Here is a 72,089-nt window from a genome sequence, read left to right on the forward strand (position 1 = left end):
CATACAGGCCTATGGGTCTAGGTATTAAAAGATGAAAGGCAATTAAGCTACATCTTCCCCGTCTCAGAAAAGTAGAGAAATAGCATCATAGCACTCCTCACTCCGTAAGTAACAAAGTACAACTTAGTTAAATGTGCCAGAAAACAAGCAAATCACAAACGAAGACTCTAAAGCCACTGTGACGATTTCCAATCCCAATCTTGCATAATCTAAACAATGAACATTTAAACTCCATTCTGCCAAATCTCACCGTGAAGAAGAAATGATGATATATTAAAAGAAAGGAAGAATATTAAGTGAACCACATGATTAAACCACAGTATCGAAGAACAAAACAATCATGCTTTGCTATAATTGAGTCTAGATTGAATGCATCACGTCTATTTGTGAGTTTGTCTGCTGATAAGTCTTTACTTGTTTTAAGTAGAAGCTGTGGAAGTGTATGAACAGGAAAAGAAAATCTGAAAATCCAATAGGTTTTGTGTATTAATAACAGAAATAATAATTTTTATATAATAAAAAAAATCTAATGAGTGTGATATATTTAAGAACTTTTAGAATTTATCAGTATATCTGGATGCAAAAGCAGAGATGAATATAATAGGCAAAAATCGTAAGTCAAAAATCTTAAGAAAACCAGGAATGCAAAACACAGCGATACAAACGCTCAATAAAGTGACAAAGTGGCAATATCTCAAAAAGAGGTAGAGACAAGGTGTGTCTCAATTCGGGGGCTGCATCCTTCGAAGGACTCATTTGAAGGCCCATTACGTCACCGCGGAGCGGCTAGGCTGTCCCATTTCGAAGACTCCTTCGAATGCGGCCGACGAATGCAGCGTTCTTTTCCTCGGAAACGAAGGATCCACCGGGTGCATCCTTCACAGCCTACAGTATCCCAAGATTCATTGCCCGCCGGCTTATTTCAGCACGAAAAGGGCGGAGTCAGCAGAGGAGTTGGTTGTATTATGTAGTTTATAGATATTATAAATATTATTTATATAATATATCATTTTTATTATTTTTAATTTTATATATATATATATATATATATATATTATTTAGTTTATATATGTAGTATCATGTTTATGTTGTTATATGTTAATAGTTTATAGATATATAAATACTTATATATTTATTTACATAAACTAAATAATATATGTGTGTGTTTATATATATATAGTATTTATATATACAAAATACATAATACTCTATAATATATAATAATTAATAAAACAATACTTTATTCTAATATATTATCTTTTTTTCAACTTCATTTCAAACGCCCTTTCATTAGTTTTTGTTCAGTTCCACCCGTTCACATTTAAAATATTTAAGTAACTACACAGTTAATTAACCTGGACTTAATGAATTTGGTATTTTGTGGTCTGAAGCAAAACAAGAATCAAAATCTCTGGCTCATTTCTCAGCTCTGACTTTGGTTGTGGCGGGTAGAATCTCAAACAGGAAACAGGAAATACTCCGTAGGGTAGACTGTCCCATTTCAGTACTGCCATCACAGCCTACCCATCCTTCGAAGGACACGCCTTCGTAGACCGCGTCCTTCGAAGGATGCAGCCTCTGAATTGAGACACAGCTACAGAGTCCAGGTATATATTAGTGCAACTAATCAGGAAAAGATTCAGTTCAGGTGTGAGTGTGGGCGGAGTCAGCCTCAATAGTCCGGGGAGGCTGATCTCGACCTGCCCCAAAAACTCGCATTTTGAGCCCTCTTTAAACCCAACATTTTTAAAGTAAGTATAAAGTTAAAAAAAAACTTTTTAAAAACATTTTTGGGCTGTTTGGATGAGCCAAATTTATTCAGAATTATGTTAAGTAACATTGCAACACTGAAGAAGCATAGATTACCTATTATTTAAGAAAAAAACTTTTTATTAAGAACAGATCTCCGAAATATTAAATGTGTACAACGATCCACCAAACCTAAACATCAGTAAAGTAGGTTACAGAAACAATGTCTAAATGACTTTCCTTGAATCTAATATCATTTAATATGGATTAAGACAATAAAATACTTTCTAGACAAACAAACTTTACTATATTGAGTTTATAGACTAAAAAACAACAATACATCTGTGCACAATCATTAAACTAAAACAGAGCAACAACAATAACATAATTTACAATTCCTGACCTCTACTCTAATATAATTAACAAGGTTTAATATATAATACTTTTTAAGCAAATTAACATTTTACTATTTAGCATATATCCTATGTCAAAAAATGCACAAAAATTAAAAACAGCAATAAGCAATATGCACTGCAAGTCAAGTGCGTAATGCAGACAAGTGGAGGTGCTCACGAGTTCTACCAGGAAGTCGTCAGAGGCAAGCATGCAATAATGACTTCGTTTGCGAAGTCAAGCCAAGATGTAGTTAGTGTTTGGAGTAGGCCCCGTCATTAGCTCAGCTATGCAGGATCTGGACCCTTGCAGATCATGCCTTACGAAGGAGGCAGGGGCGGAGCCAAACCCCAGGCTGAGCTTGTAGTTCCAGAGCTGTGTGATTATAACAAGCTACTTGTGCAACTATTTTTTTTTTATAATTTTATTTCTAATTTTTTCCCATTTTCTCCCCAATTTACACGGCCAATTACCCAACCCACTCATTAGGACTCCCCCTATCACTAGTGATGCCCCAACACACCAGGAGGGTAAAGACTAACACATGCTTCCTCTGATATATGTGAAGCCAGCCACCGCTTCTTCTTCGAGCTGCTGCTGATGCAGCATTGCTGAGCAGCCAGCGTGATTGGAGGAAAGTGCAGCGGCTCGGTTCCAGTACATCAGCTCACAGACGCCCTGTGCTGCAGACATCACCGTAGAAGTGATGTGGGGAGAGAGCGCCATCTACCCACCTGGAGGGAGCAGGGCCAATTGTGCTCCCTCTGAGCATCGGCAGCTTGATGGCAAAGCTGCATGAGCAGGGGTTCGAACCTGCGACCTCCTGCTCATAGTGGCAGCGCTTTAGACCACTGGACCACTCGGCGCCCAACTTTTTTTTTTAAACACAGTTTGATTGGTTATTTTGCTATATTGTGATTATCACACCATAGCTTTACATAAAATAAAAAAACAGCATTAAAAAAACAGACACAGACCATTTTCCAGAGCCTGACCCGACCCAAGAAAAGCGGTGGATAATCTTGACCAAACAAGATCGGGTCAGGCATCGGGTTGGGCTTCGGTAGAGAATCTAAACTCTAGTCTTCATTACAGGCACTTTCACAGTCCAATATACACCAATGGCCCAACCTTTCCTGAAATCTGCAGGAACTGTGTGAGCTGCATAAGATTTATTATCACAAGACACCATTAGGAACCTCTACTTCTGTATATATAGCTCAATGAATCACACAATCTTCCCTTATTAGTCTAATTTTTAAATAATTCATTGTTCCTGGTACATTTTATCATGCTTCTAATTGGCATTGCAATTTGACACTTCCTTATAGTTAAAATAAAATAAATACAAAAGGGTTGACTTATTTTTTTTTCGCAACTGTATATATGCTAGGGTAGCTTCAATCCCATTTTTTGGTTATTGACCTGATAAGTTTAAGGTAGATTGGGTTTCTTTTGTAGCAAAATAACATTTTGAGTAGAGAATGAATCTTTGTTGTTTTGTTGTTCTCTTAGGTCCCCCATAATTTGACTCAGTTTGGTAGTAGCTAACCCAGCAGTTTAAGCATATATGTGTGTGATGGGTAGTTTTAATTAAATAGCTAATAAAGCTGTTTTCTCTGTTCTTATTAGCACAAACATTGAAAATGCCACATGATATTGATTGTACAGCATTCTAGACAAAATTGTGTGTGTGTGGGGGGGGGGGGGTTGACATTTGGGGGCTCGTCCGGGATTTTTAAGCTCTGGTAATTTATCATCTTTGAGCTGTTGAAGGTAAAGATCCTTTTTAGCATCTTTCTTAGTTCTAACCTGAACTTTAGTTATGTATAGAGATGTTAAGGGTTCATAGTTTTTTGATTAAGTTAGGAAAGATGAACTAATAAGCAGCAGTCAATGTTTAATGTTCTTGGATTAAGGTCATTTGTTATTTAAATGTGTCAGCATGCTTTAACATTAAATGATTTAATTAACTTTTGATATTGTTTGAAATAGTTGTCAGGTGAACATGGTGGGATGCCAGACTCCCTCTGATGTGGTGGATGTGGGGAAATTAAGTGAGCCCAAATAAGCCATGGATTAGTGACACTTTGACTCAGTTAAAGGTCTCATTGTACCAAAATACATTTTTGTCTTGTTCTTTGTGAAATACAGTAGGTCTCTCTACTGTTGTATATAATGCTGCACATGAAATTGTTCCTCAACCTCTATTGTCCGCAGTAGTTAGGAAAAAGAAAACTTTCAGAAAAACGAGTGGATCAGGAAAAGCACTGTGTCTACGCCAACCCGTGAATTAGTATTCATGGCTCGGGACCTCTCACAGGCAGCGCTGAAGCCACTCAGCCAGGCACGTCTTGTTAGACTGTAGCTAACAGCGCTAGGAACAACATTGCAGTTTACTCCTGTGTTATTTGTGCAAATAACACATCAGTGTCATATTCTTTGCCCAGTAATTCAGAGCTAAGGAACAAATGGAATTAGAATTAAAATTTTCTATGGAACACCACTAGTGAAGTACAATTGAGATAGGTAGGTGTATGTTTAAAACAGTTCTGAGCAAGATCACACAATTTACATCAAGAGTCTGTATATTTTGAAGATTGGAAGATTTACAGATCTCTCTGGTAAGGATGTGTAATAGCATTGAGCATATGGTTTAAAATACTTTTAAAACGTGTTTTGTTGTGCAGTCTCCTGTTTGAGCAATTATTTAAGCAATTTATAAGTAAGCCAGCAATCGAGGAATACGCAGCATGACTTAGGGCATGCACCTAAAAGGATGTGTCAGATTGCAATGTCAATCACCTGCATTGCCAAGATTTGAATGATGATCTGATGATTGACTGGTTGTAAAGGTTTTAATCAGTCAGTGGCGCACTTGTGTTTTCTGTTACCAGGATAGCAATATGCCAGAAATGTACCTGAACTCACCTCACTTTCAGACTACCTTTAGACTGTTAATGGGGTGTAAGATAGCAATGAGCATTGCGATGCTCCTTGGTGTAAGATAGGGCCCCAGGATTGTCACTTTAAATGAACTCGCCCAAGTTCTGGTAGTATCTGTGAGTAGATAAGGGACTTATTTTTGTAGAGTTTTTTAATTTGCAGCATGTGTATTCATCAGGTAATTTCTATAGTGTTTCTATACTTTTTGGGAACACCTACATGTCTATATGGCTATAATGGACCTTTTTATTAGGTCTTCTTTCGAAAATACCAGTTGGCAAGTTCTGATGATCTTTTTTTGGTCAGTTCGTATGATTTTCTGTGAAGCCACCCGTGGTTGGATTCTCCCAGGGTGTTACTAATCTACACAGCAGTTTTAGTGTACGTAAATGTGATGGGTAGTTTCAATTAAATAGCTAATATAGCTCTTATATTGGTTCCTTATTATTTTCCCCTGGCTTCTTTTAAAGTGTTGTTGATCATACAGAATACTCTATCAAAGCTGGAAAAGTAAAATTTGGGGGCTCGTCCGGGATATTTGGTCTTTTACCATTTTCATCATGTTTCTCAAAAATAATGCTGACTTTGTTTCCTGTGTATAAGTTGTACTTTTGTTTGATTAGGTTTTGCCAGTACACATCACGATAGATCTCAGTTAATCTGAATCCAAGAGAAAATCTTGGGATGTGGTAGAAATGAAATTCTCAGCATGAAAGTGTATCAGAAAAAATGTGCAGGCAACACAGTCACATCAACATGGACCAGAATCTCAAAAGAATGCTCCCTTGTGGAATCAATGCCACAAAAAAATTGAGGCTGTTCTGTGAGGCCTACATATGTATCCTACATGGAATGCAGCCTAGGCAATTGGAATGCAGCTAACTTTTTTGGTGGGCGTATTTCCAGAGCCAAAATCTAAAATTCTGCATCATTATTATCAGTCACTTTATAAGCCATTTTCTTCACTAGAATAGTGTAAATAGTGCAAATCCTCAGTACATTCATTTTAAACAATTGTTTTAAGCTAAAATCTTATTATTTTTCTATTTTTTGTCCCATTTTTCTCCTCAATTTAAGCTATGCCAATCATCCCATGCAGTCAGCTGGAATTCCCCTATCACTAGCAATGCCCCAGCATAAGGAGTGTAAAGACTAGTTTAGCCGGCTTGTGTGTGTGTGTGTGTCTCTGCCCAGTTTCCCTGGCCATGACCCTTGAGGCTCAATGCCCTCTGCGTTGTGAATGGAGAAATGGAAAGGCTGGACACGCATCAAAATAACTTGGATAATTAGAGAGGGATTTTATGCAAACAAAATTATAAATTATTATTAGTCTTTTCTTATCCGCGACACTTGCATATGCCTATGTGGATACATGTGAAGTCAGCCACCTTTTCCAACTGCGGCTGATTTAGCATTGCTGAGTAACCAGCGCACTCTGAGGAAAGTGCTGCGACTCAGCTCTGATACAGCTGCTAACAGATGCCTGTGCTGATCAACATCACCTTAGGAGTGAGGTGAGAAAAGCTCACCAAGTACCCACCCTGTCATTCTCTCTCTGATCTATACCATACCTCTCTGGAGTACTAAAAGCATCTAATGTCCATCTGAGTCACCCAGGATCCAGCCCTCAGTCGCTTCTCCCATTTTTTTATTTATTTTTTTTCTGAGCACAAAAGTACTTCCATCATGCAAAGGGCTTCTGTAGCCGTGATTGTCAGATTTTATGCTTCCCCCCATGATGATCTACGAACTCATGCGAGGACATGGACCATGATTGGTCGGTGAACAGTGTTGGGCATGTTACTTTGAAAAAGTAATTTGTTTTAGTTACTAGTTACGTCTCCAAAAAAGTAACTGAATTACTCCACTATAAAAGTAACTAGTTACCAGTAAAAGTAACTATTGCGTTACGTTTGTGCTAAAGCACCACCAACTCTGCCCTTTATCAACCAAAGTGCCCTTTTGAAACTTTTTTTATTTTTTTATATTATTATTATTAAGATTTTACTGAGGCCAGTTTGAAATGATCTTCTGAAAACCTGAGCGATTAAAAACGAGTGAAAACAGAATGCCCTGAAATCAGCTCACACACACCCGACATCTCTCTTCCTCTGTCACGTGACCCCGCGCGGTCACGCGCAAGGCACACTAGATGCTGCAGCAGCAGTTCAGTTCAGCGAGTCTTCAGCACAGCACGCACGCCAACAGATAGGCTTCTTCTCCCCCGTATTCCACCAGCCAGGTACCATACACATCAAGTAAAATCGTACCGTTTGCCCTCTAAACCCAACGTGAAATAATTTTGTTGTGCAGTAAAGTGTCTCATACAGCACCAAACTACTAAGCATCTTTAGCCCAGTTTGGTCACCAGATAAACTAGCTGCTCTAGCCCAAATCAATGATAGATAACGTGAGGACGACCACATACAGCCCCGGTTCTGGACTGATTTGCTTGGGTGGGCAGTAAAATTAAGTGGGCATGTTGCTATTTGTGTTGCACCAAGGAGGATTCTACTTTAAAGACAGTGGAAGGTAAACAGAAGTTAACTGAAGGACTTAACAATGACTGTATATAGTTAATATTGTATATGTATTTTTTATCAGTTGGTGGTTTTTCCATTGAAAACTCACGTTTAGAGAATGTTACAAATAAAAGTCAAATTTCATTCAACATATGCGTGTAATTTTTTTTTAAATGAAGTGTTCCACGTGCGCTAAAAAGTGCCCTTTTTCCCCCCTGAGCACTTGCCCCCCAAAATGTCTGTGCACGCCACTGCAGTAACGGGGTGTCAGAAACGGCTTTATAGTGACAGTCAGAGTAATTAGTTATATTACTCATTACTGAGCAAAGGAACAGCATTAATAATGCCGTTTATTTCAACGTCGTTACTCCCATCACTGTCGGTGACTAACGTGTAGTGTTGCCAGTCCCCCGAGAATGACATGAAACGAAGATAACAGCTTAATCTGACATAGTGACCATCGCGAGGGACAAAAATGTCGTGTAGTCTGAGCTTGGCATTGGACCTCTGCACCACTCAAAGCCCTGATCACCATCGTTTTGAACATTTGTAACATTTGTTTTCTCCAGAACTAAGCATTCCTATTGAAAGGAACCGCAGGAATTGTATAAAAAAAGAAATCAGTAGATTTTCCCTGCAGATATTGCACCTGCTGGGCTTGACTCCATTGGGACGAGGGGGCTGGTGAGGGCCTTGGAGCATTAACACCCAGGGGACTGTATTAATCTGGCTTTTATGAGAAGAACTGTGCAAACTAATGCCTAACAATGACTCCCTTTAAACCACTGTATGAGATGTCACTCGAATGAGCCTGACCGTTTCTGCCCTGACACCTACAGTACATTCAGCTGATCCAGAGAGTAATAACTGTGGAAAGGGGCAGATTAACAGTGATGTTAAAGATTTGAGGCGGACCAGAGAAAGAAAAGGATGTCTGATATAAAGTGAAGATTTCTCTACTTGCTCTGTGAAATTAATAGAATCCAATCGAGACTCATAACTTTCAGTTCATAAGATTTTAATTACAATTTAAATATTTAAACACATTAACTTGTTAAAATAATTCAATAATTACATATTTACAGTAACATATCACAATAAAAAAATCGTAGCTGCTCACATTGCCTCTGTCTGAAGCTGTACTTAAAGAAATGATAAAGAAAGGCAGAGTGTCTCATGGGGATTGTTCTTTAAAAGCTAATCACAGACATCCTGACAGCTTGCGTTTGCCCTCAACTTGGCAGTAATAAATGTCACTCTATGGTTGTGAAATGTCAAGTGCATTTGGCCTCTAATTGCACTAAGGCATTTTCCTCTGTAAACAATATATTCTGTGCTCTCCACAGATGGGTGACTTATGGAGGAAAATGGCAGGTCACAGGGTTTGTGTCTGTCTTTTCCACCAGTCTACAGGCCTGCCGGGTCAGCAGAGGTCCAACTAACATTTAACCCTTATGTGTGACCTCACCGTGCCGAGCTGATCTCTGACACCAGTGGAGCATGTGTTCAGCCATGTGATTTTGTCCACATGTGGAAAAATGAGTGTGTTTATGTGTGTATACATGTGTGTGTATTTCTGCTGTGGGCTAAATCCATAAAATAATGTCAATTTAATAGAATTGGAGTTCACTAAATTTTTCCCAAAGACAAATCTAATATAGTAATCAGTCAAAAGCTTAATTTTTCTACATTAAAAATAAAAACATAGGGAATCATGTAGTACAGCATTTATGTGGTTCTTGTCTGGCTGAGGCTTATAACTCTGATGGTCTTCCTTTCCTGGGGCGATCCTGATGAGAGCCAGTTTCATCATACTGTTTTTCAACTTTCAAAGTTATTAAACTATATTTTCGGATTCTAGTTTTCAATCCAATACTTTAACATTTTACTTGAGTAAAAAGCTTGAGTTGTGTCACGGAGGGTGCAGGCAGGAAGATGTGGAGGCACACGTAAACGCAGGTAAATGATAATTTATGAAATAAGTAACAAATAAACAAAGAAATGATAGAACACAGGGGCACAGGTCACGTGGGGAACACACAGGCACGAGGACAGACAGGAAACAGGGCCAGGATACTTCAACTTCTACAGAAGTGTTTTTAAACCCTAGCTTCTATACTTCTACTATGTACCAAGTAATGCATGTGAATACATTTGACACCTTTGTTGATTTGTGGAATTTTGTAAGAGTGTTGAATTCTGGTTTTATCTACAGTTACAGCAGATACAGCAGCATCTCTTGTATCCATACTGCTCTGTGATGTTTGTGCATGTGATGTGGAGGTAAATCTTAGCCAATTTTTTTTTCTCTTCTTTGGTTGTATAAATGATGACTGTACCCTCCTGTAATTGGTCTGAAAATTAGTGTTTTCATGCTGCAAACAAACCAGACCATGGTTTAGTAGATCCAGACCAAGACCAACCTTTATTGGTTGGACCAGAAAGTGACAAATAATTATGTACATTAGCGATGAAAGACAAACTTTTTTTTTGATAGGGCCCAAAGAGGCCAAAGGGGAATAATGGGATAGAGGAGTAAAGGAGGGAAAGAAGGAAATGAGTTTAAAAGTAGTTAGTTTGTTAGAGGTGTTAGGAGAGTAGGTGCTCTTTGAAAAGCTCTGTCTTCAGGAGTTTATTAAAGATGGTGAGGGACACTCCTGCTCTGGTAGTAGGGTTTTAGACAGTAAGGCAGCTAAAAGCCTTCTGTGACGGCAGTTGAGGCAGATAGCCCTCACTACCTTTAATCTCTTTTTATTTTTTAAGTTTCAAAAGTTTTTCTTTCTGTTTTGGCGCGCTGTAAACTTTAAATAAAAACACTGGGGATTGGCAGTTACCTCATATGTATTCGTCTCTATCTTGGTGGCAAAGCCAGCCTTCAGTCCTTGCACACATCGACACGTAAACCCTCAGCAGAAGCAACATTCACACAAACGTTTGAGCGTTTGAGCAGACATTTGCTCAAGAACGTTTGTGTACAGAACACAGCGTCTCAATTTTCCATGCTGATTGTAATCTGTATTGATTGATCAGCCTCATTAGCTTATAACTGGCACCAGCCTGGCTGCAGTGGGCATGGCTGGAGCTGGTGGACTAATGGCTCTCCTGGCAGGTTAAAATGACCAGAGAGAACAGCTTGAGGGAAAAACACAAGGGAACTGAGGGTGGGGAATAAGGAGAATGAGACAAGTTCACTGGTGTGTGTGCGTGTGTGTGTGTGTGTGTGTGTGTGTGTGTGTGTTTGTTATCCTCTGTCCGGGTTTCTTAACCCTTTGAATCCTAGGCAGTTTTGGTGTGTTTTTTCTTTGTTGTTGTCTGTTCCTCTTATAACAGGTCTTATAACACAGTAATTACATCAGACAGACACATGCCATGATCTCTTTTACTCCAGAAGCCATACGGCTGCTCAAAAATGTAATCATTTCAAATGTAAAAGGAAGCAGAATTGTTATATTTTATCTGAAATTGATCATGTTTTGGTCAAAATTGTTTTACATTATACATAAAAAAAGCACCTGTTTTTTTTATGTATAGACTTTAAATGTATTCACACCTAAGATATATTTTCAAAAATGGTTAGACTAGAGTGTATATGATGATAGTATATTGATGATAGTTCATTACATGGTTTATTACTTTGACCAAATACATGGAGAGCATCAGGCGGATTTATTTCTCTTGATAATCACACCTCTAGGATACATGTAGATACTAAAAACCTGACACTCAGAGCAGCCCATGCCTTTCAGTATTTTAATCAGGACACACAAAGAAAACTATATACAAAAATGTAAACATTTTAGTGTAAATAAATAAAAATGTTTAGTACAAAATAACTACTTAGTAAAAATTTGCAAGTAAAATAAAAGCTATATAAAGTAGTGCGCACACCATACCTAGCTTTAGTTTGAGTAAAGCAGGTAGTTTCACACTTTTTCTCTGGACACTTTTGAGTCATTTACTGATATGATTTGGTTTGAAACATCATATAAATGTGTTTGAAGCACTAAAGGTAAATAATATTGTTTGGGAAGAGAGATATCACTTTTTTAAGGTGTTTTTCTCAATGGGTTTCTTGTAGATGCTTTACCACACTGGGGTGTCGTTGCTATTTTTAGAAAGAGTAAGTTCCGCCCTTGCTAATCATATATGGATTATAATTATGTGTGAAGGGATTCCTAAATAATTAAGCTGAGAACACAAGGTGCGATTTTTTATATGGAAAAATCCATCCGTAGGGTTCTGAGGGTTAAACCTTTAAAAGGCCAGGATTTTTGTCAATTGTCTGCCTGACATTACACCCCTAAATCTTGAAGATTTCTATTAAAGCATTACATAAAAGGCTTTCATGTTTGATGGAATGAAGGAATGTTACTGAAAAGCATAATTGTAATTGTAATAAAATATATATATATATATATATATATATATATATATATATATATATATATATATATATATATATATATATATATATTGGGTTGATTCCTGTTACTGATCTGGAATTATTAGGTGAAGTAGCTTCTCCAAGTGTCCTGTAGGAGATAATAGAAGCCCTCAAATCTTCAGAATGTAAATAAGTTCATTTACTGCAGAAAAGTAGAGTTTTGTATTACCTACACATGTAGCCTGTATATGGGTCAAGGCATTTAAAAGGGGTTAAAACAGTTTTTTGCTTCTCTTGCTGTGCAAGGTTTATTTCATTAGAAATCAGTTATGTATTTTGTTTTTTGTTTGAAAAAATAAATAAAAAATCTTGTTTATCTCAGCCCCTGTCTCAGTGCGGCCGTATTTACTGTTTTTGGTCTCAGGTCAGTGAGTGAATAATGATTTCCACAGGCTAATGCAACAGTGCTGCGATTATACAAAACAGAGAAGAGTACAAAAATAAAACATATTCTGACTGACTTGGCTCTCACCCCATTATGCATCTGAATATGCAGCTTCAGTGCAGAATATCATTCCTGTGGGTGTCTTTATGAACAGATTTGCTGCAAGTTCTTCAATCTTTTTTTTTTTTTACCAAGGACAAAATTGTCTGCTGTGTCTTGAGGGCAGTGCTGTTCTTCAGTTTTTTAGGAGGAAGTGAGATGTAGTACCATTTTTCAACAGTTTCCATGACATTCTGCAAAATTTACAAGTGATAAATGAAAAAAAAGTATGATAAAAACTATTGCCCTGCAGTTCTTTTTGATCAAAATGACTTTTGCAGTAAAATCACTTTATCTACATTTAAAGCATTTATCTGACACTGTTATCCAGAACAATTTACCTTGGGATTATGTTAAATGTAGTGTTAGAGGTCCTGCCCAAGGACTCTCACTGGTGTAGCATGTAGGAATTACACAAACTAGACAAATGCTGCATTAAAGAAGTGAAAATTACTGGAGGTGTCGTTTTATTGTTTTTGGAATTTTTGGATTGATTGGAATACATTTAGTACTAATTATTGAAACATAAAATTATTTAAAAAAAAAGGGTTAAGGTGAACAATTGCAAGTTTTTCTCCTCTTTATATTTTCTCTGAAATGTGGCAAAATGGGAGCCTTAAAACACAACTCTCCAATGACCTGAAAACGAAGATTGTACAACATAATGGTTTAGAGGAAGAATAGTTCTAGTTAAGGCCTGAAGTGGCAGGTCTAGAAAAATCTCAGATAATCAGAGGAGAAGGATGGTGAGAACAGTCATAATCAACCCACAGATCAGCTCCAAAGACCTACATCATCATCCTGCTGCAGATGGAGTCACTGTGCATCAGTCACTATTCAGCGCACTTTACACAAGGAGGGTCTTTATGGGAGATTAATTAATGCAGAAGAAGTCTTTTCTGAGCACACGCCACAAACAGAGTTACTTAAGGTATGCTAAAGCTAAAGCACATTTAGACAGGTTAAATGTTCTGGAATGATCATCTCAGTCCCCTGACCTGAATATTATTGAAAATCTGTGTGTGAATGCTTACGACTCATTATGTCATTGTTCATAAAAAAAAAAAAACTTTTCATCACTCTAGTGTAAACATATTTTCATTAGTCCTTTTTCAATACAGTTTATTAATGCGTATTTTCAAAATTTGCTAAAAAAGGGTGCATAGAAACCCACTATAATCTTATGTTCTTGTTACCCATTGCTTTAAAGGAGAACTCTGGTGTAAAATGGACTTTTGGTGTAGTAAAACATGAGAAAAAATACTTAACTTTGTTGAATAACACACATTCACTCTCCTACAGCTTTCTGAGATCCAGTAATTTCGTACTTTTTGTTTGTACTCTGTACAATGGCCTTATCGGGGCATATTTTGTCCCAATAAATCGCTTTTTACACTGTTATCCAGCTCAAAATAGCTCCTTGCTGAAATCCGGAGAGCCCTGACATTTAAAACGAGGCATTCATAACTTTAAAAAGTGCACAAGAAGCTTATTAAAACCACTGTTTACATCCCGTGCCGCTATTTTTCAGCTATGCAGAATCTACGTACAGTATATGCAGTATGTCTGTCATTATCAGTACAGTGATGGTGGCGCCCGGAGCTACTAATAAGCAATATAGGATGTAAACAGTGGTTTTTAATAAGCTTCTTGTGCACTTTTTAAGTTAATAATGCCTCGTTTTAAATGTCAGGGCTCTCCGGATTCTAGCAAGGAAATGTGGAGCTACTTTGAACCTGGATAACAGTGGAAAAAGCGATGGGTAAAAAGCAAAGAATTATTGGATCTCAGAAAGCTGTCGGAAGAGTGGTGGTGGGCTATTCCACAAAGGTAAGTACTTTTTTATCATGTTTTACTGCACCAAAAGTCCATTTTACACCACAGTTCTCTTTTAAGATTGCATGTTGTACTTTCTTAGATGCTTTTCTTCTGACCACAGCTGTACTGAATGCTTATCTGAATTCCTATTGCCTTGCTTCCAGCTCAGACCAGTTTGCTCCTCATCATTGACTTATCTCATCAATAAAGCATTTCCATCCACAGAACTGCCACTCATTCAACGATTTTTCTTTATTGCACCATTCTGAGTAAACGCTGGAGACTGCGAAAAACCCAGATCATCAATCCTGTCATGCTCAAATCACAGAGATCACATTTCCCCCCATTCTGAAGGCTGATGTGAACATTATCTGAATCTGCTGACCTGCATATGCAGGATTCTATGAATTGCACTTTTAGTTGCAGTACAAAATACACTATATTATACTCAAAGGAACAGTTGGTCCAATAAGCGAGTGTTGGACTGCAACGCTATTTGGAAGGAATATAAATGTTACCAGGAATAATAAATGTATATTTATTAGAGTCACATTAGAGTAGTATAGAGATACACATACACAAGTAGTCATCTCAGAATGGAGTTTTAGAGGTTCCTAATGATGTTCTGTGTTAATCCATTCCATGCAGCTCCTACAGATTTAGTGGTATGGGTGTTAAGAGTGTTGACGGTGTGTCCAATAGCACCCAACACACTTTTAATTTGGCTAAGGTCTAGGTTAGTTTTTTTAAGCCATTCATAGGTTAGAGAACTTGTTTGTGTGCTTTGGATCATTGTCCTGCTGCAGAACCCAAGTGACCCGGAGCTTCAGATCACAAACGGATGGCTGGATATTCTCCTTCAGGATTGTCTGGTAAACAGCAGAATTCCTGCTTCCATCTATTACTGCAAGTTGTTCAGGCCCTGAAGCAGCAAAGCAGCTCCAGACCATCACACTACCACCACCATGTTTTACATTGAGTATGATGCTTTTTTTTCTGAAATTATGTGTTACTTTTACACTAGATGTAACACCTTTCAAAAGTTCCACTTAATATACTGGGGGTCATCAAGATGTTATTTTGGCAAATGTAAAATAGGCCATTGTGTTTTTATTGTTCTGCATTGTTTTTAGCCTTGTAACTCTTTCATGGAGACCATTTTCAACCAGTATTTTTTATTATTATTGAATAATTAACACTGACCTTAACTGAGGGAAGTGAGACCTGCAGTTCTTTAAATGTTGTTCTGGGTTCTGTTGTTTCACCAGTGTTCCATGTTTTCTCCACTTGTGAATAATGATAGTTTTCACTTGCTGGTGTCTTAAAGCCTTAAAAATTATTTTCAAACTAATAGATGATCATGGACTTTATTTTCTTATCTGCTTTTGAAGTCCTTCATATTGGGAGATAATATGTTGTTTTTGAGATCTTAGATTAGCTGCTTTATGTTGCCAGACAGATTCTATTTAAGTGATTTCCTGATTCTATAGGTCTGACAGTAATCAGGCCTGGTTGTGGTTAGTGAAATTGAATTCAGCTTTTCAAAAAGTGTGATTAACCACTGTTATAAAATAAGAAAGATGTAGGTATGACAAAAATGCGAAAACAAAAGAAATCTGTAAGGGGGCAAATACTTTTTCCTGATAAAATATTGCTACATGAGAACTCATAGGTGTCCTAAATCAGAAGGGGCTTTAATGTGGGTCTGAAAGCTTAGTTCTAAGCAGCTGTCAATCAAACTGTCTAATGCGGACGCTGCATCATCAGAGCGAGGTGAAGCGATAATTCAATTCTGTCTAACAGAGTTGAACGTGAGGCAGCTTGTCTTTGCACGTGTGAATTCAGCAGGGATGACGTTGCTGTGCGGCGCGTGGATGTTTTCTTCAAGGAAACATGATTCTCATGCAAATTCTTTGTCGACGCAAACACGCCGGGCAGAACAGGTCTGTGCTCTTTTATTAATTTTTTTTTATTTATTTTTATTTTTTTTCAGCTTTCTGGCTGGATATTCACAGAAACATGCTAATGTCTCCTATAGTCAAAGGAAAAGGGTATATCAGCAAGCTGATTTATTCACTGCTCATCACCTTCCCCTCGCTGTTTTGCCAGGCTGCCATGCTCCACTGTTTCTTTTCCTTCTACTCTCCAAAGATGCCTCACATCTGTTTGGCGCGAGAGTGGCGCTGATGAACTCGTTTCCCCTCCACTGCTGTTACCTGTGGATCAAACGATACAGCCCTGGAACCCCAGCAAGCCTCTGCGAGAGACTTTTTTGTTTTGCTGATGTTTTTTTGGCTGTTCGCGCTCATTTGTTTTCCGCCGTTCTTCTCTCTAAGTAGCTCAGTCAAAGAGGATGAACAGCTCTCACATCTAATGCTGTTTTCATTTTCACCGCCACATAATAGCCTATTTATACTTTTCGGTGCGAAGGCTGTAGGGATAAACAGAGCTGTGTGTAGGCGTGTCGCCTCCATCTGAGCAGGTAAGCAGTTAGTAAACGACTGTGCCCTGAGTAACATGTTTCAGCAGGGGTTGCGCTGAATCTGGTGGTATAGAACATTTAGTAACTGATGTTACTGATGGTGGTGGGGCTCTGATATAGGATTTCAGGTTTTATCACAATATTTCGTATTTTAAACACAGCTCTTAATAAAATAAAAGGTAACACTTTACTTGGATGGTCCAATTGATGGCCTCGTTAATGCTCAACTGACATTATACTAACATTCAACTACATCTCTATTAAATGTAAATGAACTAAAAGGTGAAAGTAAATGATTCTCTATTGAATAGAACCCTACATTCAACTCTAATCCAAACGCTTATCTTTATATTTTAGGATTGGGTTTAGGGTTAGATTTTAAGCTTAGGTTAAGGTTAAGGTAAGGGTTAGGTGTAGGGTTAGATTTTATGGTTGATTAAGGGTTAAGGTTAGGGTTAGGTGTACGGTTAGGTTCTATTTTGAATCATTTACCTTCAACACAGGGTTAAGTTAAATTTAATGGACATTCAATTCAGTGTTAGTGGAATGTCAGTTGAGCATCAACAAGGCCATAAAATGGACCATCCAAGTAAAGTGTTACCAAATAAAGTAATAAGAGACTGCTTAAAATGATGAGTTTCTTTTTGATTTTACCAAATTGAAAACCTCTGGAATATAATCAAGAGGAAGATGGATGATCACAAGCCATCAAACCAAACTGAACTGCTTGAATTTTTGCACCAGGAGTAAAGGCATAAAGTTATCCAAAAGCAGTGTGAAAGACTGGTGGAGGAGAACATGCCAAGATGCTTAAAAACTGTGATTAAACTCCAGGGTTATTCCACCAAATGTTGGTTTCTGAACTCTTAAGACTTTATGAATATGAACTTGTTTTCTTTGCATTATTTGAGGTCTGAAAGTTCTGCATCTTTTTTGATATTAATATTGATATTGATATTATTATCTCATTTTCTGCAAATAAATGCTCTAAATGACAATATTTTTATTTGTAATTTGGGAGAAATGATGTACAAAGTATATAGAATAAAAGAACAATGTTCATTTCATTTAAATATTTACCTATAAATAGCAAAAGTGAAGTGAACTGGTCTCTTAATTTTCAGTATGTATGTCAATTTTCAGTAATGAGTAATCTAATAGTAATCAGATTAAAGTTACCTATCCAAGTCACTGTGTGGTATATTTTGTCACCTGGACGCGTTGAAAGGATGGACCAGAAAGACGTTTACAGTCGTCGCTATATTGCTGAAACTGTCGGCCGCAAAACTCCCAAAACTTAACTTTAGAGCGAAGAAATGCTAAAAAAAAAACCCCACTCCGTAGGAACATGTGAACTTCTCTCTCCCCTTCTGTCTCTTTCACACACAAACAGGTAGGACACGGCTGACTCTTAGGCCCGCCCATTCTCAACACTGATTGGCTAATAACATGGCAGCCATGCATCACACTCATCCCATTGGTCGCACTGAACAGGAAATTAACAGATAAATGGAGCAAAAACTGTTTTTTATAAAAGAGTTTTATTGCATTTTACATTAAAAACAACGAAAATAAATCATTAAAAAAGGAAATTTTTAAGAGTTCTACACTTTACATTTAAATATCCACTATAAAAACCTGCATTTGGATTAAATTTTTTGCCAAAAGTTTTTCTAAAAAAAAAAATCATTTTGCAATCAAAATTTTAATACTCAGAAGTAAAAAGTGTATGTTGCAAACACAAAAAGAAAAGAATATATACAAAACATACATTTAAATATAATAGTAGCCAAAGTAGCCAAATATATTAAAAAAAATATATGCACGCACTTTTTCCTTTTAATTATTAACATTTTGATCGCAGTTTTTAATTTTTGCATAAAAAACTTTTGGCACAAAGTTTAGTCCATAAATGAAGGTTTTTATAGTGATTTTTTTTTTGCAAATGTAAAGTGTAGGATGCTTAAAATGCCTTTTTACTTTTTGTGGTTTTTATGTTAAATGCAATTAAACTCCCAGAATCTTTTACTGTTTTACTTTCCTTTACTGTTGAGAAGGGGCGGGCCTAAGAGTAAAACGTGTTCTGCTTGTGTGTGTGAGAGTCAGAAGGGGAGAGAGAGGGTTCGCGGTAGAGGTGGGCGGATCCATCCAAATATCGATAATATCGATACCAACGCTGGTATTGGTATTGAGCAATACTTGTGTAAAAATATCGATATTCAAGCTTTTTTCTCTGCCGCACGCACTGACTGCTGCGCACGAGGATTCACCACAGTCTACTCTCTGGTCTCTTGTTGTTGCACATGCATCACTTGGCTCAGCAAAGCCAGCCAAACCGCAACGCAGGTAGGCTCAGCCTGGCCCCGCCCACTCAGCGCTCTCCTCGAGTCGACACGCCTCTACCTCAGGAGATTAGTGTTGAGTGATATTTTTTTACACTCTGTTTATTTAAGAAAAACTTGCATTTGAATTGCACTGAAAGGAAGACAATTCCTTACTTTATTTCTTTTTCCAAATGACAATTCTATTAAAAAAAGAAACAAAGAAAGAAAGAACTAGAAAAGATGTCTAGTGAGGGGAGAATTTTTATTTTATTTTTTAATATTTTTTTACTTTATATTTAAACTTTGTTTTGTTACTGTTCCGTTGTTTCTAAACAAAAAATGTTGATTGTGATACTAAAGTATTTTGTTATCACTTACAATGTTTGGTGAAATTATATCCTAGGTTTTTGGATCTATAAAGCTTAAATATTAAAAAGTATCGGTATCAGTATCGATATCGGCAATACTGGCCCTGCGTTTACTTGGTATCGGATCGATACCAAAATTCCCGGTATCGCCCACCTCTAGTTCGCGGGTGTTCCTACAGAGCTTTTTTCTTAACATTTCTCCACTCTAAAGCTAAATTTGGGGAGTTAGTCTACTTTATGTTGCCATATTAAAGAAGTGTTATGTGTGGTAAGTTTAGTTTTGTTTGTCTGTGTGTGTGTATAATATATATATATATATATATATATAACAAGTAGAGTAATACATTCTTAAGTGAATTGTCGTACAGGAACAGATGTGTCAAAAGACATAATTGACAAAAGTAGCAATAAATAAATCAACCATTGTGAGTAAGTGTGTTTTCTTTTGATGTCTTATCAGTTGCTATATTTTACATGGTTAGAAACCAGTAAAATAAGCTTTGCTTTCTTTTACAGTCCTTTTACTCATTTATTAAGCCGAAAGTTCTGTTATTTACAGTGTTTTACACTGGACTTACAGCAGGTTGTTAGCAGTGTTATTTGTTTACCTACATGGTAAGAACTCACTAAAACCAGATGAATAAGCTCTGCTTTCTTCAGTGTAAAGAGACTATATTGGTAGTTATCATGTTTTACTTTTATTTCAGATTGTTTGTGAACATCTTTTGAACTTTCCACAGAGACATCAGAATTATGTCTTTTTAAAACGTCTTTCATTATGCATCAACATTCATTATGGATGTCCAACTAATTTACTTAGACCTTAAACGGCCCTGCAGTTAAAACAACCCCTTTTGCATTAGTGAAAATCTATAGTGGCAGCAAAAAAAGTAGCACATTGGCAGCTGACCTCACCCAGTGCTGCTACCGAGGCATCACTGTACCATCTTCACCATCTTCAGCCTCATCCAGTATTCAGTATTCATCTACCTATTGAAGCATTATCATCAAAACTGTGCTGACTGCAAACCTTACCCAGCATCGCTACCCTGGAAGGTACAGTTATCTGCCCAGACTTTAGGCTTCAGGCTATGAAAGAACCTTCTAATGTGTTCCTCCATCAACACGCTCCATATCTCACAAAGTGTACTCCTCTAGTCTGTGTCTTAATAAACATTCCCACAAGGCAGTGGGGCAGTGGTTGGCTATAAACAGCCTCTGGGGACCACTGCAGCTCTGACATCCCATGCCACAGTTAGCCTGAAGCTCAGAGCATCATCTGTACACCCATCTAACTACCTACCTACCCATCTGTAAACCCATCTACCTACCTACCCATCTGTACACCCATCTAACTACCTACCTACCCATCTGTACACCCATCTATCTACCTACCTTCCGGTCTGTACACCCATCTAACTACCTACCTACCCATCTGTACACCCATCTAACTACCTACCTACCCATCTGTACACCCATGTAACTACCTACCTACCGTCTGTACACCCATCTAACTACCTACCTACCTATCTGTAAACCCATCTACCTACCTAACCATCTGTACACCTATCTGTACACACATCTATCTACCTACCTACCCATCGGTTCACACATCTGTCTACCTACCTACCCATCTGTACACCCATCTATCTGTCTACCTACCCATCTGTACACCCATCTATCTACCTACCTACCCATCATTTCACCCATCTATCTACCTAACTACCCATCTGTATACCCATCTAACTACCTACCTACCCATCTGTACACCCATCTAACTACCTACCTACCCATCTGTACACCCATGTAACTACCTACCTACCCGTCTGTACACCCATCTAACTACCTACCTACCCATCCGTACACCCATCTAACTACCTACCTACCTATCTGTAAACCCATCTAACTACCTACCTACCGGTCTTTACACCCATCTAACTACCTACCTACCCATCTGTACACCCATCTATCTACCTACCTACCGGTCTGTACACCCATCTAACTACCTACCTACCCATCTGTACACCCATCTAACTACCTACCTACCCATCTGTACACCCATCTATCTACCTACCTACCGGTCTGTACACCCATCTAACTACCTACCTACCCATCTAACTACCTACCTACCCATCTGTACACCCATCTAACTACCTACCTACCCATCTGTACACCCATGTAACTACCTACCTACCGTCTGTACACCCATCTAACTACCTACCTACCTATCTGTAAACCCATCTACCTACCTAACCATCTGTACACCTATCTGTACACACATCTATCTACCTACCCACCCATCTGTACACCCATCTATCTGTCTACCTACCCATCTGTATACCCATCTATCTACCTACCTACCCATCATTTCACCCATCTATCTACCTACCTACCCATCTGTATACCCATCTAACTACCTACCTACCCATCTGTACACCCATCTAACTACCTACCTACCCATCTGTACACCCATCTAACTACCTACCTACCCATCTGTAAACCCATCTACCTACCTACCCATCTGTACACCCATCTAACTACCTACCTACCCATCCGTACACCCATCTAACTACCTACCTACCTATCTGTAAACCCATCTACCTACCTAACCATCTGTACACCTATCTGTACACATCTATCTACCTACCTACCCATCGGTTCACACATCTGTCTACCTACCTACCCATCTGTACACCCATCTATCTGTCTACCTACCCATCTGTATACCCATCTATCTACCTACCTACCCATCATTTCACCCATCTATCTACCTACTTACCCATCTGTACACCCATCTAACTACCTACCTACCCATCTGTACACCCATCTAACTACCTACCTACCCATCTGTACACCCATCTATCTACCTACCTACCCGTCTGTACACCCATCTAACTACCTACCTACCCATCTGTACACCCATCTAAATACCTACCTACCCATCTGTACACCCATCTAACTACCTACCTACCCATCTGTACACCCATCTAACTACCTACCTACCCATCTGTACACCCATCTAACTACCTACCTACCCATCTGTAAAGCCATCTACCTACCTACCCATCTGTAAACCCATCTACCTACCTACCCATCTGTATACCCATCTATCTACCTACCTACCCATCATTTCACCCATCTATCTACCTACTTACCAATCTGTACACCCATCTAACTACCTACCTACCCATCTGTACACCCATCTAACTACCTACCTACCCATTTGTACACCCATCTAACTACCTACCTACCCATCCGTACACCCATCTAACTACCTACCTACCTATCTGTAAACCCATCTAACTACCTACCTACCGGTCTTTACACCCATCTAACTACCTACCTACCCATCTGTACACCCATCTATCTACCTACCTACCGGTCTGTACACCCATCTAACTACCTACCTACCCATCTGTACACCCATCTAACTACCTACCTACCCATCTGTACACCCATCTATCTACCTACCTACCGGTCTGTACACCCATCTAACTACCTACCTACCCATCTAACTACCTACCTACCCATCTGTACACCCATCTAACTACCTACCTACCCATCTGTACACCCATGTAACTACCTACCTACCGTCTGTACACCCATCTAACTACCTACCTACCTATCTGTAAACCCATCTACCTACCTAACCATCTGTACACCTATCTGTACACACATCTATCTACCTACCCACCCATCTGTACACCCATCTATCTGTCTACCTACCCATCTGTATACCCATCTATCTACCTACCTACCCATCATTTCACCCATCTATCTACCTACCTACCCATCTGTATACCCATCTAACTACCTACCTACCCATCTGTACACCCATCTAACTACCTACCTACCCATCTGTACACCCATCTAACTACCTACCTACCCATCTGTAAACCCATCTACCTACCTACCCATCTGTACACCCATCTAACTACCTACCTACCCATCCGTACACCCATCTAACTACCTACCTACCTATCTGTAAACCCATCTACCTACCTAACCATCTGTACACCTATCTGTACACATCTATCTACCTACCTACCCATCGGTTCACACATCTGTCTACCTACCTACCCATCTGTACACCCATCTATCTGTCTACCTACCCATCTGTATACCCATCTATCTACCTACCTACCCATCATTTCACCCATCTATCTACCTACTTACCCATCTGTACACCCATCTAACTACCTACCTACCCATCTGTACACCCATCTAACTACCTACCTACCCATCTGTACACCCATCTATCTACCTACCTACCCGTCTGTACACCCATCTAACTACCTACCTACCCATCTGTACACCCATCTAAATACCTACCTACCCATCTGTACACCCATCTAACTACCTACCTACCCATCTGTACACCCATCTAACTACCTACCTACCCATCTGTACACCCATCTAACTACCTACCTACCCATCTGTAAACCCATCTACCTACCTACCCATCTGTAAACCCATCTACCTACCTACCCATCTGTATACCCATCTATCTACCTACCTACCCATCATTTCACCCATCTATCTACCTACTTACCAATCTGTACACCCATCTAACTACCTACCTACCCATCTGTACACCCATCTAACTACCTACCTACCCATTTGTACACCCATCTAACTACCTACCTACCCGTCTGTACACCCATCTAACTACCTACCTACCCATCCGTACACCCATCTAACTACCTACCTACCTACCTGTAAACCCACCTACCTACCTAACCACCTGTACACCTATCTGTACACACATCTATCTACCTACCTACCCATCTGTACACCCATCTATCTGTCTACCTACCCATCTGTATACCCATCTATCTACCTACCTACCCATCATTTCACCCATCTATCTACCTACTTACCCATCTGTACACCCATCTAACTACCTACCTACCCATCTGTACACACATCTACCTACCTACCCATCTGTACATCCATCTATCTACCTACATACCCATCTGTGCACCAATCTATCTACCTACCTAACCATCTGTACACCCATCTGTCTACCTACCTACCCATCTGTACACCCATCTAATGACCTACCTGCCCATGTGTACACCCATCTATCTATCTACCTACCCATCTGTACACCCATCTAACTACCTACCTACCCATCTGTACACCCATCTGTCTACCTACCTACCCATCTCTCTCCCATCTATACACACATCTATCTACCTTCCTACCCATCTGTACACCCATCTATCTATCTACCTACCCATCGATACACACATCTATCTACCTACCTACCCATCTGTACACTCATCTAACTACCAACCAATCTGTACACCCATCTACCTACCTACCCATCTGTACATCCAACTATCTACCTACCCTTCTTTACACCCATCTAACTACCTACTCATCTGTACCCCATCTACCTACCTACCCATCTGTACACCCAACTAACTACCTCCCCATCTGTAAACCCATCTATCTATCTAACTACCTATCTGTCTCCCATCTGTACAGACATCTATCTACCTACCTACCCATCTGTACACTCATCTATCTACCTACCCATCTGTACACTCATCTATCTACCTACCCATCTGTACACCCATCTACCTACCTACCCATGTGTACACCCAACTAACTACCTACCCATCTGTACAACCATCCAACTACCTACCTATCTATCTACCTACCCATCTGTAGACCCATCCATCTATCTACCTACCCATTTGTACACTCATCTATTTATCTACCTACTCATCTGTCTCCCATCTATACAGACATCTATCTACCTACCTTTTCATCTGTACACCCGATCTATCTAACTACCTTCCAATCTGTGCACCCATCTATCTACCTACCTACTATCTACCTATCCATCTATCTACCTACGTACCTACTATCTACCTATCCATCTATCTGCCACCTATCATCTACCTGCCCATCTATCTACCACTTATCATCTATCAGTCCATCTATCTACCACCTATCTATCTACCTACCCATCTATCTACCACCTATCATCTACCTTACCATTTATCTACCACCTATTTATCTACCTACCCATCTATCTACCACCTATCATCTACCTTCCCATTTATCTACCACCTATATAGCTACCTATCCATCTATCTATCTATCTACCTACCCACCTGTACACCCATCTATCTATCTACCTACCCATATGTACACCCATCTATCTACCTACCCATCTGTAAACCCATCTATCTACCTACCCATCTGTACACCCATCTATCTATCTTCCTACCCATCTATACAACCATCTATCTACCTACCTACCCATCTATGCGCACATCTATCTACCTACCTACCCATCTGTACAACCATCTATTTACATACCTACCCATCTGTCTCCCATTTGTATACACATCTATCTACCACCTATATATCTACTTACCTGTCTCCTATCTATCTAACTACTTACCCATCTATCTCGCACCTAAATGTCTACTTATCCCATCTATCATGTACCTACCCATCTATCTACCACCTATATATCTCCCTAGATGTCTATCTCTCTCTATCTACCTATCATCTATCTCTAAGCTTTCATCTACCAACCCATCTATTTCCCACCTATCTATCTTGCCACCCATCTCTCTCTCTACCTACCTATCCATCTATCACTTTTCTTCTTCCTACCCATCTATTTCCCACCTCTATGTCTACACACCCGTCTATCTCTTCCTGACTACCTATCCATCTATTTATCACTTATCATCTACCTACCCATCTATTTCCCACATATCTATCTACCCACCCTTCTATCTCTCTCTATCTACCTATCCATCTATCTACCACCTTTATATCTACCTACCCATCTATCTACCACCTATCCGCCTACCTACCCATCTATCGCACACCTATATATCTACCTACCCATCTATCTACCCCTATCTTACTACCTACCCATCTATCGCCCACCTATCTATCTACCTACTATATATCTACCTATCCATCTATCTACCACTTATTATCTACTTACCCATCTATCTTCCAGCTATATATCTACCTACCCATCTATCGACCACCTATATATCTACCTACCAGTCTACCTACCACCTATCATCTACTTACCCATCTATCTACCATCTATCATCTACCTACCCGTCTACCACCTATATACCTCTCTACCCGTCTATCTCTCTCTACCTGTCCAACTATCTCTCACCTTTCATCTAACTGTGCATCTGTTTCCCACCTATCTGCCTACCCACCGTCTATCTCTCTCTATCTACCTATCCATCTATCTACCACATATCATCTATCTATCTATCTATCTATCTATCTATCTATCTATCTATCTATCTATCTATCTATCTATCTATCTATCTATCTATCTATCTAATACCTATCATCTACCTACCCATTTATCTACCACCTATATATCTACCTACCCATCTATCTACCACCTATCATCTACCTACCCATCTAACACCTGTCATCTACCTATCCATCTATCTACCACCTATCTAACTACCCATCTATCTGCCACCTATCATCAACCTACCCATCTATTTCCCACCTATATATCTACCCACCCGTATATCTCTCTCTATCTACCTATCCATCTATCACTTATCATCTACCTACCCATCAACTTCCCACTTCTCTGTCTACCCACCGACTATCTCTCTCTAACTACCTATCGATCTATCTACCACCTATATATCTACCTACCCATTAATCTACCACCTATCTATCTACCTACCCATCTACCACCTATATATATATATATATATATATATATATATATATATATATATATATATATATATATATATATCTACCCATCTATCTCTCTCTATCTACCTATACAACTATCTACCGCTTATCATCTATCTATCCATCTATCTAACACCTATCTATCTACCTATCCATCTATCTACCACCTATCATCTATCTACCCATTTATCTACCACCTATATATCTACCTACCCATCTATCTACCACCTATCATCTACCTACCATCTATCTACCACCTATCTATCTACCTATCCTTCTATCTCTCACCTATCATCTACCTACCCATCTTTTCCCACCTATCTATCTACCCACCTGTCTATCTCTCTCTATCTATCCGTCCATCTATCTACCACCTATCTATCTACCTACCCATCTATCTACCACTCATCTATCTCCCTTCCCATCAATGTACCACCTATCATCTACTTACTCATCTATCTACCACCTATCTATTTACCTATCCATCTATAACTTATCATCTACCTACCCATCTATTTCCCACATATCTATCTTCCCACCCGTCTATCTCTCTCTATCTACCTATCCAACTATCTCTCACCTATATATCTACCTACCCAATATATCTACCACCTATCTATCTACCTACCCATCTATCTACCACCTACATATCTACCTACCCATATATCTACCTATCCATCTATATACCACCTATCATCTACCTACGCATCTATCTACCATTTATCATCTATCCATCCATCTATCTACCACTTATCTATCTACCTACCCATCTATCTACCACCTATCATCTGCCTTCCCATCTATCTACCACCTATATATCTAACTCCCTATCTATCTATCTATCTATCTATCTATCTATCTATCTATCTATCTATCTATCTATCTATCTATCTATCTATCTATGTATTTGTTTATCTGGCATAAGTGCCAGTTTAAGATGAAGGCTGATGGTGGAGGGTTTCAGCCTCATCGCTCGTGTAATTGCCAGTTTAATGTTGTAGGTTTTCAGTGTCGGCGGCGCTTCTTCCTGGGCTGCTGACCGGGCAGAGGCTCTTCACTCGTGTCCAGGTCAAAGTCGGGGGCGGACCGGACTCGAGTGGGTGCGTTGAAGGCCTCGGTGACCCTTACCCGTCCGTCAGGCTGGACCTCCTCAGTCAGAACGGGACAGCCGAGCTCCCTCCACAAACGCTGCTTGAGCTCACGACCCGAACGCAGGCAGAACTTACCAGATGTAGATCCCACATGAGGATCCACCACCGAGTGATACCTACCCTGGAACTGCTCCACGCTGAGGCCATGGACCCACAGCGGAGAGTCTGAGACCTCAGGAGGTGGAGGGAGGGCAGGAGATTTGAAGGCGGAGTCAGTCTGAAGAGGAGGAAGCATGGCTGCACGTTCCTGAAGCTCCTCCAGAATGAGGAACATTCCGGTGGTCCGGGAAAGGCAGCTGTAGGTGTGGTCCAGCACCTGTACGGACGGATCTGCAGCCCTGGGCCTAGGAGGTCTGCGAGAAGCTGCAGACTCTGTCTTCATAGACTCCTGTAGCTTAACAGAAGGTTTACGCGTCCGTCTGAGATCATAACGACCGGCAGGGGAGCGCTGACCTGAAGAATCCTGAAACTAAAATATACATCTGTAACATTAGTACATGTAAAACACAATTCAGAAGATTAATTTGATGTTTCTGGAGGAGATTTCTTTATGATCTACATCAGTCTATCAACCTATAAATGTATCATAATCCTAAATAGGTATCTACCATCTACCAATCTATATATAATGTATTTTAACCCTCCTGTTATGTTCTTGGTCAAATTGACCCATTTTAAAGCTTGAAGATCTAAAAAAACTATCACAAGTATTTTTTTCAGTATGAAACTTCTTCTGCTTGCCTTCAGTGTAATTAACATATAACATGAAAATGGTTAATCCCACATATTTGCAACCACCCCTGCAAGAACAAAATCTAAAAACAAATTGCAAAGTTATGTTTCAATGTTATGTAAAACTATTGTGTTTTATATGTTGGTCTTTTAAAAGTAATTTTAAAAAGTAGTGAAACATAAAAAAAGTTTGAACATGTATTTTTTAGAGGTAAGGAACACCATTGCAGTAAATATTGATATAATTATTAGCAATGGAGTTAGTAAAGAAATATTTACACTGCTTGTAAGGATTTTTTTGGTTTAAGACATCTTTTGGATAATTAAACACCATTGGTGTTCCTGACAAATGAACATAACAGGAGGGTTAGGTTGTGTGTAATTTCTATGCAAATATTTTATCTGTTCTAGTCCTAAACTAAAACATAAATTATGAAAAAAAACCTGCACAGTTAAAAAATAAATAAATAAATAAATAAATATCTGCAAATATTATAGGACATCCAATATTTAATTTTTTGGAATATTTCATTTTATTTGGATGTAGCTAGGGTAATCTTTTGATCTAATAATTATTAAATATCTAACTTCTGTTACTATTTCAACAAATTAAAGACACTCAAATTAAGACACATTTAAGTAATGTAAGATCTCCTGATAAAAACTGGGCACTGTTTCTACAGATGCCTTTAAAATCCTTTACAATTAATTAAAATATTGGTACTTTTAAAATAAACACATTTTAAAAGATATTATATATATATATATATATATATATATATATATATATATATATATATATATATATATATATATATATATATATATATATATATAAATTTACCATTTTTGGACTACACATTTGCAGAAAGCTGTTAATTATGGTGGAAAAATGGCTTTAAAGAGCAGATTAATAGAATATAATAGAAATTACTGGTTAACTGTTCAAAATTAAAATTTGACTAACACAATCCAGTAAACTACTACATTATAAAAATGGATTATCAGTCCTAATTATCAGTATTAATGGTTAGTTAAAAAAGAATAATGGCATAAAATATCTATAAATATTAGAGGACATTGTGTATTTCAGTTTTTGGAATATTTCATTTTATTTGGACGTAGCTAGGGTAATATTTTGATCTAATAATGATTAAATATCTAACTTCTGTTACAATTTCAACAAATTAAAGACACTCAAATTAAGACACATTTAAATAATCTAAGATCTCCTGATAAAAATTGGGCATGTCTGACTTTCAATTCTTTGTAATTTTAGACACATAAATGTACATTGAACTAAACTAAAAATACCCTATAAAACTGAGGAAAAACACACTTTTTACAGACGCCTTTAAAAATCCTTTACAATTAATGAAAATATTGATAAATTTAAAAAGAAATACATTTTAAAAGATAAACTTACCATTTCTGGACGAGATGTTTGCAGAAAATCACACGTTTTGGTGAAAAACTGTCTTCAGAAAGCAGAGCAGAGCTGTCGATATCAGTCGTGTCAACGTGTGACTGTTTACTTTTAAAATCTGAAGCCAAAACTAAAGCATTTAGAATGTTGGGCTGATTTAAATGTATACAAAGCTCACTGCACTGAGTCTCATATTAATATACGTAACCTACAGACCATAATACTGTATTTATATTAATATACAATAACATACAGACCATAATACTGTATTTATATTAATATACATAACATACAGACCATAATACTGTATTTATATTAATATACATAACATACAGACCATAATACTGTATTTATATTAATATACATAACATACAGACCATAATACTGAAGTTATATTAATATACATAACATACAGACCATAATACTGTATTTATATTAATATACAATAACATACAGACTATAATACTGTATTTATATTAATATACATAACATACAGACCATAATACTGTATTTATATTAATATACATAACATACAGACCATAATACTGTATTTATATTAATATACATAACATACAGACCATAATACTGTAATTATATTAATATACAATAACATACAGACCATAATACTGAATTTATATTAATATACATAACATACAGACGATAATACTGTATTTATATCAATATAAATAACCTACATTATATAATGCTGTATTTATATTAATTTGAGTCTACAACATATAATACTGTATTTGTATGAATATAAATATCCTAAAGTATATAATATTGTATTTTTATACAAATATAAATAAACTACAGTATATAATACTGCATTTATATTAACATATAACCTACATTACATGATAATGTATTTATATTAATATAAAATAACCTACAGTATACAATACTGTATTTATGTCACGTCTGGTGTTGTAGGCGCTCCCTGTCCTTCCACACTTAGCTCCAGCGCTGCTTTCCGTGTTCAAAAATGGACTTAACCCGGACATTTTGAGAGAATTAGCATGTAAAGACGATTCACTCACCCTTGATAAGCTCATCTCTCTCTCGATCCGGCTGGATCAGCTGCTATCTCGCCGTCCCAAGACCTACTCCGGCGGATCATCCACACGTCTGTAGCGGTTCCGGAAAAACTCCACCACCTACTCCTGTATCCATCTCCGAACCCATGGATATCCAGAGGTCCAGGTTATCGGCAGTAGAACGTCAACGCCGCCTCCGCTCACATCTGTGTCTCTATTGTGGAGAGCCTGGCCACCGCAAAGCTGACTGTGGTTTCCTGACCCGATCCGGGAAGTATTCTGCTCCGGGAAAGTGGTAACGTGGTACATAATCTGACTCCTTGTCGTGATTTTAAGAATTTCTCATTGCCTATGATCATTAGTTCACCTACTGGTTCTTTTCCCGTCTCAGCACTTGTAGATTCCGGATCGGAGGGGAACTTCATAAGCTTGGAGCTGGTGAAAGAACATGGGATTCCCACAAGAGAACTTCGCCCTCCTCTGTCCATCCACGCTGTCGACGGGAAGTTGGTGCGCTCCAGACCGGTGACTCTTCAGACTGTGCCGATCTCTCTTCAAGCCAGCGCACTCCACCATGAGGAACTGTCTCTCTTTGTGCTCCCCAACACCGAACACCTAGTGATTTTGGGCATGCCATGGCTCAAGACTCACAACCCAGTTATTTCCATGCCTGAGGGGGACATTACGGTCTGGTCTGATTTTTGTTTTTCTCACTGTCTTACTCTGTCTGATGTAGTTTTACAGTCTACTTCTATTGAGAGCCCCGAAGCTGTAGATGCTCCCGTAATTCCTCCTGAGTATTCCGACTATGTTGAGGTATTTAGTAAAGTTAGTGCCACTAAGCTGCCACCTCATCGATCTTATAACTGAGCTATAGACCTCATTGAAGGTGCCACTCTCCCTAAAGCTAGAGTTTACCCACTCACTCTTGACGAAGAGAAGGCTATGGCTACTTATGTTGAGGAGGCTCTTGCGCAGGGGTTTATCCGTCCATCTAAGTCGCCTGTAGGGTCAGGGTTCTTTTTTGTTAAAAAGAAAGACGGGGGTCTACGGCCCTGCATTGATTATCGTGGTTTAAATGACATCACAAGGAAATTTGCCTATCTGCTTCCTCTTATCCCTAGCGCACTCGAACAACTCAGAGAAGCCAAGTTCTTCACTAAATTAGATTTACGCAGTGCATATAATCTAATTCGCATCCGTGAGGGAGATGAATGGAAGACTGCCTTCACTACCACAAACGGTCACTACGAGTATCTCGTTATGAGTTTTGGTCTTGCTAATGCCCCGGCAGTCTTCCAGTCATTTATGAATGACGTTTTTCGAGACATGATCAATAAGCATTTGGTCCTATTTTTTGACGATATTTTGATCTATTCACCAGATCTAGAATCTCACGTCCGTCATGTCCGTTCTGTACTCCAGCGTCTCTTAGAACATAAGCCGAGAAGTATGAATTCCACCTCCAATGGGTCACATTTCTCGGCTATCTCATTAGTCCTCAGGGTGTCCTTATGGACGACACTAAAGTTTCTGCCTTGACCAATTGGCCCGTTCCCCAGTCAGTGAAGGATTTGCAGCGTTTTTTGGGTTTCGCTAACTTTTACAGGCGCTTCATTAGAAATTTTAGCAGTATCGCCGCCCCGCTCACTGCATTAACCAAGGGTGTCACCAAGGTGCTCAAATGGTCTCCTGCAGCTGATGCTGCTTTTGCTAAACTTAAGTCTGCTTTTGTTTCTGCTCCCATTCTCGCTCATCCTAAGCCTGATCTTCCGTTTGTGGTCGAGGTCGATGCATCTGACTCTGGGGTGGGGGCCGTCTTATCTCAGCGTAGTGGTACTCCTCCGAAATTTCATCCCATAGCCTTCTTTTCCAGAAAGATGACTCCTGCTGAGCGCAACTATGGCATAGGGGATAGGAAGCTTTGAGCTGTAAAACTTGCTCTCGAGGAGTGGCGTCACTGGTTGGAGGGGTCCGCTCATCCGTTCACTGTCTATACTGACCATAAAAACCTAGAGTATTTGCGCAATGCCAAACGTCTCAATCCATGTCAAGCACGTTGGTCTGTTTTTCTTGCGCTTTGATTTCTCTATTTCGTTTCGCCCAGGTAGCCTTAATAAGAAGGCGGATGCGCTATCACAAATCTTCTGCACTTCTGATCCTCAGAAGTGCAGAAGATTTGATCCTCTGAGTGTGAGCGCATTTTACCTCCCAACGTTAAAATCGCAGCCATCCGTTGGGAGTTAGATGACCTCATTCGACAGAGTGCGGAACACTCGCCCCCCCCTTCTGAGGGTTGTCCACCTCAGCAAACGTTCGTCCCAGTACAATTCCGTGATCATCTCATTAGTTGGGCTCATCCCTTACTTCTGGCCACCCGGGGGTCACATGCACTTTACAGTTAATCTCAGCTCGTTACTGGTGGGAAACCATGCGAGCTGACGTACACGCTTTCGTAGTCTCCTGCTCAGGCCATTTTCACTCACATTTTCAGGCATTATGGTGTTCCTGAGGATATCCTGTCAGACCGAGGTCCTCAATTTACTTCTAGAGTATGGAAAGCTTTCTTTGAACATTTGGGGGTTCATGTTAGCCTTACTTCTGGTTTCCATCCAACTAGCAATGGGCAGTGTGAGCGTGTCAATCAGGAATTAGGTAAATTCCTTAGGCTGTACTGTCATAAACACCCTGCTGACTGGTCAAAGTTTCTCATATGGGCTGAAATCGCACAGAACTCACTCATTAACTCCACTTCTGGTCTCACTCCATTTCAGTGCATTCTAGGGTACCAGCCCCAGGTCCGCTCGCTGAGGGAACTCCTGAGGATGTTGCGCCCACGGCAGTGGAGGGGGAGGCGTCATCCACGTATGCGGTGAGAGAGGTACTGGATTCTCGCAGGCGCGGTGGTGTGCTCCAGTATCTGACCGACTGGGAGGGTTGCGGCCCCAAGGAGCGTTGCTGGGTTGCTGCCGGGGATGTGCTGGACCCTGCTCTACTGGCCGAGTTTTATGCTCGTCATCCGGGCAAGCCTGCTCCCAGACCCCGTGGGCGTCCCAAGCGCTCACTTTCCTTTTCGGTGCCGGTTCGTCGGTGTTCCCGGTCTCGCAGCCCCCGCCTGTCCGGTACCTCTGTGGCGACTCCTGTTCCTCCCGCCGGTACTCCATGCTCGTCGGGTGGACGTCGTCGTGGTCGTCCCCGTTCCTTGTTGACTCCCTCGGGGGAGGGTACTGTCATGTCTGGTGTTGTAGGCGCTCCCTGTCCTTCCACACTTAGCTCCAACGGAGGTTCTCAGTCAAACAACTACAACACCCAGAATGCACCACACACTGACATCACACACGCTGCTGATCACGTGACACCTCACCTGCCCCGGCCAGGAAGTCCTGAATACTGATTACCTGTACTATTTAAGGTCTGCTCACACACACACACACGCCGCGTATTGCCTGGTTTCGTCCACATTACAAAGCGTTTATCTCTGTTATAGTTTTCTCGTGTAAGACCTTGCTTTTGTTTTCTCAACTCTGATTTTTGCCTTGCCTATTCTGTGGATTATTGTGTATTACCTGGACTGCTTATCGTTTACGTTTTTGGATCACCTCTGATACTGCCTGCTTCGTGTATGAACTCTGGACTGTGTATTGTTTCTGATTGTGGATCTTCTCTGATACTGCCTGCCCCGTGTATGACCATTGGACTGCCTCACTATCCGGTAATAGTCTTTCCCTCCTGGTATCTGCTTAGCAGTGTTCACTACCTACTGCTACTGTTTTGTTTTGTACCCTGTGGGTTTTTAATAAAATCCTTAACTGGTTCCGCGAGTGTCTGTATTCTGTACCCCACCACGACAATTTATCTTAATACAAATATGCTACAGTATATAATTCTGTGTTTATATTAATATAAATAACCTACAGTAATACTGTATTTATACTAATATAAAATAACCTACAGCCTCTAGAACTGCTTGATGAAATATCATAAAAATGATCTATAAAATGCCAAAAGTAGCATATTAATCTTGTTTTATTAATTTTCATAAAACGTCATTTGTTTAAAAAAAATCTTAAAATTAAAATTCTTCACTAATTATTATTATTTTTATTTAAGATTGTAATTCTACTGATAAAATATTTCATAATGTTGTACTCCACATGCTAACAAAAAAATTGTTCAAATGAGGCTCAATAAGACTTAAGGTGTTCAAGTGTGCAGTTTTACTGTTTTTTAAGGTAATTTATTTAATTTAATTTAAATTAAATTTATTTTTTTTCCTGTTTCAAAAAGCTAAATTTCTAAATAAATCAAGCTAAATAAACATATTCTGGTTTGTTTAACACTTTTTGCTTACTTGCTTACAAACTCCATATGTTTTTCTTCATAGTTTTATAATAATGAAAAAAAACACTACATTTTTGACTGATATTGTATATGCAAGTCCTTCCTTTAATATATAAAAAATATTTGTAAAAGCATACATGTTCCATTACAAAACAGTGCATTTTTGTATAGACAATATGAGACACAACCTTTTTATTTATTTTTTTTTTATTTATTCATGTATTTTTATCCCATTTTCTCCTCACCAACTCACTAAGTAGGACTAAGGGCGTTTTCACTCCAGCACTATTTGGTCCAGTTAAATCGAACTCTGGTCCGTTTGTAACTTTAGTGCGGTTCGATTGAGCAGGTGTGAAAACAGTAATCGCACTCGGGTGCGGATCAAAAGAACCTGACCGAGACCAGCTAGAGGAGGTGTTCTCGTTCTGGTACCAAACGAACTCTGGAGGGCAGAGGACACAGACTGCTCGCGTGGTTTATTGATGCGCATTTTGGTGCGTTTACATTTATGCCTATGTGAAACCAGACCGAACAGAGCAAGTAAACGCTCCAAGTAAACAAACTCATTAACTGATTCGGACCAGAGAAACGAACTACAGGTGTGAAAATGCCCTAAGTAGAACTCCTTTCAATAGTGACGCCCCAAAACCAGGAGAGTGAAAACTAGCACACGCCTCCTCCTACCTACCTATCCATGTGTATAGACATCTATCTACCTACCTACCCATCTGTACACCCATCTATCTACCTACCCATCTGTACACCCATCTATCTACCTACTCATCTGTACACCCATCTATCTACCTACCCACCCATCTGTACACCCATCTATCTACCTACCTACCCATCTGTAAAGCCATCTATCTCCCTAGCTACCCATCTGTACACCCATCTACCTACCTACCCATCTGTACACCCATCTATCTACCTACTCATCTGTACACCCATCTATCTACCTACCCACCCATCTGTACACCCATCTATCTACCTACCCACCCATCTGTACACCCATCTATCTATCTACCTACCCATCTGTACAGCCATCTATCTACCTACCCTTCTGTACACCCATCTATCTACATACGTACTCATCTGTACACCCATCTATCTACCTACCCACCCATCTGTACACCCATCTATCTACCTACCTACCCATCTGTACACCCATCTATCTCCCTAGCTACCCATCTGTACACCCACCTATCTACCTACCTACTCATCTGTCTAGACATCTATCTACCTACCCATCTGTACACCCATCTATCTACCTACCCTTCTGTACACCCATCTATCTACCTACCTACTCATCTGTCTAGACATCTATCTACCTACCCATCTGTACACCCATCTATCTACCTACCCTTCTATACACCCATCTATCTACCTACCTACCCATCTGTACACCTATCTATCTACCTACCCTTCTGTACACCCACCTATCTACCTCCCTACTCATCTGTACACCCATCTATCTACCTACCCAACTAACTACCTCCCCATCTGTAAACCCATCTATCTATCTACCTACCCATCTGTCTCCCATCTGTGCAGACATCTATTTACCTACCTACCCATCTGTACACTCATCTAACTACCTACCCATCTGTACACCCACCTACCTACCTACCCATGTGTACACCCAACTAACTACCTACCCATCTGTACACTCATCCAACTACCTACCTACCTACCTACCTACCTACCTACCTATCTACCTAACCATGTGTAGACCCATCCATCTATCTACCTACCCATTTGTACACCCATCTATTTATCTACCAACCCATCTGTCTCCCATCTGTACAGACATTGATCTATCTACCTACCCATCTGTACACCCATCTATCTACCTACCTACTCATCTGTACACCCATCTATCTACCTGCCTACCCTTCTGTACAGCCATCTATCTACCTTCCTACTCATCTGTACACCCATCTATCTGCCTACATTCCCATCTGTACACCCATCTGTCTACCTACCTACCCATCTCTCTCCCATGCATACACCCATCTATCTACCTTCCTACCCATCTGTACACCCATCTATCTATCTAACTACCCATCGATACACACATCTTTCTACCTACCTACCCATCTGTACACCCATCTACCTACCTACCCATCTGTACATCCAACTAACTACCTACCTATCTGTACACCCATCTACCTACCTACCCATCTGTACACCCAACTAACTACCTCCCCATCTGTAAACCCATCTATCTATCTACCTACCCATGTGTTCACCCAACTTTCAATAGTGACGCCCCAAAACCAGGAGAGTGAAAACTAGCACATGCCTCCTCCTACCTACCTATCCATGTGTATAGACATCTATCTACCTACCTACCCATCTGTACACCCATCTATCTACCTACCCATCTGTACACCCATCTATCTACCTACCTACTCATCTGTACACCCATCTATCTACCTACCTACTCATCTGTCTAGACATCTATCTACCTACCCATCTGTACACCCATCTACCTACCTACCCATCTGTACACCCATCTATCTACCTACGTACTCATCTGTACACCCATCTATCTACCTACCTTCCCATCTGTACACCCATCTATCTACCTTCCTACTCATCTGTACACCCATCTATCTACCTACCTATCCATCCATCTGTACACACATCTGTCTACCTACCTACCCATCTCTCTCCCATGTATACACCCATCTATCTACCTTCCTACCCATCTGTACACCCATCTATCTATCTAACTACCCATCGATACACACATTTTTCTACCTACCTACCCATCTGTACACCCATCTATCTACCTTCCCATCTGTACACCCATCTATCTATACCTACCTACCCATCTGTACATCCAACTAACTACCTACCTATCTGTACACCCATCTAACTACCTACTCATCTGTACCCCCATCTACCTACCTACCCATCTGTACACCCAACTAACTACCTACCCATCTGTTCACCCACCTACCTACCTACCCATGTGTACACCCAACTAACTACCTACCCATCTGTAGACCCATCCATCTATCTACCTACCCATTTGTACACCCATCTATTTATCTACCTACCCATCTGTCTCCCATCTGTACAGACATCTATTTACCTACCTACCCATCTGAACACTCATCTAACTACCTACCCATCTGTACACCCACCTACCTACCTACCCATGTGTACACCCAACTAACTACCTACCTACCCATCTGTACACCCAACTAACTACCTACCCATCTGTAGACCCATCCATCTATCTACCTACCCATTTGTACACCCATCTATTTATCTACCTACCCATCTGTCTCCCATCTGTACAGACATTGACCTATCTACCTACCCATATGTACACCCATCTATCTATCTACCTACCTATCTTTTCCCCCTATCTATCTACCTACCTTTCCATCTGTACACCCATCTATCTAACTACCTACCCATTTGTACACCTATCTATCTATCTATCTATCTATCTATCTATCTATCTATCTATCTATCTATCTATCTATCTATCTATCTATCTATCTATCTATCTATCTATCTATCTACCTGTACACGCATCTATCTACCTACCTACCCATCTGTACACCCATCTGTGTACCTACCTACCCATCGGAAAACCCATCTATCTGTCTACCTACCCATCTGTACACCCATCTATCTATCTACCTACCCATCTATCCACCACCTATATACCTACTTACCCATTTATCTCGCACCTACATGTCTACTTATCCATCTATCTCCCATCTATCATCTACCTACCCATCTGTCTACCACCTATATATCTCCCTACACGTCTATCTCTCTCTATCTACCTATCATCTATCTCTAAGCTTTCATCTACCTACCCATCTATTTCCCACCTATCTATCGTCCCACCCATCTCTCTCTCTATCTACCTATCCATCTATCTATCACTTGTCTTCTACCTACCCATCTATTTCCCACCTCTCTGTCTACCCACCCATCTATCTCTCTCTATCTACCTATCCATCTATCACTTATCATCTACCTACCCATCTATTTCCCACATATCTATCTACCCACCCATCTATCTCTGTCTACCTATCCATCTATCTACCACCTTTATATCTACCTACCCATCTTTCTACCACCTCTATGCCTACCTACCCATCTATCGCCCACCTATATATCTACCTACCCATCTATCTACCCCTATCTTACTACCTTCCCATCTATCTCACACCTATCTACTACCTACCCATCTATCTACCAACTATATATCTACCTACCCATCTATCTACCTATCCATCTATCTACCACTTATTATCTACTTACCCATCTATCTTCCAGCTATATATCTACCTACCCATCTATCGACAACCTATATATCTACCTACCCATCTACCTACCACCTATCATCTACCTACCCATCTATCTACCACCTATATATCTACCTACCCATCTATCTACCATGTATCATCTACCTACCCATCTACCACCTATATATCTCTCTACCCGTCTATCTCTCTCTACCTGTCCAACTATCTCTCACCTTTCATCTAACTATGCATCTGTTTCCCACCTATCTACGTACCCACCCGTCTATCTCTCTCTATCTACCTATCCATCTATCTACCACTTATCATCTATCCATCTATGTATCCATCTAACACCTATCTATCTATCTATCCATCTATCTACCACTTATGATCTATCTACCCATTTATCTACCACCTATATATCTACCTACCCATCTATCTACCACCTATCATCTACCTACCCATCTATCTACCCTCTATATATATACCTACCCATATATCTACCACCTATCATCTACCTACCTATCTATTTCCCACCTATATATCTACCCACCCGTATATCGCCCACCTATCTATCTACCTACCCATCTTTCTACCACTTACATATCTACCTACCCATCTATCTACCACCTACATATCTACCTACCCATCTATCTCCCTTCCCATCAATCTACCACCTATCATCTACCTACTCATCTATCTACCACCTATCATCTACCTTCCCACTTATCTACCACCTATTTATCTACCTACCCATGTATCTACCACTTATCATCTACCTACCATCTATCTACCACCTATCTATCTACCTATCCATCTATCTCTCACCTATCATCTACCTACCCATCTATTTCCCACATATCTATGTACCCACCCGTCTATCTCTCTCTATCTTCCTATCCAAGTATCTCTAACCTATATATCTACCTACCCAAGGTATTTACCACCTATCTATCTACCAACCCATCTGTCGTCCACCTATCTATCTACCTACCCATCTATCTACCACCTACATATCTACTTACCCATCTATCTACCGCCTATATCTACCTACCCATCTATCTACCTATCCATCTATCTACCACCTATCATCTACCTACCCATCTATCTACCACTTATCATCTATCCGTCCATCTATCTACTACCTATCTATCTACCTACCCATCTATCTACCACCTGTCATCTACCTTCCCATTTATCTAACACCCATTTATCTACCACCTATCTATCTACATATCCATCTATCTTTCACCTATCGTCTACCTACCCATCTATTTCCCACCTGTCTATCTCTCTCTATCTATCCGTCCATCTATCTACCACCAATCTATCTACCTACCCATCTATCTACCACCTATCTATCTCCCTTCCCATCATTCTACCACCTATCATCTACCTAATCATCTACCTCCCCATCTATCTATCTATCTATCTATCTATCTATCTATCTATCTATCTATCTATGTATTTGTTTATCTGGCATAAGTGCCAGTTTAAGATGAAGGCTGATGGTGGAGGGTTTCAGCCTCATCGCTCGTGTAATTGCCAGTTTAATGTTGTAGGTTTTCAGTGTCGGCGGCGCTTCTTCCTGGGCTGCTGACCGGGCAGAGGCTCTTCACTCGTGTCCAGGTCAAAGTCGGGGGCGGACCGGACTCGAGTGGGTGCGCTGAAGGCCTCGGTGACCCTGACCCGTCCGTCAGGCTGGACCTCCTCAGTCAGAACGGGACAGCCGAGCTCCCTCCACAAACGCTGCTTGAGCTCACGACCCGAATGCAGGCAGAACTTACCAGATGTAGATCCCACATGAGGATCCACCACCGAGTGATACCTACCCTGGAACTGCTCCACGCTGAGGCCATGGACCCACAGCGGAGAGTCTGAGACCTCAGGAGGTGGAGGGAGGGCAGGAGATTTGAAGGCGGAGTCAGTCTGAAGAGGAGGAAGCACGGCTGCACGTTCCTGAAGCTCCTCCAGAATGAGGAACATTCCGGTGGTCCGGGAAAGGCAGCTGTAGGTGTGGTCCAGCACCTGTACGGACGGATCTGCAGCCCTGGGCCTAGGAGGTCTGCGAGAAGCTGCAGACGCTGTCTTCATAGACTCCTGTAGCTTAACAGAAGGTTTACGCGTCCGTCTGAGATCGTAGCGACCGGCAGGGGAGCGCTGACCTGAAGAATCCTGAAACTAAAATATACATCTGTAACATTAGTACATGTAAAAACACAATTCAGAAGATTAATTTGATGTTTCTGGATAAAATTTCCCCAAAATAATGCGTAACGCTTTATAATACAGCCTGCGTTTTAGAGGCTAAGTTCCCTTTACATTTCTGGATGAACCAGTACATTCAAAATACTTACCAGGTCCTACTTGTACTTAAATGTAGGTACAAATACAGCACATGAAAACCTGCAATTTCCCTTATCTGCAAAATAAAATAATATATTATAATTTTTCCCTTTGTTCATGGCAGTTATGAAGGCTTCATTTCAGTCACACTCCAGGAAATTATTATTCTAACAATTGTATAAAGAATATGAGAATTGGATTTATGCTTTTAAAACTGTCGAGAGTGGAGCAGCTAAAAACAGTCAGGGTGGAGTAATGCCAAGTAATGCCAAGACTAAAATACAATAATGTTTATATACTGTATTTTCAATAACACAATCAAGAATACTGAGATTTTAAAGAAAATATATTCATTAAAACACTGAAACCACCAGGTTTTATATTAATGGTTAATAAACCCACACCTCACCTGATTTTTTTTTTTGTTCTTACTCTATAAGTACACAGTACTTACTCAGTAAATACTCAGAAACAACAGGGAGAGGGATGTATTATGTAGTGTACATTTTTTTTACAGTTCTTACTCTCTAAGTACACAGTACTTACTCAGAAAATACTCAGAAACAAAAGTGAGTGGGCTGTATTATGTAGTGTACAGTGTTTTACTGTTCTTACTCTGTAAGTACACAGTACTTACCCTCTAAAACGTGGGATGTATTATAAAGCATTAATAATGATGAAAGAAGCTGTGTAATCTACATAAATGTATATAACTATCAACTATATATTTGAGTTGTCAAGGATCTTCTGAAAATAACCTCTGGCAAATGTAACTCTCTTTAAAGTTCTTTGTAATTTCTAAGCAAATATTCTATCTGTTCAACTCCTGAAACTAAAACATAAATTAAAAAAAAAAATCTGCACAGTTAATAAATAACAATAAAAAAATATATTTAAATGTATTATTTTCTACACATTTGCAGAAAGCTGTTAATTACGGTGGAAAAAATGGCTTTAAAAAGCAGATTAGTAGAATATGATACAAATGACTGGTTACCTGTTTATAATTAAAATTTTACTAACATAATCCAGTAAACTACTACATTATAATAATGCATTATCAGTCCTAATTATCAGTATTAATGGTTAATTAAAGACGAATAATGGCCTAAAATATCTATAAATATTATAGGACATCCGATATTTTAATTTTTTAAATATTTCTTTTTTTTGGACGTAGCTAGGGTAATCTTTTGATCAAATAATGATTGAATATCTAACTTCTGTTACTATTCCCATCTCAAATTAAGACACATTTAAATAATCTAAGATCTCCTGATGAAAAAAACTCTTTGTCATTTTAGACACATAAATGTACATAAAACTAAAATAAAAAATATCCCAGAATACTAAAGAAAAACACACTTTTTACAAATGCCTTTAAAAATCTTTTACAATTAATGAAAATATAGGTAAATTTAAAAAGAAATACATTTTAAAAGATAAACTTACCATTTCTGGACGAGATGTTTGCAGAAAATCACACGTTTTGGTGAAAAACTGTCTTCAGAAAGCAGAGCAGAGCTGTCGATATCAGTCGTGTCAACGTGTGACTGTTTACTTTTAAAATCTGAAGCCAAAACTAAAGCATTTAGAATGTTGGGCTGATTTAAATGTATACAAAGCTCACTGCACTGAGTCTCATATTAATATACGTAACCTACAGACCATAATACTGTATTTATATTAATATACGTAACCTACAGACCATAATACTGTATTTATATTAATATACAATAACATACAGACCATAATACTGTATTTATATTAATATACATAACATACAGACCATAATACTGAATTTATATTAATATACATAACCTACAGACCATAATACTGTATTTATATTAATATACAATAACATACAGACCATAATACTGTATTTATATTAATATACAATAACATACAGACCATAATACTGTATTTATATTAATATACATAACATACAGACCATAATACTGTATTTATATTAATATACAATAACATACAGACCATAATACTGTATTTATATTAATATACAATAACATACAGACCATAATACTGTATTTATATTAATATACATAACCTACAGACCATAATACTGTATTTATATTAATATACAATAACATACAGCCCATCATACTGTATTTATATTAATATACATAACATACAGACCATAATACTGAATTTATATTAATATACATAACATACAGACCATAATACTGTATTTATATTAATATACATAACCTACAGACCATAATACTGTATTTATATTAATATACATAACATACAGACCATAATACTGTATTTATATTAATATACATAACATACAGACCATAATACTGTATTTATATTAATATACAATAATCTACAGACCATAATACTGTATTTATATAAATATAAATAACATATAGCCCATATGTGTTATTTATATTAATATAAGTAACATACGGTATTTAATACTGTATTTATATAATTATAAATAACATACAGTAAAAATTATTGTATTTTTATTAATATTAATAATCCGCTATATATATTACTGTATTTATAATAATATAAAATAACCTACAGCCTCTAGAATCGATTGATGAAATATCATAAAAATGATTCATAAAATGCCAAAAGTAGCATATTAATCTTGTTTGAATGATTTTCATAAAATGTCATTTGGTCAAAAAAATCTTAAAATGAAAATTCTTCACTAATTATTATTTTGTTTTATTTAAAACTGTAATTCTTATAATAAGAGACATTTCATAATGTTGTACTCCACATGCTAACATAAATAGTTCCATTGAGGCTTAATAGGACCTAATGTGTTCAAGTGTACAGTTTTACTGTTTTACTGATTTTTAAGATTACAAGATAATTTAATTTAATTTAATTTTAATTTATTTTACCGGTAATTTAATTTACCGGTAAACAGGAGCCATAGGGAGGAACTATACCATAAACAGGTAACAGTCCTGGGTTTAAACACAAGCAATCAGTACCGCAGAGCAAATGACAAATCAGTCGAGTCGAGATACAAGAAAAAAGGTTTTAAACAAAGGCAATCAAGGGAAAGGAAAAATAATGCATTGTAAAGCTCTTGCTTTAATATTAGAATTAGGATTAGATCATTAGTCAAAAAGGGCTTTTTACTGTATTCACCAACTTTACCTCTGATGCTCATCAATCAGTCTTTAACTTATAACAAGTTCAGCATAGCTGTTAACTGAAAGCCATTCCAATTGAATCTACCTCGTCAAGCTGACTAAGAAAAATCTAAAATATAAAACATATTTTGGTTACTTGTTTTTTTTCCATATTTTTAAAATAATGACAAAGACGCTGTATTTAAGGTGTGTCCAAACTTTTAACTGGTATTTTATATGCAGGCCGAGTCCTTATTTTAATATATGGAATACTTTGTTCATGGAATACACACCCTTTTTATTTTTATTTTCTAATTTTTATATAAAAAAAATTCCCCTAATTTACAAGGCCAATTACCCAACCCACTCATTAGGACTCCCCTATCACTGGTGATGCCCCAACACCATTGGAGGGTGAAGACTAACACATAGCTCCTCCGATACATGTGAACTTAGACTCCGCCACTTTTTGAACTGCTGCTGATGCACTGTAGCACATGGTTCCGATACATCAGCTCACAGGCGCCTTGCGCTGATCGACATCACCCTAGGAGTGATTAGAGCAGAAAGCGCCCTCTACTGACCTAGAGAGAGCAAGGCCAATTGTGCTCTCTCTGACTCCGGCAGCTGATGGAGACGCAACCTTATTTTGTATATATTTAAGGTTCAGTTACCTTTCTGTTTATTCACTGTGCATGTGCAAATATTAAATATAACATTTAACGTCTAAGCTGAATTTGGATGCATTGAAATTAAATATCCGTTTAGCTATTCTGTTGTTTGGGTTCATGTCAGCAGACTCCCCTGGAGCAGGGGGAAATTTTGCATAGGTGGGCTGCAGGAACAGTTGTGCTTTGAAGATGCTCAGACTCATTCTGACATTTTCTTCACTGTGCAGTCCGCGTCCAGCTTGGGCTTAACGGGGGAGTAAAAAAAAGAAAAAAAAAAAAAAAAACACAACGCTGCTCGTCTGGCATGGTACTACTGATGGTGAAATCAAGCTCGGCCATATGCACACTCATTTGGGAATGCTTCAGTGCTATTATACAGTCGACAGGACCACGGTCTACGCTCTCGGCTCCCTCCGGATTCGGCGTCTAACGTTTGTTAGTTCCTGAGACGCCGCAGCGCATACTTATGCGATGGCCTCTCTTATTTATTTCAAACTCAGGGAAAAGTTTACGCTTTACAGCTCATTAATCAAAACCGGTTGAGGGCCAAAGGTCTATAGACCTGGTGCTCTGGCACCTAATTAACTTAGAACTGAGTAACTTTTCCTAACCTCTATAGAACGGGCCTTACATCTTTATCTGCTGGCTCTCCCCACTGTGACAGCATTGTTGCAGAATGCTGAGCTCTTTTTTTGGGTATAATGAAGATGGGGACATTTAAATTAATAACGCGGGAGGGAATGCGCTGTGTTACATAAGGAGCGCTGGATGTCTAGGAATGGTAATGCTGGGTGCACTTTGCCACAGGGCAGGTATTCCTCATTCTCTGTGAGTGTGGAGGACCTGGGAAAGAGAGAGGGAGAAAAAGAAGGAGGGAGAGAGAGAAAGAGAGAGACGGGAGTGAGGGAGGGGGTGCCTGTAGACTGTTTCTGCTCATTTTTATTGAATCAATGTATAAGGTGTATAATAAAGAAAGGCCCAAGCCATTTTTTTGAATGAGCTCAGGATGGCCATGTGGATTTTAGAGCTAGTGATGTGGTGCTTATCACATTAAACAGTTCCAGTTAAAAGTTTGGACATGCCTTAAATTCAGTGTATTTTTTTATTATGTTTAAAATTTTGTGCATCATGGATTAATATCAAAGTAATCAAAAAACATCCGTAATTATTTAGTAAACAGAAATGTGTTAAACAAACCAGAATATTTTAGATTTTAGATTCTTCAAAGTAGGCACATCTTGCTTAGATGACAGTTTTTCTTGGCTGGATTTTCTCAGTCAGCTTCACCTGGAATGGCTTTACTTAAATTTCTTGTCTCTTAATAAATATCTGAGAGCATCAGTTGTAAAGTTGTGAAGAGGTAGAGTTTTTTATACAGTGAATAGCTTTATTTGCGTAACGTTCTAATCCATATTATGGCAAGAATTACTCATATAAGTAAAGAAAAAAGGTCAGTCAATCTGAAAATAATATCAAGAACTTTAAAAGTATCCTCAAGTGCGGTCACACTTCAAAAATGTTATGATGAAACTGGCTCTCATCAGGACTGCCCTGGGAAAAAAGAGCAAGAGTTACCTCTTTTGCACAAGAGTATTTTGGTTTCTTTACCACTTTTAAGTTATTACATGATTCATTATTTGTTCCTCTATAGTCTGGATGACTTCAGTATTAATTTACAATGTAGGAAAAAAATAAAATGAAAACATTGAATGAGAAAGTGTGTCCAAATTTTGACTGGAACTGCAGATGTTGTGATACAGTGTATTGTGATATATTTTGATGCTGAAAGTGATACCATGTATTGTGTATATTTTTATAAAATACAATTTAAAAAATCCCTGATAGTAAATAAACTTTTGAACCATTTTCATGAGCTCAGAATGGACATGTTAGGCATATTAGAGTTGAGATGATACTTATCACAATACAGGGGTTACAATTAAATACAATGCATTTTAAATCAGGATGTTCTAAGCAAGGCAATATAATGCAAGTGACAGTCTGAAACTTTTGGAAATGGGGAAATGTATAATTGCACTGAGTGTACTTTTCTGGAAGAGCACTTTTAATGCAGATTAACATAAATAAATTGATAAATTGAAGCAATTACATCCAACAAACCTACCTGACTACTCTTGTTTTAGAATAAATATATGAGATGTTGCAGGGATGGCTGTGCCAGGACACTGATACCATTAACTCAGGGAAACTACTGCTCTCTATATAAATTAATTGTGACTGATAGTTTAAGCTTTTCAAATTTTAGATCAGACAATCAGAGATAATAATAGATTACTTTGTTTATGCAATAATAACAGTGGGATCGGATGACAATAGTGGATAACATTACTATTGTGACAGCGCCCCTGGGGATAGGGGCATGGCCACCATGACCCGGTAGTCCAGAAGCAAAGAGAGACACGGACACAGGGAGTGAATTAACTCAAATCTACCTTTATTTTATCCAAATTCCTTCCACCACACCCTAGTCACTTAATTTTAGAGTTCTTGGGTCCGGCAGCAGGGTTTTTATCCCGCTCCCAGCTGGCTGCTCAATCAGTCCAATGCGAGCCAGCTTGGACAGACCGGGGCTGCACATCCTGGCGTGGGGCAGACCCAAGGTTCCCCCGCCTCCAAAAATCACACTATCTAGAAATCAGGGTTTAAAGACAACCCTACTGTGTGTCACCAAGCTTCACATGCATTCTGTAAATTACTAATTTATTTTTAAGTGAACGTTTTTTAAGAATCAATATAGTATTGCACAATATAATATTGCAAGGTTTTGATATATTGATATTTTCATACACCTCTAATAGATATACTGGACAACTGACATTCCAGCTATCTACAGTATAAAGTAGATGATAACTTGCTTTTTGGTTGTTGCTTCTGAAATAAAGAGTACCTAAAAAGGGTAACACATCATTTGAAGGTGACCTACATAGGAGTTTCATAACACAATCATAAACATTGAACAATACATTTATAAAGTCCCTATGTAGTTACAGTGATAATAAATTGTTATTAAGAAGAGTTTACCCTGCTTTTGTTGAAGTAACTGTTTCACACCTGCCATTATGCATGGTAAAAATAGATTTGTATTCACCAGTTCCAGATAGTCCTATTCAATTGGCAATAATCATCACAATTTATTAGTGAGACCTGTAAAACTGTTCATTCATGCAATTATCTGATCTACCAATCATGTTGCAGCAGTGCAATACATGAAATCATGCAGATTTGTGCCAGCAGCTTCAGGTAACGCTCACGTCAACCTTCAGAATGAGGGGAAAAATGTGATCTCAGTAAATTTAAAAACTGCATGATTGTTGGTGCCAAGCATTTTAGCTTGAGTATTTCTGGAACTGCTGATCTCCTGGGATTATGAGCTCAACTGCCTCAAGAGTTTACTAAGAATGTTACAATGAACAAACATCCAGTGAGCAGCAGAAAGCTGAGGCTGCAGTGGACACAGTGACACCAAAACCGGACAGTCCAAAGACTGGAAAAAATAGAGTAGAGCTGGTGGTGTAATAATGTGAGCAATGTTTTCTCACATATTTGGACAAATAATACCAATTAATCATCTCTTGAATTCCGTTGTTCGAATTTGAAAATTGCTGACCATGTGCATCCCTTCATGGCCACAATTTACCATCTTCTAAAGAACACTTTTAGTGTGATGACATCCTGCAAAATCACGAAGCAATTTCAATATAGTTTCATAAAAATCACAGTGATTAAATTCTTGAGACCCTGCGTCCTCATATGAAGACATTACGTTTCAGCTTCTCTGCACGGTGATATTACATTTTTTTAAATGTTCACCCTTTGGCCTCATATGGAGACACTGCCCATAGCTGTCAGATTACAACTTTATACCTACTTAATTGAAAACAAGATGGTGGGAATCCCGGTCAAATGTTTCTACAGCCAGTCCAAACAGAAACATGGGTCAGGTAAAATTCTAATCCAATTTTACGTTTAAAACTTGTTTAATTATTTCCATTAACATCTCTAGCTTCATATAGCAGGCATAGGAAGTAGTTTTTTTTTTTTGTTTTTTTTTTGTTGCAAAAACAGCTTCCTGTTATAGCTAGAGAAATAAAAATAGCTAGGTGGCCACCTAGCAAAAATCTGGGACTCAGAAGGTTAATGTGGATTGCCCCATCAGTCACGTCTGACGTCGAAGGTGCTACTATCTCTCCCACACTAAGCTCTACCTGCAATTTCTCCCATTTATGATCACATTACCAGGAAGCTCATCACCAGAATATTGGCTACACCTGTTTCACCCCCTATATATACACCCACACTTCACTCCTCGCCAAGTGTTTTGATACTGCCTTGCTGTGTATGACCTTTGTACTGTTTTTTGTATATGCCATGTTTACTCTCACTTGCTGTTGTTTACTGGTGTTGACCCTGCTTGTTTTGACTATTCTCCGTGCCCTACCTTTATTTAAAAAGTTTTTTTAAATTGCATCTGCATGTGTCTTGTCCAGCCACAACACCATCAGATGGTGATGATTAAAGCTATATAGAAATAAACTCTGTTTATCAGTAAAACACTTGTGATTAAAAAAATAGGTAAGCTCTAAAAACGAACTATAGGAACCAAATTAATATGAAGCTTAATAGTTTTCCTTATGTTTGTTTGTCTCACTCTGCTCTACTGTATAGTTCAATGTAAAGTCTTTATTCAATTTAAAAACTCATTTGTCTCAATGTGCTCCGCACTGTCAATACAAATTCCTTTTAAGTGACATCTGCTCGCTCAATAAAAACAATTCTGATTCTGTATGCAATCACATGTGAAATATGGATCAGAGCTGGGTTATGAGGAAGCACACAGCCCACAGAAGGACACGAGTTGAGCTGTTTCTGCTTTTATTTGTGTGCAAGTACCTGGCAGTGCGTCTGAAACCGCTACCTCTCCCAGTGATTCATCAATAAACCATGCTCATCTGTTCCTCAAAGATGCCAAGATATCAACCTCTCTCTCTCTCACACACACACACACACATACACACACAGTTCTCTTAGCTATTATTAGAATATGTGTTCACTCTACTGTCGAGTGGGAAGTTAATATCACTATAAGATGTTTCAAGAAAGCATCAAACTGAAGAAAAACATTTTTTTATAATTTGTAATTGTGCAGCAACTAGGGAATAATCTATTAATAACCAAATAATATTGTAAAAATGTTTTTATGGTGAGCTGTCAATTTAAATAACATGACAATGTATAATTAAAAATTAGCAACTGAATGATTTTTGCTTTATCCTAAAATTCTAAAAGTATTTCCCCAACATTTCTAAAAATGGATATAATGGCTACACCAATATATATTGATACACTAGTGCATCTCAAAAACAAAACAGAATATCATTAAAAAGTTACTTTATTTCAGAAAATTATATCAGAAAATTAGAATATTATATAAGACCAATTGGTACTTTTGGCAGTGTGGGCAGTGTGCTAAATCCTGCTGGAAAATAAAATCCGCGTCTCCATAAAAGTTGTCAGTAGCAGAGGAAAGCGTGAAGTGCTGTAAGATTTTGTGGGAAAACACTGCACTGACTTTAGACTTGATAATAAAACACAGTGGATCAACACAACCATCACTGATCATCAGTAAATTTTACATTTCATTTGTAAATCAAGGAACCAGAGTCTGGAGGAAGAGTGGAGAGACACACAGTCCAAACTGCTCGAGGTTTAGTGTGAAGTTTCCACAATCAGTGACGGTTTTACATTTATTTAATATATTATAATAATATAGTTATATATACAAGTTACATAAAGTACATTTTCAATGTTATTCTAATTTTTTGAGATGCACAAGTACACTGCCATGCTAAAAGTCACGGGGTAAATAACTTGGTTCATGTCCCATGACTTAAGTCATGTCCCATGTGCCAAAAGGCAAAAGCTACAGAATGCTCCAGTGATTTGTGCATAATGCATTTGGGGCCTTCTGCAATGTGGATGTGTATATTTTATTTTATTTGCTTGTCTGTTTGCATGGACAATTCTAGCATGATGCCGTCGATCACAATCACAACCACAACCACAACACGCGCTGTTCACTGTGAGTGGTAATGCCTTCTCTTACTGTGTGTATTCGAGGTTCATATGTGGCAGTGTGGAATGAGGGACGTTAAAGGAGAAATATGGTGTGAAATAAACTTTGGGTGTACTGAATCATGATAACAAGTACAAACTTTTGTTGAACAGCCTGCCTCTATTTTCCCCCTAGCATTTTCAAATACAGCGTTATAGCTGATGCTCCCAACAGGCTTATAATGCTAGTGATAGGGGCATAGTGTTGCCCATGCAAAGAAATAAGTATTTTTACACCCTTAACAAGTTCAAAGTGAAAATGCATTCATTCCAGCTGTTGCTGAAAATATCTATGGTATTTTTTAAAGAAAAGGTAACTAAGAAAGAATTTTTTTTTTGGTATATAATATGTTTGGTGAAATCAAAATTATGTATTTGTTGATCATGTATTTGTATCCAGTAAAAATGTTTTTATCGCTGAACTGAAACAACAAAATACTCTTTAAAGACTTTAAACTATGGACTGCATTAAGTATACACATTTAACTTGTAAGTTTAGATAAATTGAAGTATGTGAATCTTGTGCTTTGAATATTTTGTGTTTTTTTGGTACTTATGATTTATTTTCAATACATTTTATAAAAAATAGAAATACCTCAAGGTACTGTGTGTGTAAATAGTCTTAAACTGTTTAATAATCTACCTTTACACTTTCAAAGTTCTCAGAGCAAAGTTTTATATCTAAAGGCTCTCAGAATTCTACCAATGAGCTGGTGTGGATTGTGGAGCTACGTTGAGGTTGTCAATTGTGTTGAAATAACCATTTCTTTGCATGGGCAAAGTTATGCCCCTATCACTAGTATTGTAAGACTTTTGGTAGCATTGGCTTATAACCCTGTATTTCAGAATGCTAAGGGTGAATGGGGGTGGGCTATTGGACAAACATTCACAATTGATATCCTGTTTCACTACACACCAAGTCACTTTCACACTGGATTTCCCCTTTAAGTGCATATAGTTTTGGAAATGGAATATTCCACCCCTCTGGCACCCACTATCAGGCCTCGCTCCAATCCGAAAAATTCATGCCGCCTTGTCAGGAGAACACTGCCTACTGTTACAAGCCTCACTGACAAGATAACACTTAACAACTCTCTCCAGAGTGTAAGCATTCCCAAATTGTCCCTTGATATAATACTTACTTCTTTCCCATTACTTTCGACATTAAGTGTATAAGCACAGTAAGTGTATACACACTTTATTTTATATTTTTAGCTAAACTTAATGCCCAGTCAATACATATTTTATAACATTAAATCATTTGTGTGGCCACCCTAAGCTTTCTAAAGTCTCACATTCCCTTTGACATGCTCTCAGAGCTTGATTATAAAATCAGGCCTAAGGGATGCCATCCACTGTAATTAGGGACCTGTCAGCTGAATCAGCTGAACTTCCAAGCTTTATAAATGCTCTGACTCTTTAGACCTTGTAATAACACTACTCACATATGAGCCCCTTTAAGCACCTGTCTAAAGATCTAAAAACAAAAAAAAAATCTCAAGGGAGGGAATGCTGTGAGAAAATAACAAGATATATTCAAATGGTAGCAGATCATTATTATTAAATGGCACTTCAGGGGAAGTGTGGAGGTAAGTTGGAGGTAAAAATTTCTTGGTCCCCCAGATCTCCTCTTTAAGATAAGATAATATATGAGAATGACTTATCTTATCTTATCTTATTTTAAAGAGAAGATCTGGAGGACCAAGAAAACTCACAGAAAACTTCTCATATGCTGGTAAGACAGGTGTAAAGCAGAGTTTAAATATACATGTGTTTTATTGTAAGAATTCCCCAAAAATCTTCTCTTTATTTTTTCCTATATTAAATTGGAGTGGCTAGATTTGAATGGCTCCTCCCCTTTCCCCCTTTTATTTCCTTCCCCTGCCCCACCTCTTCCTCTTTGTACATGATGTGTAATGGGTGTCTGGCTCTGATTTTAATCTGAAACAATCCTATATATTAAGATCATCATAAATCTCACAATTGTTGTATATATGTCCCCGAATTTATAAATAACAATTGTGCATTAAAATATGTTGCTAGTAATCAGTTTTAAAGCTTTTATATGCATGTTTGTGCACTGCTAATGCTGCGTCACATGGTCTGTGCTAGCATGCAGGCTAACTAGCTAATTATTCCCTGTTTTTAGATGCTTTTATACTAACTAAAGAGAGGAGTGGAGAGGAGAAAAGAGGTGCCCACCAACCCAGAGCTAAAGGCTGTTTATTTCTGTTTATCAGGTATGGAAAGTTTTTCTGTTTATCTGTGTTAAATTGTTCGTAGAGCACTTAGGCTAAGTGGCTAAATAGCTAAGATAGTTATGCTAGTTTGAGCATGTTTTAACCTAGAAAATGCTAAGCTATGCATCTGTTACTCTGTTATTAAGGATTATTAAGTATTAGCGTGTGAGCCTGTAAATCTCTGCAAATAGTTAATATCCCTTTTGTGCATGATGTGTAATGGAGAGAGAGGAGTGGAGAGGAGAAAAGAGGTGCCCACCTATCCAGAGCTAAAGGCTGTTTATTTCTGTTTATCAGATTAAAATCCAGTAAAAACACAACGCAGAGTCTATGTCATCTGTAAAAATAGGTTACACAGGCAAATCAACCCCTCATATAACTGCCAAGAAGAAGGATGAAAGTTAAAAGTTGAGTAACTGAGCGAAGAAAGTGATGCACTTTTCTACTGTGCAGCATTGATTGTAGAGGCTTAGAGCCCTATTTTATTGATCTCTAGGTGAGCCATGAACTGCGCATAGAGCAGCTCGATTTTAAATCATGTTAGTGTGTCTTTACTATTGTAACGACAGGAAAGTACACTTTGTGCATCTTGAAATGTGCAAAAAGGCATGTACTAATTATCTTAATTAATCATGGGTTTGTTTTGGACTTAACATTCAATAAACTAATCAATGCTTCACATGACAATCCCTTTAAAAAAACAGATACGCTCTGAATTTGGTGGATTGCTATTTCAGGGGCACAGCTACCTGAACACGTCCAGCGCTTCTTAGCAGAGGAAACTGACCTGCTCGTTCATGCTCCTTCATTCTGTTTATTGTTGATATAAAAGTTTGCATAGCTGTCTCTCTTTACAATTCTCTGCCAAGATAGCAATAACGTCTGACAGTTGACGTATGTCTATGTTGATTTCAGGCAGTGGTGCACTTGTGTTTTCCCTTGCAAAGATAGCAATGAATCAGAACTTTACCTAAACACATCTCACTTCAAGACCACCAGCGTAGATATATTCACAAGCACTTTTGCTATTTAAACAATATGAAAATATAAAAATGAAAATAGACTGTTGGCTGACATTGGACCTTGTCTCAAAACTCACCATTTTCAGAATGCTACAGAACATCTATACAAGCCACACAGGTTTGTGAAATATGTGGTATGGTCTTATAGAATCAGTCCTAAGTCCCATGACATTTGGCATGTCAGTTGTGTATGCAGCATAGGAGCAGTATCGTGCCATGACTTATGCCATGTGTGACTTACTGAAGCTAAAGAAAGTCGCACTGATCTATCATACACACTGATATGTGTGTACCATCTGTGTGGACATTGTAAACAGTCTTTAATTCATTGTGAAACTTAAAGGGTATTTTTGGACAATTATTTATGTTTCAGTTTATGTGCATGCAGTAAATCTGCACTTTACTATTTAATTTCTTTGCTACATTATTATTTATTTTGTCATATTATTTTTGCATACAAAGTCTGACTCTTCTTTTTGTCTGACAGATTTTAAACTAGTTTGTTAAACTTACATGAAATACAACCATTTTTGTGTTGCAAAAGTATATATATTTTTTAATTAATAAACTGTTTTTCCAAGAATATTGTTATTGAAAAAAGCATTTATGTTAATTCATTAATCAACTTTAATTTGCTACAGTGGCATGAAAAGGTATTTGCCCCCTTACAGATTTATTTTGTTTTTGCATTTTTGTCATACTTACATTTTTCAGATTACCAAACTTTAAGATCAGACAACTATAACTTGAGTAAATATAAAAAAGCACTTTTTAAATGATAATTAATCCACAATCTGATGAATAAGCCACAATCTGAGAAATTCAAAAACAGATAATAAAACAAAGTCACTGACATCTATCAGTATAGAAAAGGTTACAAAGTCGTCTCTAAAGCTTTGGGACTGCAGCGGACCACAGTGAGAGCTATTATTCACAAATAGAGAAAACATTGATCACTGGTGAAGCTTCCCAGAAGTGACTGGCCAACATCAAAATTAATTTGTGTTTACCTGTGTTGTCTTTGACTAATATTTAAATTGGTTTGATGTTCCGAAACATTTAAGTGTGAAAAACATGCAAAAAATCTGGAAATCAGGAAGGAGACAAACACTTTTTCACACCACTGTATTTATAAATGCTGTAAATGAGCGTACCGTTAAAACAGTGAGGTAAACAGTAAACAGAAAGTGTAGAGTGAGGCACAGAGCTTATTTTCTCAGACTCTCAGTTCTGACTCATAAGTGCTATAGTGCCCACTTGTCAAACAGCATCATAAAAAGCTCTGCAGGAAAAGCATGAACTGCAGCTGACTCAGCACTGCACACACGTACATTATTTGAACTTTCCATATTTCTCAGTCAGTGGCCGCTGGAACAGGAAGCCTGTAAAAATGAGCGCAGAGGATTGGAGGACTGAGCTTCTCAATAAAAAAAAGTTTGCATTTCAATGAGCCCAAAGAAATGGTCCCTCCATGATAATCTTTTACACCAGTATCCACCCTGAGAAATAGAAAAGTCCAGAAAGAATAACATAACTTATACAGGAGGTAGTGTTTTCATGTGAAATCAAAGTTAAGTATATTTGTTGATATACAGTACCACTCGAAATGTGGACACACCTTCTTATTCAATATTTTTATTTATTTATTTTTTCGTACATTCTAAATGAATACTGAATTCATCCAGACTATAACGGAACACATAAGAAATGATGTAGTAAGTGTTTTTAGATGGGGTTTTTTATTATTGGCAGAGGTGAAAAAACAACAGAAAAACTGTACTTAAGTAAAAGTACCTTTACTTTGCTAAAATTCTACTCAAGTAAAAGTAAAAGTACCCATCTAAAAATCTACTCGAGTAAAAGTAAAAAAATACTCAATTTAAAATGTACTTTGAGTAAAAGTTACATAGTTACTTTTAATTATTTGATGCAAAAAGTACAACAAATCATAAATTAAATTGTTTTTATGAACTATTATTCCACATAATAATTTGGACCTTTCAGGCAGTATTTGTTCAGACCACTCCATAAAACAAGTGGCATAGGTTTCTATGATAATTTTTTTTCTTTACTGTTAAAGGTTATGGTCATAAAGGTGACTTGAAACTGTATTTTTATAGTTTACAGTTCATTATTATTTTTTTACTTGCCATTGCTGTGCTTTAACTGCTATTCACATGTTTTTTTTTATTTTAACATTCAAGCTGATTGTTTAATGATAAAAATACTTGGTAACACTTTACTTGGATGGTCCATTTTATGGTCTTGTTGATGCTCAACTGGCATTCAACTAACTCTGAATTGAATGTCCATTCAATGTAACTTAATCCTATGTTGAATGTAAATGATTCAAAATAGAACCTAACCAAACACCTAACCCTGACCTTAACCCTTAATCAACCATAAAATCACACCCTACACCTAACCCTTACCCTAACCTTAACCTAAGATTAAAATCTAACCCTAAACCCTAAAATATTAAGATTATAGTTTAGGATAGAGTTGAATGTAGGGTTTTATTCAATAGAGAATCATTTACTTTCACCTTTTAGTTCATTTGCATTTAATAGAGATGTAGTTGAATGTTAATTGAATGTCAGTTGAGCATTAACAAGGCCATCAAATGGACCATCCAAGTAAAGTGTTACCAAATACTTACCACCACATGCTGAGGTTACTTACAGCATGCTAATTCACTACAACTAGCCACTGGATCTGAATCTGAGATACTGGTTCCTCTTTGGAATCAGTGTTAATTTCGTTGATGAACAATTTTTGTCATAGTTTTCGTCAACGAAGCTTTTTTTTCAAGACGAAAACAAGACAATAACTAAATAAAAACAGCGTTAAAAAAATAAAAACGAGAAGAAATTAACTGACATTTTTGTCAATTAATAAAAACGAGACAAAAATGTTTGGCAGGGACGACATCCAATCAGAACTGATTTAGTTTTGTGAAAGGTAGGGACCAGTTAGGAAGAGATCCAATCACTACTACTTTAGCGACTATTAAATATAAGATATTAATAGTCGCATTCCTACAATAATAATATACATTAAATCATATATAAATATAAATATATTTCACATTCAAACATTAACAATATTACACAACTGGTTAATAAATGTTTCATTTTTATTAATGTGTAGTTAATCAGTCGACTATATTCTTATGATATTTAGTCGACTAAAGATGCCATTTTCGTCACAAGACCATGACTAAAACTAAATCAAAATTTGTTGTCAAAATTAACACTGTTTGGAATGTGATTGAATATGAGATTTTATAGCAGAAATTGACTCCTGAAAAAAAAAAAAAATCCATTCCAGTATTAGTATAGAGAGTGTGAGTGTTTTGAGTGAGAGCACCTGGAATGCTATAAAATAAAATAAAATAAAGTAAGTCAGGCGAATGGAGAGAGCAATTTTCTTTTCCATCAATGAGGCTTTATAAATTTGACACATGATGTATATTTTTCTAATTTATATCTGACCTTGTTTTCCTCCTTCCCCCGATCTGTCACGAATTCACCGCTTAAATCAAGCAATGTCAGAGAGCAATGTATGCAAGACTCTCTTTCTGCATGCTGCCAAACCGGGTCTCTGCCACGAGCTCAATCGATACAAGTCCATTTGATAAAGTACTGTAGGCAGCCCTTAAAGCTGCATCAAATACTAGAAATTCATTTCAGGGTGTGCTTGAGTCTCAGGCTGAGAGCACTACGAGAAATTAGTTCCAGTTGACACAGTCGGTGGTCTGCCTTTTGAATGACGCACAACTAATTGGAATGCTGTTATTGTCTGTACAATATTACTTCACAGGAAAATGCATGGAAACGCAGACTTTTAAATGTCAGACAAGGCAGCAGACCCTATGATTGGGAGATTCGTAAATGATCAGTAAATTCACAGACACATACATCATTGCCCTGACCTTGGAGACTGCGCATCAGTACAGAAATAAACGTCTATTCAGAGGCTGCAAGCGTTGAAATTACTCAGAGGAGCCGTGCACATGAACAAAATAGCAAGCCTTTGTTGCAGCAGTCAGCAATTATTGAGCCAACCATTCAAACTTGTAATTCAAGCCCATATAATCTCAGAGGAACTTCTGACCAGTCACTGCACTCCTCATTCACAGAACAAAGCTCACCGTTTCACCCAGCCTCTACTGAGAGAAGAATCAGAGAATTGCCAATACTTTATAATCTGCGTCTCACATTATGCGCATTCAGTAACCAAAGTCAATAATTGGTGCGTGCGCCTGAAAATGGTGAACACAGGGATGAATAGAGCAGAGCGTTTACAAAAGTAAGAATAGCCACATGTAATTTGTAGTAATGTAGGACTAATGATCAGCTTCGAGAAGAACCTTGATGGGATTTTTTTTTTCAATGATAAATAAATGCATGCAAACACACACACACATTTATCTCAGAAAACGATGCGCTGCTGGATGCATTTACAGCCGCCAAGGAAACGATCCTGCAACTCTGGATTTCTCCTCAGCTTTCAGTGATGAGTTTCTGGATCTCTAGTTCTCAAAATAGATAAGATAAGATACTTTTATTGTCATTGCACAGTGCACCACGAAATTAAGCAGCAATCCTTACGGTGCCTGAACAAAAATAAGATAATAAAGTAATAACAAAGTAAGCTCTATGTACAAATACACAAAATTTACAGTGGATGTATTAAAATATAAACAATATAGTAACACATTTACCCAATAATAAATACAGAAAGTGCACAGTGCGTTGAAAGTCCAGTTATTAAGGTTGTTAGTTTTTATTTTTCAGTTCCTTGGTAGTGGTCTGGGAGTGTGTGTGTTTTGCAGTGTTCAGTTCTCGTACAGTACTATCACTTCCTGGTATTGTCTCATGTCTCTGTGTTATTCCCACGTGACCTATGCCCCTCTGTGTCTCCTGTCAGTACTTTTCCACCTGTGTCTATTGTAGCTCTGCCCCCTAGCCCCAGGTGTTTCCACTTCCCCCTAGCCCTGTCTCTTGTCCTTCGTCGGTCTTTGCACCTTCCTCTGTTGTTTTGTCGCTCCTTGTTACTCTCGTTTATTCTCCGTGTTTCCTAGTTCCTTGCTCTGTGTTTTTCTCTGTTTATTTCTTGTTTTTTTTTTTTCTAGTTTCTTGTTTAGCTCCGTGTTCCCTAGCTCCCTGTATATACCCTGCTTTGTGTTTATTTTCTAGTTTAGCTACTTGTATATATTCCGTTTGTTTATCATTAGTACTTCTTGTTTGTTTTGGTTTATGTTCTCTAGTTTCACTGGTTTGTTTTGGTTTTTGGTTATTCGTTTATCTTTGTTACGTGTTTACTTGTTTCATTGTTTATTTGTTATTTATTTAATAAATTATTTATATCACCCTTACCTGCACTTGCGTCCGCCTCCTCGTCTCCCTGCCTGGGTATTCCGTGTCAGAAAGACCGACCTAAACATGGACACAGCAGGTTCTGCGTGGACTGGCTCCAGGATGGCGATTCGCCGTGCTCCTTGCGGGACCCCGGCGCAGGACACCTTGAGGCCTCAAGGACGCCGCAGGCCTCGGGGTAGGCGTTTTAAGGGGTTCCGCCAGCCGGATGAGGAGCCCTTTTCCGGGGAGGATTTTCTTTGGGGGGGCGCTACAGGTTGGTGCGGTTAGCCTCGGGTCTCGTCCCAAGTTAGGCAGTGCCTGCGAGTACCCGAGGCTCGTAAAGCAGGACCCGTGGGACTTTCTCGGGTGCGCTCCCAGCAGCTCCGAGGACGAAGAGGAGCTCTACCCCGCCCCAGCCCGTGCTCCCTTACCGTACCCCCCAGGGGCGGTGCTCAACCCGGCTTTCGGCCGCACAGCTCTTAAGGCCATCCCGACTCCCGTGATGCACACAACCGAGACGCCGCGCTCCGTGAAGCCCGCGGCCGAGACGCCACGCTCCGTGAAGCCCGCGGCCGAGACACAGCGCTCCGTGACTTCCGCGACGGCTGTGAAACCGCACCCCGTGTTCCCCGCGGTGCCAGTCAAACCTCACCTCAGGCTGAGGAGCTGGCTTTCATGGCGGCTGTAGAGCTGGATTCCGCCGCTGCAATCCAGCCTCTCTCCGAGACTATCTCCGCGGCCGCTCAGCCGCGCTCTGGGACTCTCTACACGCTGGACTTTATCGGCGGCCCCGCGCTTTCCGCGCTTGACTCTACCGGCGAGGCTGCAGATCCAGTCCAGGTTTTTGTTTCACCCGCGGCTTCAGGCCTCACAGCTGCATCGCCTGATCTCCACACGCCCAGCTCCGAAACTCACTCAGCGGACACGCCCACCTACGAGGCATCTTCGGCTGCTGAGCCACGCCCCCAGACTCCTGCCGCTCTAGGCTCTGCTTATGCTGCGGTGCGTGCTGTTCAAGCCTCCGTGTCTGCTCCAGCATTTCAAGCCTCCGTGTCTGCTCCAGCATTTCAAGCCTCCGTGTCTGCTCCAGCTGTTCAAGCCTCCGTGTCTGCTCCAGCTGTTCAAGCCTCCGTGTCTGCTCCAGCTGTGCAAGCCTCCGTGTCTCCCCGTCCAGTCTCCATGTCAGTCCCCGTTCTCGTCTTTTGTTTCCCCCCGGCCTCTCCCCGCCGCCAGCCCCCGGGGTTCGTTTTTACGCGCCTTGGGAGCTGCGCGTTTAGGGGGAGGCTTCTGTCACGTCCTGGTCTTGTCTCATGTCTCTGTGTTATTCCCACGTGACCTGTGCCCCTCTGTGTCTCCTGTCAGTACTTTTCCACCTGTGTCTATTGTAGCTCCGCCCCCTAGCCCCAGGTGTTTCCACTTCCCTTGTGTGCTATAAAGCCTTCCTTTGTCTCTTGTCCTTCGTCGGTCTTTGCACCTTCCTCTGTTGTTTTGTCGCTCCTTGTTACTCTCGTTTATTCTCCGCGTTTCCTAGTTCCTTGCTCTGTGTTTTTCTCTGTTTATTTCTTGTTTGTTTTTTTTCTAGTTTCTTGTTTAGCTCCGTGTTCCCTAGCTCCCTGTATATACCCTGCTTTGTGTTTATTTTCTAGTTTAGCTACTTGTATATATTCCGTTTGTTTATCATTAGTACTTCTTGTTTGTTTAGGTTTATGTTCTCTAGTTTCACTGGTTTGTTTTGGTTTTTGGTTATTCGTTTATCTTTGTTACGTGTTTACTTGTTTCATTGTTTATTTGTTATTTATTTATTAAATTATTTATATCGCCCTTACCTGCACTTGCGTCCGCCTCCTCGTCTCCCTGCATGGGTATTCCGTGACAAGTACAGGGGTAAAAACTGTTTTTCAGTCTGTTTGTCCTAGAGGTGATGGACAGAATGGAATATTTAACAGCTAAAATAACAAAGCTAAATTTTCAACAATCAGTAACAGGGAGAAATTTTACGAATCTATCCAGCATTGTGTAGCTTCTTGATCATTTTTCTGATTTATAAGCTCTTATCCTGACGGTTCTTTAGTAATATTTGTATCTTGAAATTGTATATTGTGTTAAATTTATAGTATGCTATAGTCTGCTCCCTCTTCCCCACCTCTTTCCTGTTGTTAAACATTTGTAAAACGAATAAAATGTTGATCACAAAAAAGAAAATGATGCTTGGCTTTTAGATTCCAATGCATTAAATGCTTTTTAAACAAATGTTTTCTATTGATTTTAGTTTTGCCTTTAATTTAGAGACTTTTTTTTTTATGAAACTTTTCGAACATTTTTTTAAACATTTTTGAACATTTCTTCCACCGAAAAAACTACAGTGTAAGATGATTTATTTTTTAAGGACTGAACAATTTTAAAGATTAGCGTAGGTGTCAGACATTTAAACATAAAATCGAAATAATGAAAGTACACTGTGTTTTTTTTAATTGCACTGATTACTGATTATAATCAGGCTCTTGAAAAAGTGTATTAGATAAAAAAAAGCATTACGAAAAAAAAAAGTCATTTGGCACTTTAAAGGCATTTAAAAAAATGGAAGGGTAAATTCAGTTATTTTATAAAGTGGACAAGAATAAATTAAGCATTATAAAACTTTTAAATGTTAAAAATGTTTAAACAGCACAGCTTGATTTTGTCATGGTGAGCACAGAATTGCAGACACGTGCAGATACTGATAAAACAATACGTTTATTATAAAAATAAACAGACGTAAGACGTGGTTGATACAGAAAATGGGTAATCACCAGAAACCAGAGCAATGTAGACAAAACCATACCATAAACGAGAGACAGTCCAGAGTTCATACACGAGAGATCCAATGTCAGAGGTAATCCAAGAGGCAGTAGTGACAAACACAGTCCAGGTAATACACAAGCAATCCAATATCAGAGGCAAAGGCAATAATCGGCGTTGAGAAAACAAAGGCAAGGTCATACACAAGATAAACTGAGACAAGAGATATAGAACGCTTTGTAATCAGGAGAACCTACAATACGCGGCGTGGGTGTTTGTGTGGTATGCTCTTTTATAGTGCCAGTAATCAGTATTCGGGACTTCCTGGAGGAAGCAGGTGAGGTGTCACGTGACCAGGTGAGTGCGTGATGTCAGCGGGTGGTGCATTCTGGGTAGTGTAGTTGTTGACCTGAGAACCTCCGTTAGAGCTGAGTGTGGAAGGGACAGAGGAGCTAACAGCACCAGACGTGACAGATTTAAGGCGTGACAGTGTATCTTTGCTTTCATAACAACAGGAAAAGTATGCCGTGCACAGCTCAAAATGCGCATAATTCATTTAATTAATCATGGGTGTGTTTTGGACATAAAGTGAAATAAACCAATCAGTGTATCACTTGCCATTCCCTTTAAGAGACAGGTGTATTTTGACTTTGGTGCATTGGTATTTTAAAGGTGCAGCACTTCTACAGCAGATTATACTGACCTGTGCATCATGATCATGCTTCAAAGGTGCGTAAGTAGGGCATATTTTGTTTATTAGTGATGTAAATGTCAGGTTTGTGCTGTGTGTGTGTGTGTGTGTGTGTAACGAGCAGGTGGGGTGTACGCTTTTTGTGTGCGTGCGGGGGCACGTGTTGCCAAGATAGCAGTCGCTTGATTGTTGTCAAGGTTTAAATCAGTCAATGGTGAACCTGTGTTTTCTGTGGCCAAGATAGCAATACACCAGAAATTTACCTGAACACCTCACTTCCAGACCACCACACCCATCACCACAAGCGCTATTTAACAGCGCAGGTGGAAGGTGTAAAATAGACTGTTTGTGGAGTTTAAGATAGCAATGAGCATCACGATGCCCCTTGCGCAGTGTGTAAGATTGGATGTGAGATTGTAATTAAAAAAGGGAGTAAAAATGTTAAAAAGATAAAATTAGGTATTTTTAAAAAGTGATTTGTATACAGTCAGATGAAAAATGAGATAAATTAATGTCACATTCTCATCCTGTTCTGGTTCTCTCCCGTGTGTTCTTTACCCATGTGCTCCACTACACATAGCCTGTGTGTTCCTCCTGTGTCTCTGCCTCACTCTTTTGTGTTTCACCTGTGTACATTTTGTGACTCCGCCCCCTTGTTACCTAACAGCAAGTGTTCCTTGTTTCCGTGTCCCTGGTTGGTTCTTTAACAGTACATGTTTAACATCTGTTAGGTTGCTTTGTTGCTTGTTTTTTTCCCCTATGTTTATTCTAGTAGTTCTGTGTGTTTGTGTATCTTGTTTTGAGTTTAGTTTTAGTTTATTGTTTGTTTCCTTTGTTAATAAAAACTCACTTACGTCCACCTCCTCACGTCACTGCTGTGACCCTGAAAATAATGTGAAAAGGATATAGACACTTTAATAAGTAAAAACGTTGGACGTTATAAAAGGGGTAGCGGAAATATTTTGGATTTCAGTAAATGGAGTGCCTATACCAGATATTTAAAAATTAAGTAAACGTTAAACATTTTTATCTGTAACAATTGCTGCTTAAAATCGGAATCAGTTTCTCTGATTTTGCTATTTTTAGGTATATGTTTGAGTAAAATGAACACTGTTGTTTTATTCTATAAAATACAGACAATATTTACCGTATTTTTCGGACTATAAGGCGCACCGTATTATAAGGCGCACGATGAGTGAACAGCCTATTTTTAGTGTTAGTCCATACACAAGGCGCACTGGATTATAAGGCGCACTAAATGAAACTTTATTTATATCAGTAACAATAACTCTGAGCAATAAATCCTTCACAATATCTGTGAAAAATAACTGTACAATCTCAGAACAATAAATCCTTCACAATAGCTGTGAAAAATAAATCCTTCACAATATCTGTGAACAAAAACTCCACAACAACTGAACGATAACTCTCTAATAGTAACTCGCAGCAGTCTCTCAACACAATGAAAACAATGCACTCACTTTTTCAGTTCATTCCTCTTCCACAAATCCATCAAATTCTTCATCTTCAGTGTCTGAGTTAAACAGTTCAGCGATTACAGCATCAAGCATCTCCGGATTCCTCTCGTCATTATCAGAGTCAGTCTCGTTGCTGTTACTCAGCTGTTCATTTCCCGAGCTACTGCTGTTGCCTTGAGACGAATAGAGACTGTAGAAACGCTTCGTCCCTCTGCTCTCTGCTCAATAACCCACTGTTCAATGTTGTCCTCTAACTTTGGCCATCTCGCTTTGTTCCCTCGGAAACTCTGTTTGGTCTTCCTTACTTGGCGCAGGTCATTTTCTTGCTTCCTCCACTTCCGTACCATTGATTCATTAATGTTGAATTCTCTCGCAGCTGCTCTATTCCCATGTTCTACTGCGTGACTGATAGCCTTGAGCTTAAAATCCGCATCGTAAGCATGTCTCTTAACTGGAGCCATTTCACGGTGCTTACACACACACCTATGTTGAAGCACAGTTAGTATTACTCCGCTACGCTCCTGACAACGGTAGCCGTAGCGCTCCGACAGACCATAATATTACTATGTTGAAGCACAGCAAGTACCGTATTACTCCGCGACGCTCCTGACAACGGTAGCCGCAACGCTCCGACAGACCATAATATTATGTTGAAGCACAGCAAGTAGTATTACTCCGCGACGCTCCTGACAACGGTAGCCGTAACGCTCCGACAGACCATAATATTATGTTGAAGCACAGCAAGTACGTATTACTCCGCGAGGCTTCTGACTATAATAGCGTGTTGTGCCGAATTCGGTGAATAAAACGGTTTTAAAACAGAGATAAAGATTGGATAAGTTTCATTTCTGGATGAAGTGATTTCCAGCGCTGTTTGGATATAACTGTGGATTACAGGAGACTGGATTGATGGATTCTCTTTAGTCTGGACGCGTTTTGAAGGTAGGACCTGTGGCTGAGCGCGGGTGTGTGTTCGGGGGGTGGCGGCAGTGACCGGAGGTTACCCCAGGATTCCTTTTATTACTGGAAACATGCGCTCTGACGCAGCTCTAATTCATGAAACATACATCGTACAGTAAAAGCACAGTTCTGGAATCCGGAGAGCCAGACGGTTCGAATGGTGTATGACATGACCGCATTCGATGAAATATGGACGAACGATAAACGCAAATATGAGAGTTATGAATTATTAAAATCATAACCAAGGCATATTTCGCCCTAAATGTTTATTTTCTGAAAGGATATTCCGCTAAATAGGCTAAATAGCTCAAAAGCAGATATTCTAAGCTTTAAAATGGTATATTGGATGTCTATATTGAACCTGTAACTGTTCATAACTATTCAGAAACACAGCCAGTTATGAAATATTAAATATTTCTGGCCCGCCGGTGGGCCAGCGCGTGTTAAGAGGTTAACTTTACTTAGAAGTGGGCGCTAAAAAGAAACAGTTTGTGCTATTACCCCAGAACGGGTGGAAAGGAAAGTTTACCGGCACCTTGTTCTGGCCACGGAGCTACAGTGGAAACTAGCTACCCTGAGCCACAGCCGAGAGGCAGTACGGCAGTCAAAGGTAACCGCGCGCTAGCCCAAGAGGGGGATCTTTTTCTGGCGTGGGTGAGGAATTCTGCACAACAGAGCGCCGTGTACCACATAAAAATCGAGGTCAGTAAACACAAGCAAAATCCATACACAAGGCGCACTGCATTATAAGGCGCAATGACGATTTTTGGGAAAAAATAAGTATTTTAAGTGCGCCTTATAGCCCGAAAAATACGGTATTTCAAATTCCAAATAAAAATGTTGTCAGTTAGAACATTTATTGGCAGAAAATGAGAAATGGCTGAAATAAAAAAAAAATTATGCAGAGCTTTCAGACCTCAAATAATGCAAAGAAAATAAGTTCATATTCATAAAGTTTTAAGAGTTCAGAAATCTATATTTGGTGGAATAACCCTGTTTTTTAATCACAGTTTTCATGTATCTTGGCATGTTCTCCTCCACCAGTCTTACCCACTGCTTTTGGATAACTTTATGCCACTTCTGGTGCAAAAATTCAAGCAGTTCAGCTTGGTTTGATGGCTTGTGATCATCCATCTTCCTCTTGATTATATTCCAGAGGTTTTCAATTTGGTAAAATTAAAGAAGTGGTGTCTTATTTTCTTTCCAGAACTGTATGTTATACATTGCTTCATGTATGTTAAAAGCTGACTGTTTAATGTGTCTAATGTCTATTTATATATATTTATTGCATTGTTGTGGGTTTATGTTGCACATTGCACTTGATGTAGTCTGTATTGTATTGTGTTGCTCTATGTTGCAGCATGGTCCTGGAGGAATGCGCTCGTGCTCCATTGTGTACTTGTACACAGACAGAATGACAATAAAATGCAGACATTTTAAAAATGAAAAGGATTTTTTTTATTTTTTTTTTTGGAATTCAGACATTTGAAAAAAAAAATGGTAGGAAAGATATTTAGCTTTTCAAAAAACAGCCTTGAATAAAATGTATATCCTTTTTTTTACTGTAGTGTAGCCCGGGTTTCTCATCACTGTTTAGAATAATCAGATAGTTTCCATTTGTAAAACAAACTGAGCTTTGATTTTAGAAGCAGGTGAAGAAAACAAACCTTTAATCTTTCTTTTATCACGTTGATCAATGGAGTGGCTGAGCACTGGCTTGGTTGGCCTGTCTGTCACTGTGGAAAGAGATCAGAAACAAAAGAGAGAAAGTTCAGACATATTGGCAGGGTGTTTGAAGCACGCATCTTAACTTAATTCCCTCCTTCATTCCTTCCTGATTTTAATTAAAAAACTTTATCAAAATGCCACACTAAATGTCAAGAGGCCAATGAACACCGTGTTGCTGATGTATAAAATCTCTCCTCATTAAGCTGCTGGTAACTACAGCCGCAAAAGAACCAAAAACCCAAGGCTGTGTTACATAAATTACTAAACTACTAAAGTGTATGAAGAAACCAGTGATGGTGCAGTTCAATTCTTTTACCATGGTTTATTACACTGTATCTCAATATACACATCTTTTTTTTGTACCTATAAATGCACTATTGTTCAAGTCCCTTTGCTTTTATTTATAAGAATGTGTGTCAAGTCAAGTAGTTTTATTGTCAATACTGCGTATGTACAGAACATACAGAGAATTTAAATGACTTTACTTTCCCTCCCAAAGTTGCAAGCTGCAGCAAGAGAGAAAAATATAAATATAAATATAAAAGAATGAGACACACTAAATCTGCAATACAACAAGGACACAGATATAGACGTATAGAGACAAGAGACACAGGACAATACATATGTGGTTGCAAATTTACCTACATACCATCATCATAGACATGAATGCAATGGGAATGTAAGGATTTCATGAAGTTCTGTCCTTTTATTGTTGATTTTTTTATGTTTACTCAATTTAACATGCTTTATATCTATGTATCCCAATATACAGATCAGTTTTTAGTACATATAAATGCACTATTATTCAACTCCCTTTGCTTCTATTTATAATAATGTGTGTGATGCGTACAGGACATCTGTGGTCGCAAGTTTACCTACATACTGTACGCTCATCATAGACATGAATGCAATGGCTATGTTAGGATTTCATGAAGCATTTGTGTCTTTTTTTATTTCTGATTCTTTATATTCACTCATTTTAACATGTTTTATTTCAATGTATCCCAATATACTGATCTTTCTCATTCCCTAAAAATCTCACTTTGTTTGTATTTATAAGAATACAGTGTATGTGTAATACATGCAAAAAATCTGTGTTCCCAATTTTACCTATGTACAGTGGCTTGCAGAAGTATTCATACCCCTTGAACTTTTCCATATTTTGTCACATTACAACCACTAACAAATGGTATACAACACAAAGTGGTATACAATTGTAAAGTGGAATGAAAATCATTTTTACAAATAAAAAAATTGATAAGCGTGACGTTCAAAAGTATTCAGCCCCCTTTTCTCTGAATGCACCCAACCTGCAAACTATAGAAAAGTTCAAGGGGTATGAATACTTTTGCAAGCCACTGTACACTAATCATGGAATATTATGGAAATTTGGGGATTTCATGAAGTTCTGTCTTTCATGAAGTAAAGCCTTTAATTTAAAAAAAAATTGAGAATATTTATTTTGTGTTTTATCTTTTGTTTATCTTCAGTGACAAGTTCTTCTTTTGTCTTGTTGGAGATGACCAATGAGTTTGTGTGTGGAGGCACCATGGTCACATTTTCAAAAAGCCTGTGGCCCAATCGTACACCCTGCAAAAGGTGCGTGTTCATTCCTATCTCACACCCCGTCAACAGTCAGAAATATATTTACACTGATGGTTTGGTGTGGTCGACTGGAAGTGGGGTGTGTTCAAGTGCACTATAGATCACTAAAATAGAGACCCTGGTGTCAATTTTGGGCAATGACAGATCACCTTCGCAGCCCAAAGATACATTAATGAGGTCCTGCATCTAGTGGCCACACTGTTTTCCAAATGCACACTGCTATGTTCACTTCCAACAAAACAATGTGCGTCCATATACTGCTGCCATGACAAGAAAATTCCTTAAAGACACAAATACTATGTCATGGCCAGCCACATTACCAAACCTACCCTTGATTAAAAATGTGTAGAATGCTCATAACCGCAGAAATCGCAGGATCACCATTAGGAACCTCTACAACTCATGCTGAGATGTCTGGAATGATGCAATACACATGTGTTACACATTACTTCTGTACGTGTCTCTCAATAAATATGTCCAAAAGTTCCAATTTATTTTTCCTTTTGTATAGTAACTTTTGTCTTCCTTCCGATTAGCACTAATTATTTGAAGATAAGTGAATAAATGACACTCTTTCTACATTTTTTCATCCGTTTTGTGCAATGTACAAGTTCCACTTACAGCAAAACAGCCCCAGAGCATGATACTACCACCACCATGCTTAAAGCAGCAGTCCAAAAAAATTCTGTTCTAAACTGAACTTAGGCTATGTTCACACCACAAGCCACATTGCTCAAAACCTGTGTGTAATGTGAATGAATCTGTCCCTGAAATGCCTGACATGCGCACATTGATACGTGTATAAACGTCGCCTTTTTCACCAACAACAAAAAGCATCATATTTGAGAGACGACTCGTAGCTTTATAAAGGGAAATGGATGAGTTAGCAGCTCATATGTGGAGCATCTTTATCTGAAGTGGAGAGTAAACAGTAAACAGCTTGTCTCAAGTTCATGCTCAGGTCGAGGAGGAGAAAAAGGACCAGGCGGTTTGCTTTTGCTGTTTTTGCAGCTATAGCTGCACAGCTGCGCCAATAGATGTGTGAGTACGAGAGAGAAGCATGTAGCACATGCATATGGATTTAGGACCACATATGACCACATATGAAAGGTTACGTTTACATTACCAAGCTGAAGTGACACAAATCAGATTTTTTGCTCATGGTGGTTCAGATCAGATTTGTTCATGGTTGTGTGAACGTGCCAAATCCAAATTTTTCAAATAAGATCTGAGTCACTGGTACTAAATCGGATACGTATCCAATCCATGAAAATGCGACATGAATGTGAACGGTCAAATCAGTATTCATGCTTCTTTTTGCTTTTATGCATGCACTACGTGCTTCTCTCTCGTACCCACACATCTCTTGGTGCAGCTGTGCAGCTATAGCTGCAAAAAAACAGCAAAAGCAAACCACCTGGTCTTTTTTCACCTCCTCGACCTGAGCTTCAGTACTTCAGGCCAGCTGTTTACTGTTTCTCCACTCCAGCAAAAGAAGCTCTACAAATATGATGATGTTTATGCACATATCAATGTGTGCATGTGAGACGTTTCAGGGAAAGATTTGTTCACATTACACACAGATACAGCTCACTTACATTTGTGAATGTGAACTGGCAAGATGGCCAAATCCGATCTAGGCAAAAAAATCAGATTTGAGCAATGTGGTTTGTAATGTGAACGTAGCCAAAGTGACTCAAATCTGATCCGAAAAAATTGGATTTGGCACGTTCACACAGC

The sequence above is a fragment of the Astyanax mexicanus genome, chromosome 10 (genome assembly GCF_023375975.1).
Source record: "Astyanax mexicanus isolate ESR-SI-001 chromosome 10, AstMex3_surface, whole genome shotgun sequence".
In the NCBI taxonomy this organism is placed as follows: domain Eukaryota; kingdom Metazoa; phylum Chordata; class Actinopteri; order Characiformes; family Acestrorhamphidae; genus Astyanax; species Astyanax mexicanus.